This window comes from Syngnathus leptorhynchus, unplaced genomic scaffold, assembly GCF_054491065.1.
Source record: "Syngnathus leptorhynchus isolate UIUO unplaced genomic scaffold, UIUO_Slep HiC_scaffold_51, whole genome shotgun sequence".
In the NCBI taxonomy this organism is placed as follows: Eukaryota; Metazoa; Chordata; class Actinopteri; order Syngnathiformes; family Syngnathidae; genus Syngnathus; species Syngnathus leptorhynchus.
In genome coordinates this window covers 487,501-557,500 of record NW_028232018.1, presented here as the reverse complement: position 1 = coordinate 557,500, position 70,000 = coordinate 487,501, and the positions used below count along the sequence as shown (strand labels likewise).

Genomic DNA, 70,000 nt, shown 5'->3' with positions numbered 1-70,000 from the left:
CTCCTTGGATGGACAACATTCGTAGTTGACACTTTGTGTCATTTTATCCGAGCAGACGGGCGCCGCGAGGCGGACCGTCCGGGGCGACTCTCGGCCTGTGTTTTCGGAGCCGGCCGGGCATCACGCTCCCTCCTTGGATGGACAACATTCGTAGTTGACACTTTGTGTCATTTTATCCGAGCAGACGGGCGCCGCGAGGCGGACCGTCCGGGGCGACTCTCGGCCTGTGTTTTCGGAGCCGGCCGGGCATCACGCTCCCTCCTTGGATGGACAACATTCGTAGTTGACACTTTGTGTCATTTTATCCGAGCGGACGGGCGCCGCGAGGCGGACCGTCCGGGGCGACTCTCGGCCTGTGTTTAAGGAGCCGGCCGGGCATCACGCTCCTTCCTTGGATGGACAACATTCGCAGTTGACACTTTGTGTCATTTTATCCGAGCGGGCGGGCGCCGCGAGGCGGACCGTCCGGGGCGACTCTCGGCCTGTGTTTAAGGAGCCGGCCGGGCATCACGCTCCTTCCTTGGATGGACAACATTCGCAGTTGACACTTTGTGTCATTTTGTTCGGCCTGTGTTTAAGGAGGCGGCCGTCCTCCACTCGGTCCGTGTTTAAGGAGCGACACTCGCGCTCCGGTTCGGCCTGTGTTTAAGGAGGCGGCCGTCCTCCCCTTGGTCTGTGTTAAGGGCGACACTCGGTCCGTGTTTAAGGAGCCTGGCCCTCGCGCTCCGGTTCGGCCTGTATTTAGGGAGGCGGCCGTCCTCCGCTTGGTCTGTGTTAAGGGCGACACTCGGTCCATGTTTGAGGAGCCTGGCCCTGACGCTCCTCTCCGGCCTGTGTTTAAGGAGGCGGCCGTCCTCCCCTTGGTCTGTGTTAAGGGCGACACTCGGTCCATGTTTGAGGAGCCTGGCCCTGACGCTCCTCTCCGGCCTGTGTTTAAGGAGGCGGCCGTCCTCCCCTTGGTCTGTGTTAAGGGCGACACTCGGTCCATGTTTGAGGAGCCTGGCCCTGACGCTCCTCTCCGGCCTGTGTTTAAGGAGGCGGCCGTCCTCCCCTTGGTCTGTGTTAAGGGCGACACTCGGTCCATGTTTGAGGAGCCTGGCCCTGACGCTCCTCTCCGGCCTGTGTTTAAGGAGGCGGCCGTCCTCCCCTTGGTCTGTGTTAAGGGCGACACTCGGTCCATGTTTGAGGAGCCTGGCCCTGACGCTCCTCTCCGGCCTGTGTTTAAGGAGGCGGCCGTCCTCCCCTTGGTCTGTGTTAAGGGCGACACTCGGTCCATGTTTAAGGAGCCTGGCCCTGACGCTCCTCTCCGGCCTGTGTTTAAGGAGGCGGCCGTCCTCCCCTTGGTCTGTGTTAAGGGCGACACTCGGTCCGTGTTTAAGGAGCCTGGCCCTCGCGCTCCGGTTCGGCCTGTATTTAGGGAGGCGGCCGTCCTCCGCTTGGTCTGTGTTAAGGGCGACACTCGGTCCGTGTTTAAGGAGCCTGGCCCTCGCGCTCCGGTTCGGCCTGTATTTAGGGAGGCGGCCGTCCTCCGCTTGGTCTGTGTTAAGGGCGACACTCGGTCCGTGTTTAAGGAGCCGGCCCTGACGCTCCTCTTCGGCCTGTGTTTAAGGAGGCGGCCGTCCTCCACTTCCTTCCATGCACCACCACATTCGCAGTTGACACTTTGCCATTTTTTCAGAGAGGTGACACTTAGTCGTTTTTTCGAAAGTTGACACTTAGTCGTTTTTTCGAAAGTTGACACTTTGCCGTTTTTTCAGAGAGGTGACACTTAGCCGTTTTTTCGAAAGTTGACACTTAGCCGTTTTTTCGAAAGTTGACACTTAGCCGTTTTTTCGAAAGTTGACACTTAGTCACTTTTTCGCCACAGTGACACCTCCAGCGCGTGCCACGGCGCTTTTCAGGTCTTCTATCCGACCTTGTGCTGTCGAGGACGGCGTGTCCGACGCCGTGGGGAGACCAGCACCATCTCCTCCATACTCGTAAACGAGGTGCTTTGGAAAACGGGGGGAAAGTCGATGAGTACACTGACTACTGGGACCATTTCATTGTACTCTGGCGCACCTGAAGACCAAAAAAGGTACTGCACCTTAGCCCGGGTACCTCACCCCCTGGTACCTCGAGGAGAACTTAGAAAAATTTCGACAAATTTTTGGTGAGCTCCAGGGAAAGAGGCTGATTTTTCGCTTTTTGAGGCCGACCGCCGAACCGGCGCGGGGCGGACTCACAAGCCCCGCAGAGCCGTGGGCACTTAGTCGTTTTTTCAGAGAGGCGACACTTAGTCGTTTTTTCAGAGGCGACACTTAGTCGTTTTTTCGAAAGTTGACACTTAGCCGTTTTTTCGAAAGTCGACACTTAGCCGTTTTTTTGGAAAGTTGACACTTAGTCGTTTTTTCGAAAGTTGACACTTAGTCGTTTTTTCGCCACAATTGGCTCTGAGCTCCAGGGGGAGAGCCTGGTTTTGCCTTATTTCAGGCCGGCTGGGGAACCGGCGCGGGTCGGATGCACGAGCCCGGCAGAGCCGTGGGCACTTAGAAAATTTTCGCCGATTAAGCTGGGACCTCCAGGCGGAGACCGGCATTCCTCGTCCTCGGGGTTCGACCCAGGAACCGGCGCTGGGCAGACGCCGTAGCCACGCAGAGCCGTGGGCACTTAGAAAATATTCGCCAAGTTGGCTCTGAGCTCCAGGCGGAGAGGCTGGTTTTGCCTTATTTCAGGCCGGCTGGGGAACCGGCGCGGGTCGGATGCACGAGCCCGCAGAGCCGTGGGCACTTTGCCATTTTCTCAGAGTCGACACTTAGTCGTTTTTTCAGAGAGGCGACACTCTGTCGTTTTTTCGAAAGTTGACACTTTGCCGTTTTTTCAGAGAGGCGACACTTAGCCGTTTTTTCGAAAGTCGACACTTAGCCGTTTTTTCAGAGATGTGACACTTAGCCGTTTTTTCAGAGATGTGACACTTAGCCGTTTTTTCAGAGATGTGACACTTTGCCGTTTTTTCGAAAGTTGACACTTAGCCGTTTTTTCGAAAGTCGACACTTAGCCGTTTTTTCAGAGATGTGACACTTTGCCGTTTTTTCAAAAGTTGACACTTAGCCGTTTTTTCGAAAGTTGACACTTAGTCGTTTTTTCAGAGATGTGACACTTAGAAACTTTTTGCCAAGTTGGCTGTGAGCTCCAGGAGGAGACCGTTATTTTTCGTCATTCGAGGCCGACTGCGGAACCGGCGCTGGGCGGACGCCAAAGCTCGGCAGGGCCGTGGGCACTTAGAAACTTTTTGCCAAGTTGGCTGTGAGCTCCAGGAGGAGACCGTTATTTTTCGTCATTCGAGGCCGACTGCGGAACCGGCGCTGAGCGGACGCCAAAGCTCGGCAGGGCCGTGGGCACTTAGAAACTTTTTGCCAAGTTGGCTGTGAGCTCCAGGAGGAGACCGTTATTTTTCGTCATTCGAGGCCGACTGCGGAACCGGCGCTGGGCGGACGCCAAAGCTCGGCAGGGCCGTGGGCACTTAGAAACTTTTTGCCAAGTTGGCTGTGAGCTCCAGGAGGAGACCGTTATTTTTCGTCATTGGAGGCCGACTGCGGAACCGGCGCTGGGCGGACGCCAAAGCTCGGCAGGGCCGTGGGCACTTAGAAACTTTTTGCCAAGTTGGCTGTGAGCTCCAGGAGGAGACCGTTATTTTTCGTCATTCTAGGCCGGCTGCAGAACCGGCGCGGGTCGGATGCACGAGCCCGCAGAGCCGTGGGCACTTTGCCACTTTTTCGCCACAATTGGCTGTGAGCTCCAGGAGGAGACCGTTATTTTTCGTCATTCTAGGCCGGTTGCAGAACCGGCGCGGCTCGGATGCACGAGCCCGCAGAGCCGTGGGCACTTAGAAAATTTTCAGAGAGGCGACACTTTGCCATTTTTTCAGAGAGGTGACACTTAGTCGTTTTTTCGAAAGTTGACACTTAGCCGTTTTTTCGAAAGTTGACACTTAGCCGTTTTTTCGAAAGTTGACACTTAGTCGTTTTTTCGCCAAAGTGCCCACCTCCAGCGCGTGCCACGGCGCTTTCCAGGTCTTCTATCCGACCTTGTGCTGTCGAGGACGGCGTGTCCGACGCCGTGGGGAGACCAGCACCATCTCCTCCATACTCGTAAACGAGGTGCTTTGGAAAACGGGGGGAAAGTCGATGAGTACACTGACTACTGGGACCATTTCATTGTACTCTGGCGCACCTGAAGACCAAAAAAGGTACTGCACCTTAGCCCGGGTACCTCACCCCCTGGTACCTCGAGGAGAACTTAGAAAAATTTCGACAAATTTTTGGTGAGCTCCAGGGAGAGAGGCTGATTTTTCGCTTTTTGAGGCCGACCGCCGAACCGGCGCGGGGCGGACTCACAAGCCCCGCAGAGCCGTGGGCACTTAGTCGTTTTTTCAGAGAGGCGACACTTAGTCGTTTTTTCGAAAGTTGACACTTAGCCGTTTTTTCGAAAGTTGACACTTAGCCGTTTTTTCGAAAGTCGACACTTAGCCGTTTTTTCGAAAGGCGACACTTAGCCGTTTTTTCGAAAGTTGACACTTAGTCGTTTTTTCGCCACAATTGGCTCTGAGCTCCAGGGGGAGAGGCTGGTTTTGCCTTATTTCAGGCCGGCTGGGGAACCGGCGCGGGCCGGATGCACGAGCCCGCAGAGCCGTGGGCACTTTGCCGTTTTTTCAGAGAGGCGACACTTAGTCGTTTTTTCAGAGAGGCGACACTTAGCCGTTTTTTCGAAAGGTGACACTTAGCCGTTTTTTCGAAAGGCGACACTTAGCCGTTTTTTCGAAAGTTGACACTTAGTCGTTTTTTCGCCACAATTGGCTCTGAGCTCCAGGGGGAGAGGCTGGTTTTGCCTTATTTCAGGCCGGCTGGGGAACCGGCGCGGGTCGGATGCACGAGCCCGCAGAGCCGTGGGCACTCTGCCGTTTTTTCAGAGAGGCGACACTTAGTCGTTTTTTCAGAGAGGCGACACTTAGTCGTTTTTTCAGAGAGGCGACACTTAGCCGTTTTTTCGAAAGGCGACACTTAGCCGTTTTTTCGAAAGTTGACACTTAGTCGTTTTTTCGCCACAATTGGCTCTGAGCTCCAGGGGGAGAGGCTGGTTTTGCCTTATTTCAGGCCGGCTGGGGAACCGGCGCGGGTCGTATGCACGAGCCCGCAGAGCCGTGGGCACTTTGCCGTTTTTTCAGAGAGGCGACACTTAGTCGTTTTTTCAGAGAGGCGACACTTAGCCGTTTTTTCAGAGAGGCGACACTTAGCCGTTTTTTCAGAGAGGCGACACTTAGCCGTTTTTTCGAAAGGCGACACTTAGCCGTTTTTTCGAAAGGCGACACTTAGTCGTTTTTTCGCCACAATTGGCTCTGAGCTCCAGGGGGAGAGGCTGGTTTTGCCTTATTTCAGGCCGGCTGGGGAACCGGCGCGGGTCGGATGCACGAGCCCGCAGAGCCGTGGGCACTTTGCCGTTTTTTCAGAGAGGCGACACTTAGCCGTTTTTTCAGAGAGGCGACACTTAGTCGTTTTTTCAGAGAGGCGACACTTAGCCGTTTTTTCAGAGAGGCGACACAGCCGTTTTTTCGAAAGGCGACACTTAGCCGTTTTTTCGAAAGTCGACACTTAGCCGTTTTTTCGAAAGTTGACACTTAGTCGTTTTTTCGAAAGTTGACACTTAGTCGTTTTTTCGCCGATTTTGCTGGGACCTCCAGGCGGAGACCGGCGTTTTTTTGTCTTCCGGGTTCGACCCGGGAACCAGCGCCGAGCGGACACATTCGCTCGCAAGTGCCGTTGGCACTTAGAAAATTTTTCGTTTGTCATGAGCTCCGGGCGGAGACCGGCGTTTTTCGTCTTCCGGGTTCGACCCGGGAACCAGCGCCGAGCGGACACATTCGCTCGCAAGTGCCGTTGGCACTTAGAAAATTTTTCGTTTGTCATGAGCTCCGGGCGGAGACCGGCATTTTTCGTCATTCGGGGCCGACGGGGGAACCAGCCGGAGCGGACACTTTTGCTCGGAAGAGCCGTTGGCACTTAGAAAAAATTCCGTGTCTCGTGAGCTCCAGGGGGGACAGGCTGGTTTTATTCATCCGTAGCCGACATGGGAACCAGCGCGGAGCGGATTGGTGTTGCGCTGGCATATACCTCATCTCTCTCAGGGGTCCCCCTCATACTCGTGCTGATTGTGTTTTGGAAAACGGGGGGTAAGTGATGAGTACATTCCCCGAGTATTTATTCAACTTCTTCACCTTCACACGCAATTTCTTCAGGAATTGCAAATTCTAATTAAACACTAATTAGTGTGAAAGTGAAGACCTTCACACTATTGTTATTCTACTTTTTTGTTGTGCCCACTTTTTTGCCGCTTAACTACTTCCACATACTTCAACCGATTCACTCCGTTCCACTTTTCACTTATTCCAAATATTCAGGAATTGACCGCTCACATTTTATACATTCAAAAAATTTTCCGTTTTCGCAATATTCACAAATTTCCGGCAATTTTTTCCCCATTCATTCTTAATGGCATTCAACATTTCACATTTACGTTGTTCCAGTTTGAAATTCACATAATTCAACACATTCAAATCACATTGGGGACATTCCCAAACTTGGCAAATTCAAAAATTTCACGTTTTCATGTTTCAATTTTTCACAAAATTTCCTTTTTCACTTCTAATTTCTACATACTTCAACCGATTCAACTTGTTCCAACTTTCAACTGTTCATCTTTTCCCTACCTATTCCACACCTTCCCATTTAGCAAAAATTTCACATTTTTCAAATTTTAAATTCAACCAAATTTTCCAAAATTTCCTTTTTCCACTCTAATTTCTACATATTCCACACCTTCCCATTCAGCAAAAATTTCACATTTTTCAACATTCTTCAACCGATTCAACCCATTCCAATTTTATTCACTTTGTTCAACTTATGCTTACCATATTCAGCCCCTTCAACCCCACTTCCACTATGCTTCCACAATTCAACCCTTGACCCCCACTTCCAGTGTGGCGGCCATCTTGGATTGACCCTGAAGTGACCCCAATGACCCCTGAATGGACCGGAAGTGACCCCCAATGAACCGGAAGTGACCTCAGGCAAACCGAAAGTGACCCCAAATAGACCGGAAGTGACCCCAAATGAATCGGAAGTGACCCCAAATAAACCGGAAGTGACCTCAGCTAAACCGGAAGTGGCCTACATTGAACCGGAAGTGACCTCAGCTAAACCGGAAGTGACCTCAGGCGGACATGAAGTGACCTCAGGCGAACCGGAAGTGATCCCAAATAGACCGGAAGTGACCTCAGGCAAACCAGAAGTGACCCAAAATGAATCGGAAGTAACCCAAGTAAAACGGAAGTGGCCTACATTGAACCGGAAGTGACCCAAATAAACCGGAAATGACCTCAGCTAAACTGGAAGTTGCCTATATTGAACCGGAAGTGACCCAAATAAACCGGAAGTGGCCTAAATTAATCCGGAAGTGACCCAAATAAACCGGAAGTGACCCAAATTGAACCGAAATATTTATATTTATTCAAAATTCCACCAAATTCTCAGAAATTCCGTTTTTTACCTCTATTTTCCATAATTTCCAACTGATTCAACCCATTCCAACTTTCAACTCTTCATCTTTTTCTTTCCTATTCCCCAAATTCCCATTTCGCATAAATTCCACATTTCCAAATTTGAAATTCCACCAAATTCTCCAAAATTCCATCTTTCACCTCTAATTTCCACATTTTTCCACCGATTCAACCCATTCCGACTTTAAACTCTTCATCTTTTTCCTCCCTATTCCGCAAATTCCCATTTCCCATAGATTCCACATTTTCAAATTCGAAATTCCACCAAATTCTCCAAAATTCCGTTTCTCATCTCTAATTTCCACATTTTTCCACCTATTCAACCCATTCCCACTTTCAACTCTTCATCTTTTTCCTCCCTATTCCGCAAATTCCCATTTCCCATAGATTTCACATTTTCTAATTTGAAATTCCACCAAATTCTCAAAAATTCAATTTTTCACATCTAAATTCTACGTTTCTCTAAAAATTCAACTCATTCCAAAATCATTCCGCAGTATTCCCCCCCAAAAAAAATATTCAACTATTTGGCCTTCACACGCAATTTCTCCAGAAATTGCAAATTCTAGTTTTTATCGCGATGACGTCACACACCCCCCCCCCCCCCTTCATCTCCAAATGGGCCCAAAATGGTACCGTTCGTTTGTGCTTCGTTTGTTCTGGTTTGTGCAGCAAAAAGTTTTGTTTGTGCTGGGTTGACGTCATCGCAATAAAAATAAATGTCTAATATCTACGAAACCAGAGCAGCACAAACAAAGCACAAACGAACGGTACCATTTTGGATACATTTGGAGGAAAAGGGGGGGCTGGGTGAGATCATCGCGATAAAAATAAATGTCTAATATGTACGAAACCAGAGCAGCACAAACAAAGCACGAACAAACTGTACCATTTTGGGTCCATTTGGAGGAAAAGGGTGGGGCTGGGTGACGTCATTGCTATAAAATAAATGTCTAATATCTATGAAACCGGAGCAGCACAAACAAAACTTTTTGCTGCACAATCCAGCACAAACAAAGCACAAACGAACGGTAGCATTTTGGGTCCATTTGGAGAAAAAGGGGGGGCTGGGTGAACTCTGGATGACCTATAAAAGAATCTTTTATAACTCGAAAATCGTTGCCGCACAAAAGAAAATTTTTGATGCAGAAACCAGCACAAACGAAACAGACTATTTTCCTTAAATTTTGTAGGGCGGGGGCAGCTTCACTCAGGTGAAACACCGCGGCTCGGGTCTCCCATAGCTACCGCAAGCTGAAGAGCGAGGTGTACGCCAGTAGCCGCTCATGTGTTGTCTTTTTCGGACGCTTTGTCACCACGCACGGACCCTCCCTCCACAATCCCAAAAGATAACCCTTTGGTGTGTGACATACCCATTTTTTCATTTTTTTTAGGAGTCGTGACATTCCTGACAGGTCCGTTTTATCTGATTTGCATTCTTCCACCGGTTTCTCCACTCCTGGCCCAAACATGAGGAGAGTAGCCGGCTTCGAGCGTGCCCTGAACGGCGTGCCCCTGTGACGAGCCCCCCGCCTCCCTCACCCTCTCCTCCCCTCCAGGAAACACCCAGCACTCGTCCAAGTGCGGGCACAACATGATTGTTTTCAAGCAGGAGAACGTCGAGGACTTTTATGAGATTGGAGACGAGCTGGGCAGGTGACTCACGCTCTTTCACTTCAAAATTGCCTTTGCATCTCCCCCCCCAACATGACCCATGCAAAATGTATAAAAATTGGGGGGAAAAATGTATCCCGTGAGGCCTTGACTTTCCCCAATGAATTGAATTGAAATACTAACAATCTGTTTCATCCTCCCAAAAAACGGCTATAAGGTGCTTTATAAGAAGAAGAATGCTACTATATAGTGGCATGACAAACAAAATTGTAGTAGCACAATTAAATGGTAAAAAATATATATAAAATAATAATTTCAGACACTACAATAATTCAATGGGCGGGAAGACCTGGCGGCAGCATTACTGAAACCTAGTACCGCTATGCTGCACTAGCAAGTGTGACTGTATCCTATTAATTTTTTCACAACTGCATGACATTCCTGCAACCTTGTGAAATGACTTTGGTAGGAAGACTACATTTTACTAGTAAGGCAAAACTATTGGTCAGCATTATGATGCTACTTGTAGCATCCGAGAAGCTCCTAGTACGTGACATAATCCTACCTATCACTGAGCCGAGTAATGTTACTAGTCGTTTATTTTAGTTGTGTACTAATAGGCAAAAAATGGCACCGGTATAGTATTAAAAAAAAAATCGCTAGCAAGAGGGCAAAGTGTGTACTAGTTTATGAATCTTAAGCCGGATAATGAGGATATGAAATGAATGAGAGGCAGAGGTGATCGATAGATAGATAGATAGATAGATAGATAGATAGATAGATAGATAGACAGACAGACAGACAGACAGACAGACAGACAGACAGACAGACAGACAGACAGACAGACAGACAGACAGACAGACAGACAGACAGACATATTTATGATAGCTACATACATAGATACATACATAGATACATACATAGATAGATAGATACGTATATATTTTAGATTTGCATTTTTTTCAAGTTTATTATATTATATGCACGTGCTGCAACAATAAATCTTCATGAATATGTTCTCATTCGCTACATTATGGAGAAATGAATGTTAACCAAAAAAATTACAGTACTTTTTAAAGTCATGAAATATGGCTTAGACTATTGCATGAAATAAAATAATTTAAAAAAAGTTATGTTAAAAAGTGTTGAAATCTTATCCAGAGTTATGAATATTCTTATAAAACATATTTAAAATATTTTTTTACCCCAACTATGGAGATAAATTGGAATTGATCAAAATGATTTTAAATGTTAGAGTGCAGAGTTCCAATCCAGATTATACGAATAAAAAATGAACAAGGGTTAAAAACAGGTTTTAAAACAAACAAAACTGTAAATTCCAGAAACTATAAATGTCAAGTACAAATAAACACTCAGCATCCAAGTTAGACTTAAGCATGTCTTAAAACGATAAAAAAATAATTGAAATAAAACAAATCAATTCCTGCTCTGATTAGTTTTATATACTTGATAATTAGTGGCCATACTAACAAAGAATAAAATGTACCTCCACGAGTGGACGGTCCTTTCACTCCAGGTGTTTTCCAGCCTGCTGGAGAGCAGCGAGCACTTAATTGGCTGTTAATTGACTGCGTGTGTCTGCGTGTGTAAGCCGACTGAGCCAAATTTGCCAGCTCACGGCAAACGCCTTTCCCAAGTCACGCTCCCTCTGCTTCTGATTGGCCGCCTCTCCAATCAAAAAAAAAAAACAAATCCGACCAATAGGGAGCCACCAAGCTTCCGCGGTGCTCAAATCTGCTCTTTGACACAGGTTCCTTGACAATATAGTCATAAATGAATTAATTTCATGTCATGGTGTTTCTAGTAAACATATCTGAGTGCAGTGCTGATTTAGCTTGTTAGCTCATATCTTTATGAAGCTCCCTTTATATGCAAAGGTCTCATAAATGTTTCCAAATACCGCAAATTAAGGACGAGGTAGCGAGATGATTTTGAATGTGATGATTTTTAATGAAACATCCATTTAGATACACTTAGTATTGCAAAATCAAAATTTTTGTTGTTTTTTCTTTTTTTTTTTTCTGTTTACATTTATTTGATGGCATTATTTTATTAATTTCAACATTTCATTAATTTATTTTGGAATTTGTCATTTTTTATACTTTCTTTGGTTGTCTTATGTATATAATTATATTTTGTTCTTATGTTATCCCTTTCCACTTTATTTTGGTTAAAGATGCATACACATTATTTCGTTGTATTGTATGTATATACCTTTTGTGTTTTCCTAGTGTATTACTGGTCAATATTTGTAACAACCGCGTAATAGCCCTCTATCTAAGACACTGTGTGCAGCCTGGGGTTCTCTGGGGTCCTAACTCTTCCTCCATGTGTGGAGAAAGGGAGGGTTGAGTAGGTTTTTTAGGGCGTGTTTGAAGACCTGCAGGTGCAGCTTGACTCTCCACTTAGTCTCTTAATTTACGATGGGGGTTACAAGCGGCCACCCCACGCTGCAGTTTCCTGGTGAGGAATGCTTTGATCCGACGGGCCCGGGCCACAGCTCAGGTCGGAGGGATGCGCTCGTCACCAGGGTCTGAACACCTCCAGGTGTAACGTATTCTCTGTGGCTCATTAAGGACCCCTGGGATGATACTTTGAAGGAATTCTTGGCATCTTTTTTTTTTTAAAGTTACACCGGGAAATGTGGGACAGCCTGTAGATCTTGAAGGTCTTCCAGAGGTCGTTGTGGATGGTCTCAATTTCTCTGAGAGGGGGAGTCTTGGATTCTCAATAAAACTAGGGTTTGTGGGTCCCCCATGAAGAGCTACCTGTCCCTGTTGAAACCTGGGCTTCTTGAGGTGGTTCCAAAGAATCTTTGGAAGGCTTGAATGCCTTCTGAAGTGGTTCTAGGTTCTGTTCAAGAAGATATGGCAATCTTTGAAAGACTCTTGATGGGTTCAGGGCCCTTTGGAAGATTTAGAGTTCTTTTCTGTTGAGTCTTCTGAAGGGTTAAGGACTCTTGAATTAAATGTCGCTCATGTTCGAGACCATTTAAGGTTCTTGCAAGGATTCAAATGAGTCTTAAGACACTTAAAGGCATTCTAGGTCTTGTAGAAAAAATTTTGGTCTTCATAGAGGTCTGTGGGAGAGAAGAATAATTGTTTGAGAAGTTCCAAGTCACGTCAAATAAGATTTGCGGTTCTTCCAGCTGATCAACAAAGTCTTCATGAATGTTGGAATAATCTTGAGGAGTTCCAGATCTTGTTACAGAAAACTTTAGAGTTCTTGTGACGGTTCAAATGAATCTTTGGAGGCTTTATTGACACATGACACTTTTCCAGAACTTCTGTTGGGTTCTGGAGATGTTGAATGGTCGTATGTCGTGTTGTTGACACACACCAAGCTGAAATGACATTTGATCACGTGCTGTCGTGTTTCTGATTGAAAGAGCAGCAACTAGCTGGAAGTGTCCCACTGAGAAGGAGGAGGTGGAGGTCCACTCCACGCCACTAAAAGTGTAAGTGGAGCGCTGTTATGTTAATTAGCCCGTGATGGACTCGCAACAACACATGCACTTAAGGACATAAGCAGACATGGCAAGCACCATTTGTCTTCGTCTCAAGTGCTTTGACAGCTTGACCCGACACCAGTCAAAAGACAACACGGCAGTTAACACACTAAATCAGTTCTCACCGTCAGTCATTTTGTTTTATACTTTTTCATTTCATGCATGTTGTTTTACTGTCAGTGATTGCTGTTTTATTTCTTTTGGAATTGATCATGCTTTGAAGACAATATTTCTACTGGGCTCTTCAGCTTTATTTGTGTGGTGTTGTCTAAATGTACATTGTAGGGGAAAACATTTAAATAAGTGTTCGTGTTCATCTTGAGTTGTAACTGAGGCCCTTTTCTTAGTCACGAAAAGCGTCAAATGTCGTTTTGACGTCCGAGCACTAGATGTCACACGAAGGCAGCTAAACGCAACGAGCTATATACACCCGGAGCGCTCATGCTGTGTTAACATTTGACCAGCAGGTGGCGGCATTTGTCACCTTATTTGAATGGAAGCAAACTGAACATGCTGCGCCACGCACATGCTGCAGATTCTGCAGATCCAGTTGTCCAAACATTCTGTTATATATGAAATGAGATTACATTATCTGATTCTGTTTACAAATATTCAAGGAAGACGTGAGTTTGGCTTTTATTTCTACTTGTCCAATGAAGCCACTAGGTGAATTTACAGATATCCATGTTTTTGGAGGCCACGCATTTAGTAACGCCTCATGCATTTCAAGAAAACTGATCTTTTTTAACAGTTGATCTTTATGCACTTTTGAGATCGGTGTCGTAGCAACTTAAAACTGTTAGCATCTCAAAGCAAACCAGGCAAAAGTGTTAATGGTTAAATTTGGTGAACATATAATCTGCGTTTTATTTTACCAGAAAGGAACAATTTTCTTGACCTAATTTGAGCCGCCCAGTTCTGTCGTAGCAACGTAGAACTGTTAGCATCTCAAAGCAAACCAGGCAAAAGTGTTGATGGTTAAATTTGGTGAACATATAATCTGTCTTTTATTTTACCAGAAAGAAACAATTTTCTTGACCTAATTTGAGCCGCCCTCTCTTCTCTGGTGGTGAAGAATACAGACTTGAGATTCTGCCATCTAGTGGTGAACACTATTATTACAACTTCAAACTGCTTCGCTACAGTAAACATTTTTACTTTCGAAAACTTATCAAGGGCTATTTGTAGTGTGACACGTGTTTCGGAGGTGTTTCATTTTTATGTTTGAATTGATTTACTTTCCGTTGTGTCCCAGTTAAAAATGTTGAAAGAGGATTTTGTGACACGAACCAGACGATTTCTATTTGGCTCATTTGCTTTTGTGTACAAAGTGGAGGTGGTGGCTGGGCTTTAATAAGGTGACATTTGACACAGTTTACACTTACAGTGTTTTATGTTTATTAGTCACACTGAACACATGCTCACAAACATGACAACGTGGAGGAAATAGACGTAAACGTGCGTACATTCACGAGTAGCGCTCACGTCATTGTTGGTATGGATCTGGTCAAAACAAACAAAAAGCGGTCTAGCCGGACGACTTCATTATCCGGGAATCAGCCGAATCCGAGCGTTCCTCGTAGTCCTCGTCGGGTGAGTGCAGGCCCCCTTTGGCCCCGGCCCCGCAGCCCTCCCCATCCTGGATGGCGCCGCGGGGCTCTTTTGTGACTCTGAAGTGGTGCTGATGTAGGAGCGAGGCCCCCCGGAAGACGGAGCCCCCGGGAGCTCCGGCCGGGCCGAAGGTTGATACGTATTGGGCGGCGGCGGCTGAGCGTAGCTGATATTGCTGCTGCAGGGCCACGGTGTTCCACAGGGTCACATCGTTGGGCACCAGGGAGCCGCCTGGGTCCCGGGTCAGGGAGTTTTCAGAACTAGCGGGTAGCGCGGATGCTGAAGGGGTACACCCAGGGCCTCCACTGAGGGCGACTCAGACGTGAAGCGCAGGGAGTCCGGCACCCTGACGGCGGAGCCCACCGACCACTTGGCCGAGTGGTAAGAGCCCAGGCTGTGCTCGAAAGGGTGCCCGCCCGGCGGAAGCACCAGAGGGTCTGGGTGCGATTCGGGGTGCGGCTGCCCACCCCGGCTGGACAACAGCACCTCGATGGCCCCTACCAGGTCGCCCCCGCAGCCTCGGAGAATGAGCTCCAAAACGGGTGCCTTGTGGCTCGAAAAGATTTTCTTGAGGACCTCCAGTGGGGGACGGTTGGCTCTGAGGCTGAAGGGAAGGTTGACTGAGCCGGCCAGACCCTCAATCAGCACCGCCCGGCTCCCTGGACTGGCAGGGCTCTTCTGGGGAGTCTCGGCGGCTTTGGCTTCTTTCTCTCCCGGGTGGCCGTCTGGGGGCTCCGGTGTGTAGCAGGAGTTTGGTTTGGAACCTTCTGGGGAGCTCACCTGATCTTGGTCTCGCTCTCCAGGACTGCCCTCGGTTTCGGGCCCAGACACGTCCCCACTCCCATCCTCTGGAGCTTCTGCAAAACAAGCAGCGCTGTTTTATATTTCCTGTTAGAGAGCAATAACCCAATTGTGAAATCACAATGGATAATAACGTATTTTGCGATGGATCCTGGTGAAGTCTGCCTAGCAACAAGTGACCCAGATTTTGGATAAATCAGATCAATTGTAAATGGAATTTGTGGTATGTTGTGCTGTTAATAATAAATTGTAAATTATTGTTTTTGGATTAAACGTGACATTTAACAATGGATTTTATTTTAAATTTGTGCAAAACAATGTTAACGTTTTAAAATATATATATAATGCATATTGTACACATATCATAAGTGTATTATTGTGAATTGGTTTTCATGCAGCAATGTATTTTATATGAAAAAGGTTTTTTACGAAAAAATATATTTTATGAACGTAAAAACAATATTTACATGTAACATTACATTTTTCATAAAATTGTTTTTATAAGCAGCAATATATGTGTGTTTTCTGTTATTGAAGTCTGTCAATGATTTTTAATTAAAATAAAAAACGTCCTTAGTCACGTGTCAGGCAATAATAATGATCATTTATCTTTATCTAGCGCCTCAAGTTTGTCATCTGCTCGGTCAATGTGCATGGCCATTGTGTAAATTTGATTGCTATCGTTTTGAATCCTTTAAAAATACGACAAGCCTCAAATGGACACAATTAAAACGCATTTGTTTATATCACGAACCATCCAAATAAATATCTGTTCAAAGTTGTTTTTTTACAGGCGGATATAAAAGCTGACATAAAATGTAGAGTGTACGACTTACATTTGTATTTGAGAATATAAAATTTTCCAAAGGCCGAGTGTGACATCAAAACAATTTGATCATTTGATCCAGGTACCCTTAAATCATTTACTGAAAACAGTGTTGTAATTTAAAATTATGTTGTTTTTAAAATATGTATTCTATATTATTATATATTTTTTGTTATTTTGTTCACAATAGTTACTTTATATTATGATGTGCACGACAAAAATTCCTTTTTAGACATAAAAATACATTCAGCTCACACTTTGCATGACAATGTAAAGAATTGCAGTGCATGCGTGTGTCATTTTGTGTTTACTGTATACGTTTGTACACAGGTGTATGTTTACATATAACAATATAAAACATTAATAATGCAATCCAGCATAAAATAAACAATGTAGTCCATGTTTCCTCCATAGTTTAAGATTTGATTTGATTAGATTCAATTTTTGTAAATTTTGAAACAAAGTTATATCGTTGGAATCCCTGCTTGACGATTGTGATCACGTAGTTTTTGTCATTTTAGATAGACGGCAACTAAAACTTGTTCACGTTTTTCATTGTTTTCCCCTGAAATATATTTCCAGTGTGTCTCTACTAAAATGAGTTATTCATCAAAAGAATCGTAAGTCCAAAAATGATCTGAATAAATCCAGAAGTAGTGTTGACTGCTTTCAAAACGTGGGCCCGCCTTACTGCGTCTTTCTTCCGCGCTCCTCCGGCCGGCGTCGGACTCGCCGCCGGTTGCCGCGGCAGCCGCTGCCGCCGCCGCGGCCCCCTCGGCCGGCACGACCCTGAGGGCCTCCGGGATGAGGCTGTCCAGGCTCTCGTTGGCCTGCTGCCAGCGCAGCGCCACCTGCGCGGCCATGACGCGCTGCCTCTCGATGATGAGGATGCACTTGTCGCAGGCACAGTCCTTGAAGAGGCAGTACCTCTTGTGGCCCTTCAGCCACGACAGCACGCCGTGGTTCCGGCACCGCGCGCATTTGGGCGTCCGCTGGAGGGGAGCCGTAGCCGTTCATCACCCACCCAGATGTGCTTTGCGCACTGTACTTGTCACACGCTCGAGATGAGAGAGACAAGAGTGAAGGGACGGGGACCCGGGTGGCGCGGGGGAAGGTTGGGGTGGCTTACTTTACACGCCCACCCACCCGGCTGTCTATCAATCAGAACGTGCACGTCAACCACAACTGTTCCTTCGTTGGAAAATATAGGCAAAAACGTTTTACATAGAGGAAACACCTTAGTTGACTTTAGTTTTCTTTGGTGAATAATTCAATATCTGAAGTTATACAAGGCTGTCAATCAAAACGTACACGGGACCGATGTGGTCAGTACTTGGGAAATATGCAAAAAAGAATCACTTATTACATTTTAGGATTTTTTTTCGAGAGGGACGAGTGATGACGTTTGTTTATTTTATGTTTTAATCTGTAAGATATTAAGCAAAAATTTCAAATTGGACACCAAAAATGTTTTATTCAAACTTAGAATTGGATGTTTATAAAGAAAGAAATATATATATATATATATATATATATATATATATATATATATATATATATATATATATATATATATATATATATATATATATATATATATATATATATATATATATATATATTATGGACTGGAGGGATTTAAATATTTGTATCGTAGTTGGGGTATGACATGATTTGATTTTTGTTTAGGTAACTATGGTGAGAAGCTAATAATAAAAATCACAAAGAAGCCCCCAAAAGTGTCTGGGGGTTACATCCTTGACCTAGATCTGCATTAAAAATGTTGACATTCTAGCTTCTCCTCCATGCCACTACTCCATTAAGCATAGTGGAGACACTTTGAATTGTCGTTCGCGCCAGCCTGCTCCCCAACAAACCATCGGCTATTAAACTGGAACAAATAAAAGAGCAATCTAGACGGAACTCATCTGCAACTTTTAGAACTTGTACGTTTTTTATGCGCTGCAGTGAATACAGAATTGAGTAGCATCGCCTAATGGAGGTCGCTGTTAGTTTATTGAAGCACATCACGGGATGGATGGTGGGCCAGCCAAGCAAGTGGGGCTATTAAGCTTTTAATTGGAAAATGGCCCAGCACCTCTTCAAGGTGACTAGACGGGTAGGGACAGACTGCGGGTCCGACTCAGAACTCGCTTGCGCACTTTACCTGTCAGTGGCAACACTGGCAATAGGAAAATTTATATTGCGAGGAAAGGGGACTTTCAAGTAAATTAATGTTAAAAATGTACAATGTGACAACAATATTTCAATTATATTTTTGAAAATGAGTATTAAGGAGTCTGAATTTGGATATTTTTTTCAATAATGTTTTAATCAAGGATTTTATTTATTTCACACCTAGTTTTAAATGTGATTGATTATTGAAAAATTTGAGTATGTACAAATGTGAAATTTTTACATAGATATTTTTTTAAATATTTTTCACTCCATATTTTTATAAAGCTTCACGTCACATTGAAAAATATGAATATCCTCAATAAAACAATAAAATCAATGAAAATAACAGTTTTAAATGTAGTCTAAAATTATTTTTTAAATTACATGAAAGTTGACTGTCAAGTTCAAAATGAAATCAAGACAATTACTTGTATATTAAACATGTTTACCTTGGTAAAGTTCACATCACAAATGCTAAGAAACAAAGCAAAAACACCAAAGACAAACAGTGGAGCAGTACATGCAGATTATGTTCTGCAAAATAACCTTTTTTTTTGTTTTACACTTCTGGATAACCCTACTAACAACATTGGAATTGTTACTTGAAACATTGGTGGTAACAGTTTTGGACTTGGGGGGACTCAACAAAATGGTTGTTGGGCACAAGTAGAAAATTGCTGCGATTAGGAGGCGCTGATTGTGGGGCGGGGCTTGTTGTCACCGGGCATTTGATTTAAGAGTCCCTGGGGGAGCAATTTGTTGGCACGTCTCAATCAAGTTTGAACACATTCAGTCTGTGTCTGAAAATACGCACGCACGCACGCAATTGTCAGACTAGGATAGCAAAAAAATTGAATCCTCTTGATGCTCATTAGATTTCGCAGGACCAAGTTTAGTTTGACTTTTGAAGGTGAAACTAACACTGCAGGCCAGCAGGGGGCGTCGTGTCGTGGGGAGGGGGGCAATGGCGACACACTGTTCTTCCCGTGATAAAATGGCCTCCCTTAACTAAAGTCGTAAAAGCGCCGACCATGAAAGTCAATCTTGTGTCAAATCCAATTAAGTCATTATCTGACTGATTGTATCTTTAATTGAAAACAGAAGTGACAGTAAATTTGTGTGATATATCAGCCTCAATCGATACTAGAGCCGCCTCTGATTTATGACGGCGTGGCGCTTATAGGTAACTCCACATTCTTCTCTCTAAAACCACTCGGGGATGAAATTAAGAGTAAGTGCGTTTCATAAAGGAAAAAAAAAAAGAACAAGACGGCAGCGTTATTGATTCCAGCAGATGGGGCACGACCCGCTGAGTGTTAGCTCAAAGAAAACACTCGGACTTTGTTTTCCGACGCCCCTCATCATTTCAGTGCCGCAAACAGACTTGTAGCCACATAAACTCAAGAAAACACTTCACATGAAGAATCTCCTTGAGGCGCCAGAACATTTTTACGCTTTTAATATTAACACAACTGTAGAGGAAAGAGTTGAGGATGCTTTGGCCTTAGCCACACAAGACTTTCAGCAAAATGTACCCGACTCAACGTGCATTTGCCGTCATCGTCATTTGCAGACAAATGATCAGTTTGGCTGCCAATTTAGTTTTGGAGCAAGTCATTTGAATTTTTTGGTGTTTTTTTTTTAAGAAAAACCCTTGGGATGGACGTTGGACGCAGTCTCATCAATGAATCTTTATTAGGGTCATGAAAAAAATCATGTAAAATCAACCGTTATAGGAAAAATATTTAAGAAACACTTAACAAAATAAAATGTAATTTCTCGTTGATTAATAAAATAATCAAACGTATTATTCTATAAAATTGACTTTATGTTGTGAAAATTCTGTTAGCTGTTGATTTGAATGATTAGTGGAGTAAGTTTGTTGGTTAAAAGTGTCGCTTGTCGTGCAAAAACCGAAGCGTGGCGTTCATTCGCCCACATCTTTGTTGATGACAAGACGGCCGGAACCGTTGCGTCCCTCATCCTGCTCCAGGTTGATGTCCGCGAGGTCGCGGAAGGTCATCGAGTGCGGGGCGCCGCCCTCGCCGCTGTCCAATATGGCTGCACATGCAAAAACGAGACAGACAAGATTAAAACATACAAAGGGAACACTAAAACACCGCGTGAGAAGACAAAAAGTACAGTAAACATCAGAAGACGAATTCTAATCTGTGTGCACGTGTGAGGGGGGGAGACAAAATGGCGACAAAAGACTTGTTCAATAAGCCCCTGTGCTGCATTGGCACTCGATCCTGGACGCAAAGCAACTAATCACAGCTTTTACAATGACAGTACATTATACGCGCACACAAACGCACACATATACGCACAGATCAGAATATGGTCGTCACACTTTACAGTATAATCGCAGTATAAATTCAGAACTGCCAGATGCAACCTACCCAACTCTATTTTTCTTACAGTCAACCCTAAAAATTTATCCGGCCCTTCCAACAAGCCCTCAACTTCAAAGTCCGGTTCCAAAGTAGAATTTAGGTTTCAAATTAGGGTTAGGCTATTAAAGTCGGCTTTCAAAGTAGGGTTTTTAAGGTTTAGATTTCAAATTAGGGTCTTAAAGTTGGACTGGGGTTTTAAATTTGAGTTTCCAAGTAGAGGAAAGAATAAATACATGTTGAACATTAGTAGGGGGCGCTAGAGAGACTTTTGTATTCATATATAACAATTTTAAAAGATCCAATTGTTCGCCAGGCTCGACTTGAAAAAGTCGACCAAAAAAGACTAAAAAAGTAATTTTTTAAAATAAATAGGTAAAGCCGTTAAAATTTCTATTTGAGTGTTACAATATTAAAGGCGTATTTGCATTTACATCAGCATTCCGAGTTTCCTGGCTTCCTTCGATGCGATTGGCCGGCGCTCCCTCCCTGCCGTCCTCCTCCCTGTTGTGTTGTGAGGTCATTTCTCTCCTCATTAACTTCCTGATAGGTTTGAGACGCCCACTTTTTTTGTTTTGCTCATCTGCACTTTGTCACCACTTTCAAACGGCCACCTTCATCATTAAAAGGGATGTTTGTGTTGCGAGATGCAGCCGCTGTGCTGTGCTTGTACGCCATTAAAGCCTCCGAGTGTGTGTGTGTGTGTGTGTGTGTGTGTGTGTGTGTGTGTGTGTGTGTGTGTGTGTGTGTGTGTGTGTGTATATAGAATTAAAGGTGCTGGGTGATGTTAAATGAGGACACGGCCCACATGTTTGCCGTCTAATTCACTTTCCTGTCACATTTGTTTGCGAAATCCGAGTGTGACATGATTTTCATTGTCAATTAGCCCCATGTAGCTGCTACTCAATTATTAATAATTAGTGACGGCCATTTGACTACATTTGGGTAATTACTTCAGGGGGGGGGAATGACAAATTCAAACAGTTAATCCTATATTTATATACCTGAAAGCCAAGAAAGTGAAAATGGAATGTAAGTACGGGAAAATGACACTCGTGAAAAAAAACACAAGGCCATAAAAAGATGACAATGAAAAACAGCAGGAGCTAATGCTAATGAAAGCAAGCATCACAAGATTTTTGTGTAGTGAGCATCAACACGGCTATTTTGCTTCTTCTTTGGCTTACTGTGACTTTAGCGGCAGTTGGTGTTGAAAATGTTCGTGCTGCTGGGAATAAGCAACTTTTGCCTCAATGGCCGTCCCTCAGGGGCCGAACAATAGAAGGCTCGCTTTTATTATTTTTTATTTTTGTGAGACGGGACAAAAGTGGGCGTCGGCAACCTCCCATCGTGCTGGCTAAAGAGAGTGTGGGAGTGCATCAAAGTGCAATGGTTGCCCGTCACGCTGAGCAATAAAAGTTCTCACGGGACAGCATCATCTCTCGCTGGCTGTCAAGATAGTCGGAGTCGCTCTGCCAGTATGCGCATTGCGCCGCGTTATGGGGGTGAGCATGAAATAATGCTCAAGCAAACATACCGCCCACTTGTCACCACCTCCAACAGCAAAATCCTCTCTCCTTTGTGTAACCCTTAAAATGTACATTTGAGCGGGAATGGATTTGAAATAGGGTTGAACAATTCAGCAAATCGACATCACAATGTAATAAAATGCAGATCACAAAAGCTTTTCGAAATAAAAAAAACGGTGCTACATGTTGGATCATATTTATTTGATAAGTGCAGTGCTTAAGAAGTATAACATCTTGCGCAATACAGCTTTTCCCATGGGTGGCAATTTATCACTATGACGTTTCTACCTAGGAAGGAATGTAGGAAGAAAATCAGTTCAGAGCTGGTAAGGAAGGCACAGAGGCAGGTTCAAGTGACTCAAGCAAAGATGGAAAGTGCAACGGAGCGAAAGAAGACAGGAAGGAAACTCAAGAAAGACAAGCTTGTCGGAAAAAAAGTCGGCTCAATTCATAAAGGCTAAAGTTCAGGTTGTTGCAATTCCACTCCAGCCCTGTAGGTGTCTCTACTGCAAACCATTCACTGTCAAAACAAATCAAGCAAACGTTTCCACCATCTGTGAACATGCTACATGCTAAAAACAGCGCTAACAAAACAATAATAGTACCAAACAGGACATCGTCAAATCAGAAATGTCCTCAGAACCTTTGAGAATATGTTTCAACATTGTCCAAAGTCAATGGAAAAAGTCCAACACAAACTATCAAAGGAAATGAAGAGTCGCTGTAGTTCGGGGCCACGCTCACAATTAGCACGAGCCGTTAGCGCGGCAACAGCAATTCAATCTTCAGAATGAAAAGTAGCCTGTCACATGACAAGGTTAGCTTGGGATGAAATGGCTCCCATTAAAATGATACGAGCTCAAAATGTCCCTGGACACTTTTGTGCTTTTGTGTGCTTTTGTGTGCGTGTGTGCGTGCGTGCGTGCGTGCGTGCGTGCGTGCGTGCGAGTGTGCGTGCGTGCGTGCGTGCGTGTGTGTGTGTGTGTGGTTCGTCGTCATCAGCCGGCTCAGCGCAACCTAATGATCTGGAAAACTCAGTCAAAGGGCAGCCAGGCAGACGGCCTTTAAACATGGCGGCTCACGCCACTTCGAATGTTCACCCCGACTTTTTGTCCATCCATTCCGTCGAGACTTTTTCTTCATGACTTTGAATTGAGAATGAAACAACCAGATAAAAAGAAATCGCAAAAGATGTGACGCTTGACAATCAAGCACTGAATCAACGATCAAATCAGACGACCGCAATATTTATGAAAAGGAAAAATGAATGAATGAATGTTTGGCAGGTGTAAGGTGCCTCCCGCTAGTTCCTGGTTCTGTCTGGTCCACATTTGGACCGCTTTGTTTGGGTCACCAAAATAAAAGCACACTTCTATTCGAGCAGTTTAAGCGTTCAGGTCGGGCACAAGTGACGACAACACATAGAGATTCTTCAAGAATGAAACTGATAAAAAAAAAAAAAATTCTACCATTTGTCCTCTTGTGCCTTTTACAAAGAATCCAGTGAAGCAGGATATTGCACCACTGTGTACACTTTCACACGGCCTTCAACGTAATAGGGAAAGGGTGGACATGGGGAGTTTCTTGACTGGGAATTCTGGGCTTCAAAGAACAAAATGGCGGGATCGGTTTTCGCCTCAATTCAAAGAAGATTACAGATGAGTCTGACCTTGACACCTCTGTGACATCATGATATTCCACAGAGGAGGCTTATTTTAAAAACAAAAGACTAGTTATATGAAAATGTATCAATGTTGATGATACGACACCTGCAGACCTATTACACTGCTGAATGACTTATGGGTTGGATAAGATTAGCGAGTCCTCTTGGCCCCGATTCAAGGCCGCACAGTCTGGGACTTGATCGCAGAAAGCTCAGGCGAGCGTAAGGAATGTTGCACAGGCATGTCGCTGCGGCCAATACCGGTTTCTTTTGTTAACGTGCTGGATGCGGACCAACCGTGTGATAAGGTGCGGGATCCGTGCGCACGAGATGGAACCCTAGAAAATGGCCGCAACGAGGGGATGAGGCGGGGGGACCCTCAAAGGAAACAGACAGGTGAAAGTCCAAAACAATTACAAAAGATATACGGGGGTCTTAAAACCCTGCTGGTGCTTCACTCGGTGAAATGAAGGAAAAATTTGGCGGCAGTATCGGAAGTGTAACAATTTGCATTGATAGTCAAGTTTGATAGCTCGAGACAAATCAAGTTTTTTTTTTGCACATTTAAGACTTCTCCTCCAGGAAATGTGATGTCATGGGGGCTCAGATTTGAATGACACATTTTGAGAAGAATAAAAAATATCTTTTTATATTTTTGACACATTTTGAAGTCTAATGGGAAGTTCCGGTATACATCGTAGTGTTATTTATTTATTTATTTATTTATTTATTTATTTATTTATTTATTTATTTATTTATTTATTTAGAATTCAGGGCCACTTCAAGAAAAGTGTGTGTGCGTGTCATAGGTCACTCACCGGCGCCGATGGCCTCAGAGCAGTTGATGTCCTCCAGACTGTAGTAGGAAATGTCCAACCCCTGCAGCAGGTAAGTGGCTGCAGAGTAGTAAGGTTGCATGTGGTGGCACTGCGGCGTCACGCTCCAGCCCGACATATGGCCGCCGTCTCCATAGGGCACCTGTCCGGTTAAAAAAAAAAAAAAAAACTGGTCAGAGTCTTCGGCAGCGCACGGCAAACTTTTGCAACGCGTCGATTCGCTGGCGTAGGCCGCTTTTCCAATTTCACTTTTTATGGAATGTGATTTCTGTCAGCGCTAATAGCAATACGTCAGCCACCTTGTCCACACCATCAGCTCGCTGACAGCTTTACAAACTGTTATTTAAGCGACACTCAGCTCTTGTATTAGGCTCTGAAAAATACAACATAGATTGGACGGGTGGGCGGGGGGATGGGGGATTGCAGGGGTCGCTTGTCTTGGAGGGATAGCAAACCAAGATGGTCCTCATATTAATATTATTACTTTATATTTGCATTCTGAAGTCAATCAGAAGTTTGTCTGCTTTGATACAAAATCAAAATATCACACTTTCACATCTTTGACTCCAATCTTAACTTTTTTTCTTCAGTAAATTTGACGTTTTCCCAAATAGAAATTTGGAGAACAAATCCAGGGAAGATTGGCCGCTGTGTGTTAGTTTTGGGGGCTTGCACCTCCCTGAGAGGTCTTGACTTTGTTATCAGGCCCCATCTCGCGTCTGCACCCTTATTTGATTTCCCATCACCCACCTGCATGGCAGCCAAGCACCAGTGAGTGTGCAGCAAAGCACCGATTTTTTAGATGCCTCACACGATAAATGACTAAATGTTTCCGCAAAGAAATGTGCTCCTTTTAAAATCAGGACATTATCAGAAAAATATTGCCGTGTTGTAAGATTATAAAAGTTAAAAAGTAGCTTTTTAAAACACCTCTTCACTAAAGCAGTTTCAAAGATTGTAGTTTTAAGGAAGTCGAATGGATGACTTTAAAGAAGTCAAAGACTTTATTTGAAGTCATTTGAAAATTCAACATGTCACCTTCATTAAACATTTATCAATAACATTTTGGATGGACAATAGATGCGACGAGTTTGAGGAATCCAAATACTAGCAGTGAGTGACAAACATGAAATATGAAAATAGACTGTATACAAGTGTCGTGTGTCTGAGGCACCTTCACTTTGACGCAAAGACAATCAAGCGACCGTCTGAATTTGAATAAGCTCGAGATGACAGCTTGGCTAAAAATACCATCAATCATTGAGCGGGATGGCTAAATTATGCTAAGGAGTGCTAACTGATTAGCATTAAAGCGCCGGCTTTCAGCCTCTGCGCGCTGAGGCGAAGCCATTTGTTCCCGCGCCGACAGACAATACCATTAACCTTTGCAATTCGGCCTGGGCCGCCTAGCACGTGGTGACCCCGACGCGTCGTGTTGCTCAGGGTGGGGCTGACTAACATTTATCATGAAAACTAAAACACCTCATTCCCGATTGCTCAATTTGGAAAGCTCATTACGGTCGACACTGCGGAGATACATTGACGCTAAAGTCAAAGTCCGCTTTATTGTCAATTTCTTCACATGCCAGGCACACAAAGAGATCGAAATTACGTTTCCCACCGTCCCACGGTGACTAGACAGTACACAACACTCACATCAAACAGCACAAAGAGTAAAAATGAACAGACAAGAGCAACAAATAAGTAATAAGCAAATAACCCAAATAATAAACAATAAATAAATAAATAGACAAATAAGAGCAGCAAAATGGAGCAAGCGCGCTAATAGCAGACAGCCAGACAAGGTCGAGTGAGGTTTAATCAGGCCGACTGAGTATCTACGCAAGCAAGAAGCCTGAACTCTGCACTCTAACATTTAAAATCATTTTGATCAATTCCAATTTATCTCCATAGTTGGGGTAAAAAAACATTTTAAATATGTTTTATAAGAATATTCATAACTCTGGATAAGAATTCAACACTTTTTAACATAACTTTTTTAAAATTATTTTATTTCATGCAATAGTCTAAGCCATATTTCATGACTTTAAAAAGTACTGTAATTTTTTTGGTTAACATTCATTTCTCCATAATGTAGCGAATGAGAACATATTCATGAAGATTTATTGCTGCAGCACGTGCATGTAATATAATAAACTTGAAAAAAATGCAAATCTAAAATATATACGTATCTATCTATCTATGTATGTATCTATGTATGTAGCTATCATAAATATGTCTGGTATGTATGCCAATAAGCCTTTAACATTTTTCCTCCTTAAAATTGGTTTCAGAAATTGTTTCAATTGTTTCAATTGTTTTTTTGTTTTTTTTTGTTTTTTTGGTTTTTTGTGTTTTTGCTTTGAATTACGACAAAACATTTGAGATTATACAAGGCGGTGAACTCAAATAAAATTGCATCACAACAAGCATCAGTTTGGTAATTCTTCAAACCTAATGTCAAAGTAAACATAAAACAAAAAAACTACCCACTTGAATTGGTATTGGTATCGGCTGGTACATGATAAAATTCTCCGATACTGTAAAAAACAATCGTAATTGTAAAAAATCTTTTTTTTTAAACTAATAATAAAATAAAGGTTAAAATTGAACAATATAACTTGTGTACCACTATAGAACCGAGGTCCATAAAGTCTTATAATCAAGGTTGCAGAAAGGATTATTCCCATTGTTGTCACCTGGTGAGGTTGATAGTGGTGTGGTTGTAGCAGAGGGGGCTGGTACATGTTAAGGGGGGAGGTCCTCAACTGCAGCTCATCTTGAACGTCAACTTGCGCCCTGCTAGTCTCTGCCGCCCAGCTGGAACGACTCCCCGCACCTGACAAACACAACACACCCCCAGTCAGTCTTTGCTCCCAGGCGCCCTCTACAGCTAGGAGCAGGAATAGAAAGCAACCAGAGCTCGCCTCCTTTTTGTTCCCGCTCTTGCGGTGGCGGAAGCGGCCTTGACCTGTCATGCAGTGCGCCACCTAAAATTGTGTTCTCAGATACCAGAGTGAACACTGTATCAACAAGCGTGTCTCACGCCTTTTCCCATGCATAAGCTTTTCATGATACTATTACATGCTGTATCTATCACGAGGTTTGTCACAATAACGAATGTATCTCGGCCAAGGACAAGCTGTTTGATAAAGTTGCCAAATATGTAATAACGTGATATACATCTGATAACTGCCTGATAGCTGGATCAATTAACCTTTTTTTTTCTCTCTAATAACATCGTGCCCTATTTGCCCCAAAACATTCTGCACACAGTCTTCTGATGAATATTGTGTACGTAAATTTCTTCTGGTTTAATATTGGTCTTTCAAAAATAAGTCAGGAAAAAATGAAAGCAACAGCCATTTTTGTCAAACCCAGATGAGTTATAGGTAGAACACTCGAGCTCCTCAGAGGAAAGCCAGAGGCCGGAGTTCAACTCGTGACCTCTGAACTGTTATAAGTCAACCCTGCTTATGTGCAAGTTTCACACTTGTGATGACATCACAGCATTGCAACATGACGTCAAGTACGAGAACTGCAGACCCTCAGTTCATTTTTCACATCATGTCCTCTTAAAAATTATCCGTAGATCTTTGACACATCAGATATTTCCAAAACATTGCCTGCGCAGTTCATAAATGTTTTATGATGATTGTTGCCTAACCTTCGTCAGACAGCAGAGAAGAAGAATCGCTGGCCAGTGTCAGGGGTCGTCCTTGGGCCGCCGACGGGCGGCGGGGCTCTTCTTTACTTTTCACCACAAATGCCGTGGTGGCCTGCTTTCCCAGGTTGCAAATGCCTAGCTTCTCGTCCTCAGCCTGCGCTCTCCTCAAGGCAACCTGGAAAACCAACAAATGACTTGCAGGTAAAGCTTCAGACAATGTTACCAGGTGGATGGATGTGTGAATGTACGTTTACCTGAGCCGCCATGATCCTCTGCCTGTCCATTATGAGCTTGCACCTTTCACATTGGCAATCCTTCCACAGGCAGAACCGCTTGTGGCCCTTCAGTTTGGACACCAAGCCGTGGTTGCGACAGCGGGCGCACTTGGGCTCTCGAGGTCCGCGCCGCTGCGTCGATGACGACTTGCCGGGCGGAGGTGCCAGCTTGCTCATGGCCGGGCTTGCTCGCAAATGAAGTCCTACAGGAACTTTTGTTTTCCCCACCAAGGGTGGAGTTATTCTACACAAGTGGGAGGAAGTGGGAGCTAGATACAGCCCCCCACCATCATTCTATGTGGCCCGCGAAGACAAATTGTGCATCACATTTGTGTGTCATTACTAGAATTGCAAATTGTCTTCACTTTATCTAATACCTTTTTTTATAATTTAACCAGTTTTTACTCGACTGATTTGAAAACGACTTATTTGACAATTTGTTTTGTAGCTTTTACTGTATATAATATGAGGTGCTCATACATTCATAAATTTGTTTGACACCCTTGCGCTAAGCCCATTAGCCTTCATTATTGATTTGATATATGTAGAGATCTGCAAAGTATAGAAAATAAGGATCTAAAATAGTTTTCAGTGTTTTCATCTCAAGAAAGGCAGAAAAGTAGCAACTCATACTCAAGTAGGAATACCAGTATTTGTGAAAATAATGTACTCTGGTAAAATACTGATTTAAGATTTTGACTTTAGAAATAGTACAGAAAAAAATGATCTCCAGTAAAAAAAAAAACAACAACGTTTATTTGTGTCAGTCATTTTTAAGTTTTATTATAAAGCTCCAGAACAACGTGAATGGCACGTTTGACTCACAGATATAATGGCCTTCTTTTTTCTTTAAAATTCTTTTTTTGTCAATTGTATTTAGCAGTTGTAATCGTGCCCATTTTATTGCGACGCGTTTATATTTTTAACACTTTAAAACATCAGAAATAAACTCAAATTTCACCTCTCAGACAATGGGGGCGGAGCTTATTGAAGTGCTGGGTAGGTACAGTACCATTTGTCGCCAGCAAGTGACGCACTCCCCATATGGTTGAGGTTGGTATTTGAATTTTGGTCAGTCGATAGTTTATAATTTTCGATTGTGAATAGAGTTAAAAACAAAAACCAGCATGAGATGACGCATCATTTTGGGAATTGTTTAATTTAAAATAAAGTTAAAAAGAAGGCCCTTTGGGGTCCGTGTGACGTTTCAGTCCAGCGCACGTTGAGCCACGCCTCGAAGTGCGCCCCGCACTCAGCCAACGCCGACTTGGCAATGGAGGGAGGCGACGAGAGAAAACAGAGGAGCTTAACACGGAGAGGAGGGATGTCTGGTGGAAGTCGAAGACCAGTTCCACCACCTGGGCTTTCTGCAGCGGCGTGACACGGCAGCAGATCACCGCTTTGCACATGCACGCCGGGCGCAGGAAGTCGAGTTCCATGCTGCGTTCCAACGCGTATGCCTGCCACAACAAAAAACTAACACCAATGTAACTCTTGACTCGGGTCCGACCCATATGGAATTTCTTTTTGGCTGATGTTGAGTACCATATTTGACATCATAAAACTCCGATAATTGGAACGGTTGTGTGCAATTTTCTTTTCTTTACAGGTTGTGATGTGTTAATAAGTAAAAAATAAAGCAACATTGACATTCCACAAAAAGGAGTTAAGAGCTCATTTAAAAGCCAGCAAGATTAGAAACATGCTAATAAAAAAAAGTTTCATGGGCTGTACCAGACTGTGTCCGTTGATGACAAGGCCATACTCGCCGTTCACCGATTCATCCGCGAGGACCTTCACACTTTTACCCAGAGTCCTCTCTGGCAAAAATGTGCAATCCTCAGTGGCACCTGGTTTCATGGACTTCTGCGCATTCCTGGCACATGTGCAAGAATAAATTAAGGAAAAAACACAATTAAAAATGGTAGGAACAAAAAAAATCATCAATAGCTACCTGAGCTCCTTGCCTCACATCCTCCGGTGAGTTGCCAGAAATGACAAAGACGTCGTTCATCTCCTCACGTAGCAGGTTGCACGAGTATGCAGATAAGTGGTACGCAACTGAGGAATAATGAATGAAACAAAATCAACTGACACAAAAAAAACAGAATCTAAATGAATATCACAACTAAAGAAATTCTGGAAACAATATAAAACTTTTAACTCTAAAAGGTCAACTAAGCAAGGCAGATCAATTCGAAATAAAATAAGGCAAAAAAAAAAATTTCAAATTAAAAGCTGAAAGAAAAGCAACAAAAAACAATTAGCTATTACATGTATTTAAAACTTGAATACCTTGCTTGTCGCCAGTAAGAACCCAGATTTTGATGTCGGCTTTGGACAGCTGCTCGATGGTCTGTGCTACTCTGTCCTGCAGCTTGTCTTCGATCGCCGTCGCCCCTAGCAACTGGACGGGCATACGTGACAGCTTACCACATCGGCTTCAACTTGGCGCAACTTGCCCGGGCCGCCTACCAGCAGGTCGGTCTCGATCTCCTCGTACAGCTGCTCCAGTTTGTCCTCGTGCCCTTCCAGCGCCGTGCTGGCTTCGTGGTGGCGCTGTGGCCACTGGAGGAAAAAGTCCTCGTCCAGGTCTTTGTAGGCCAGCGCCAGGGTCCGCAGGCCTTCGCCTGCAAACTCCTGCAGAGGGAAGGCAAGAAAATCGCGTGCGGGTTTCCCGTAAAGCGCGGGATGTGCTCTCACGTTGAGGTGCTCTGTGTTGACGTTTGTCAGTTTAGCGCAGGAGCTGTGCAGCCTCTCGCAGATGATGGTGTCGGCTCCTTTGCAGTACAGTGACAGCTTACCCTCGGGGCTGCAAACTGGTTTGAAGATGATGGAGACAAGGGAATAAAATAAAGAAATCAAATATAATCAAATATTTTTCTCCATTTTAGTTTCCGTGAAGCACCGTTCATGTATTTTTTTCCTGAATACTGGCCTTTGCATTTCTTTCGGCTTACATAACATGACTCGTGGCTTTTACTAGCTACCCAGTGACGCCTCCCATCGGGGCGGGGCGTCAGACATACTTCAAAAATGGCATAGTGCAATTTCCCCGCTTGTGTACCGATGACGGACATCCTCTTGTGGACATTGTTGAAATCCAGGATGACCAAGAGTTTATAAGTGCATTGCTCTCCCATTTTCACAATGGAGATGCTGTCGGGCGTTCGCAAACGGAAGACAAAGCCGAAATTCCTGGCGGCTGTGACCAGAGCGCCCTCGTCAGGAGACTGAGCCTGGTACGAGAGCTCCCCTGCAAGTGGGAAGTTTTGTTTGTTTTTGTTTTTTGGGGGATTTAGTAAATGAAATAAATAACTGTGCCTCGCAAAATGAGCTCACCTTCTTTCTTTTCCTTCGCCATGACGGTGTGGCAGAGCGCGAGCAGTCGGAAGCAGGCAGGGACTACGGGGATCTCCAGCTTGACGTCCTCCACCAGCGCGTGATCGTGGAAGGTGAAGCTAGGGTCAGCCAGCGGGTTGAAAGAAAAATCCACCATCTCGGTGTGCTGCTCACACGTACAGCATGAGAGTGGCATTTAAAAAAAAAAAAAAAAAGAGATCAAGATACATAAAAAAATTTGACCTTTCTAATCTCACCTCATTAATTTCAAGTCTCTGGCCCATGTAGTCAAAGACATCGCCTGTGAAGGAACACCAGCGCACCACAAATGTGAATGCCACGACGTTTACCACCATATCGTTTTCCAAAAAGTCAAGTTTGCTCACCATACGTCTTCCCGTTGATGGAGCACTTGTTGAAGGTCATGATATTTTGCGTCAGGGTGCCAGTCTTGTCGCTGAACATGTACTTGATTTGACCCAGCTGCTCATTTAGCGTGGTGGTGCGCACCACGGCGGGGATGTCGCTGCGAGAGTGGTACATCTTCCAGTCCCAGTCGATGAAACTGTTGCCCAGGCGGATGAACTCCACACCAGGGGAAAAAAAGGGAAGATTTTCTTGGGCTCAGTGCAACTCAGAGGCTACATTTAAAAAACGTACATGGTCGGTGCCCCCAAAATACCCGATCAGAGTTAAGCACTTTGTCCTCACCTGACATAAAGCGAAATGGGCACCACCTTGTTGAGGAAGATGACATAGGACCAGAAGGTGAGAAAGGAGAAGGCGGCATCGTGGCCGTTCTGCCTGGGCAGGAAGACGTTGAAGGCAGAGCCCTCCCCCAGTTCCCGAAGGCAAGGACGGTACACATGAATGCCAGAAAGCCAAAGATCTGCATGCAGGAACAGTGAGGGAGGGGGTGCGGTGCAAATTGTGTCAAGGACGCCGAAGGGCCTGCTGATTAATCGGTCGGGCCGGTGTTTTAAGTGGTTGTTTAACTTGTTTCAGATCAAAGAAATGTGCTCACAAACAGAACGAGGACGTTCATCAGATGGTCCACGCTGGTCCTCTTGAAAGTGCTTTTGCCGCAGTTCTGCATTGGTTTGGTTTCTGGACGGTTGTTGGGAGGCTCGCAGAGGACTTTGCCTTTATGACAACAAACGTACAAAGGTTTCAGACAAATACCAGCGATGTTCACTTTTTTTTGTGTCTTACCATTGAAGTCTGCCAGCTTGCTGACATCATCACCGAGGTCACCGTCAGGGCCAGGCGTACCTTCAAGTTGGTCTCGCTGAGGGAAAGGAGAAAAATGTTGGGCCCAAACAAAAAATGGCTGGTCGTCGGCCTGTACCAGGACCAGAACCAGGGTTTACCCATCTAGCTCTGCTGTCTCGATGTAGACTAGGTTCACTGCTGGACAGCAGGAGGAGGTCAGCCTAAGAGACAGTTGTAAAGGCATTATAAGCAGTTTGGCCCTCAAATTCAAAGGAGCACTCCAATATATTTTTGACATGTGTCAATCAAAGCCTCACTGTGACAAACTGGTTGTTTTCCAGCTTGATGATGTCTCCCACAGGATGTCCATTCACTTCTTGCTGCGCAGTCTGGTGGGGTTAGAAACAGGATGTTAAGTTTGATGACAAAACAAACGCGGCGTTTGTATTTCAGGAAATCAACCCAACCCAAATATGGGCGTTGGGTCGCGGTAGCTGCATTGCCCACAGGAAGTTTCCGGAGTGTTTCCTGCTGTAACTCGGTTGTGAGGCTGAGCGACTTTGCTTGAGCTCATTTCAATATCAGACAAACTGCTTCGCCTTCTGTGATGAGTAAGCAGTGCAACCCACTCAAAACACTCAAGCCCCCCCACTCCCACTCTGAAGTAGCCACAGGAATGACATTGTTTTTTTTTTTTTTAAATCCCGTTGACTTGTAAATCCATGTAAAAACAATCAAAATCAAAATACTTGCTTTTCATCGATGAGGACTTGGACTTTTCCGTTGTTGACTTGATTGTCATTCCGGTGGCGATTCTAGAAGCATACGCGCACAATAAAAAGTTTGATTATTTACCCGCTTTTCCGCATTCAAACTCAGTAGTCCTTGAGTCTCTTGTCTACCTGAGCTTATGTTTAAGCCATGACATCATCTTAGCTCGTTTCATTGTTTCTGGAATTCCTTTAAAGGTCATAAGTGTATCTTTCATAAGATCTCTCTGAGTGTATCTCACAAAGGGAAGCGGTTGCGTGATGTAAGATCATCACAAAAAAGGGGGAAACGAGCGTTTTTTTGGGAACTCGTGGTGACGCAGCTGGCCGCTTGAAGGGAATTCGGACCGCTCCCATGCACATTTACCGTGAGTCAAATAAAATAAATACCTATCTGACATGTTGAGTTCGCGGGGTTAGCGTTGTTAACGGAAGCTAACAAAATAGCTAACAACATTCGGAAATGCAAATGCTTAGAAAAATATAAGCCTGAAACTACTAGCAACGTTAAAGCAAAAACGTCCTTTGTTTTTTGCCTTCATCAATTAAATTCATACTTCGGCTTTCGGAGTTTATTTTTTATGTATTAATTTGGGAAGGGAGTTCAATTAGTCATTTGAAAATTGTTCATTTTAAATGTATTTATTGTATTTATTTATTTTAAAATGAATAAAAAAACAAGTTCAAATGAACAATTTTCATCCAAATAAAATAGACAGAAAAAAAAGTGCTCTAAAAATGGACTGAAATTAAACAAAAAAATACAATACTAATTCCTATTAAAAATACAACATGATCTCTGTCACCGTGACTTTTTGGAGGCGGGATTATTTTTGTTTTATTTCTACTGCGAGGGTGATTGTTCGGACATTGCTGTGTCTACAGCAACGAACAAATTCTCCACTTGCAGAATTTGTTCGGACATTGTTGTATCTACAATGACGAACAAGTTCTCCACGTGCAAGTGTTCAAAAGGGCATACTGTCTCGTGTGGTTCTTGCACAATAAATTAGTCGGAACATCTCTAACAGATTCAGTTTCGACCGCCCTTCAAACGTTTGGTCACCAAGGTGATGTCAGCGCTATAAATAGCCGCATAGTCCAGGAATGCGCCTTTGGATGGGAACTCCACGCACTTTTGAAGACGGTGTGTTTGGGTCCTTTAACGGAACACACAGCGCATGAATCTCCCCTACACATTCCCAAGACAAACAGTCACTCGCTGTTCACTCACTAAATTAGAAAAAATATTTTCCACGGTGACGCAAGACCGACAGGCAGAAGACTTTTAAACTCAGCTCGCCATCATGTCCAAAGTTTAACGAGGTCGTTTTAGATCAATTGATAGTTTTATTGTTTTTTTGTTGGTTCATCCATCGCAAGATTCAAACAATTTTTGGTTTACGACTAAACGGACTGAAACAAAAAGCTACTCAGCATCATTGAGATGGATGTGAGAGGAGATGCTGGTGCAAAGCCAACAGTATCCCAGTGTCACATTCACCTGTAACCGGCTGAAGGGTTCAAAGGTCGAGCGGCATGAATGGCTGTCTTGTCCGCTGAATTCATCTCTACTTTGGACGCTGAACACTGCGTCCATTGTCAGAAAATAGTGCTCACTTGATCCACCTTGTGCGTGAACAAGCACGTGTAGGCCAGTACTGTCTCGGAACTTTTGTGTATTCAGCTTTTAAAATCAAAATAGATCATCAAAGGCGTTCCAGAGAAAAGGCAATATTCAGAGGAGCACAACTATTTTTTCCTGGCCTTTTTTGAGCTTTTATGCACTCAAGTAGCATTTTAGACATTTTACGTTACAGAAAGTAAAGTAGAACACCATCTGATTAGTTTGCTTGTGAGTTTGTTAGCTTAAAGGCAACACTGAAGCTGGAAATAATGGTGTGATTTTTTTTGTGGGGGGTTGGGCTTTGTTATGGGAATAAAAAAAAAAACGTTTTAAAAAAAAAAACATTTCCTGTTTTGACTAGATTGTTGAGGTGAGCCTAACCTCAGAGCACCACCTTCCTTTGACGACTCATTCTGAGAAACTGCCTGTGGTATTCTTCCATTCAGTTGTCAGATAAGGGAGAAGTTGAATTTCCTCCGTTGTGTCTAATAGCAAGCGGCTTCTTTCGGAGAAAAGAAAGGAGAACGTTTTTGCTTCCTAGGAAAGGCTGTACTGTCGTCCTTTGAAACCAACTCCCGTTTTGGTTTTTGAGGAATGCTCCAGGCCAGCTTTTGTAACGCAGGGCTTTATCAGAGAGGCTCCTTGTTTTATCAAAGCCGCAATTTAATAATAACAGCAAGTAAGCAAACGCAACGTCTGAGAATTATTTCACCTGCTCAAGAGCAATCCGGGCGGGTTTAGGCTTTGCGGCCACATCTGGCAACCAGAAATCCAATTTGGACATGTCGCAATCTTGCATTCATCTGCTACAGTTTGGCCTTTTCCACAAACTAAAGATGTGTTTTGTATGCATCGAAGAACATGTAGGGACTTCTTAGACAACCTGAGATACTAATTTTAGCATCTGTGTTACACAGTATACATTTGGAGGACTATTTTGAGCAGGGAAGTCCAAACATGTAGAGACAAAAGGAAGGAAATTGGCTTGTGTTTGGAAAACACGCTTAAAGTAGTTCCATCTGCTGTGGGTCAACAATTAGCTAGCAGTTGAAGAGATTTCAATACAGAAAAAAAAAAACTGTTATGTAACAAAATGTTTCGTAAAATCTCTTTTTTTTATAGAACAAAGTCTGAGATTTGTATGCATCAGTGACAATCTTTGTTTTTGTAACATCAAAGTCAGATATAGTTCTTCTTTGAACCTAACAAAATGGTTAGGAGAATTTCGAGTGATCCATGAACCAAACGCAAGCAAACGTGAGCATGATTTTGTAAGCATTTAAAACAAGTCTTCAACAGATAAAATATCTTGGTTTTTTTTGTGTGTTTAGGGAAACATCGGCGATTTTCTAACCTAACATCGGCTAATTTAGAGTCTTCAACAAACCTAACGTATACATCAAAGACGGTCAGAAGATTCCGTCAACCTGACGTGGAGGTTTTTAGATGTTGTTCTTGTTCATGTTCTTCGATGCATACAAAACACATCTTTAGTTTGTGGAAAAGGCCAAACTGTAGCAGATGAATGCAAGATTGCGACATGTCCAAATTGGACAAATTAAGTGTCTCCAACATATTACGTGGTTTTATACTTTACGACTAACGTTGACCGGAAACTCAGGGACGCTGCACAAAGAGACATGAACAATCATGCTCTGAATAATTCACCTGACATCTAAGTGCTCCTCTCATCTTACCCAATTAAACCCCTGACCTTTTAATTGACCTCTACAAATGAATAATAACATTTATTGATTGATAGGAGATCAAATGAAGGCCCATTTACAAACCTTTTAAGGTCAATGACAGACTATTAGGATGGAATTATGGAAACTAACAGACCAATTTTAGATTGAATTTGCTGTAGCAATGAAGACATTTTATTTATTTATTTTTTAAATTACACACTGTCAAGATTTTGATTTTAATTTCTACTGTTAGGGATTTCTATATCGTGATTTTATATTTTCTTTTGAGTTTGAATACTTCACGTCTAAAACAAAAAGTTCAATTTAAAAAAAAGAAGAAAAAAATGATGTCAACGTTAAGCGCAATTAGTTGAGGTTTTTGTTTTCAATTGGACATAATGTGTAGTGGCCTCTGAAACGATCATTTCATACTTTACCTTGTCATTTTCAATGTGTCACGTGAAAAGATGATGTTATACCACAGATGAATTAAGTCAAATAAAGTGTCACAATCCCACTCAAGCACTTTCCCTTTAGCCGTGGATAGAAATCTGACAGTTTTTGCCGTTAAAGAAAAGAGAAGCTGAGCAAGGCCAACTTCTTCTTTCCTCACTTCACAAACTTAACGTCCAAAAATACACACAATAGCCCGCTCACAGAAAACGAGGGGCAGGGGGGGCAACTTACCGTGACTCCCGAGCCGACGAGTGAGTCCAGTTACTGGCGATGAAAGGAAAAGACGCCCTCTCGCTCCGAATTGGCACAAACGATAGAATAATATTTTTCTTACCGCTACTCTTCGACGTCCACCAGACATCCCTCCGCTGTTAAGCTCCACTGTTTTCTCTCTTGTCGCCTCCCTCCATTGCCGAGTTGGCGTTGGCTGAGTGCGGGGCGCACTTCGAGGCGTGGCTCAACGTGCGCTGGACTGAAACGTCACACGGACCCCAAAGGGCCTTCTTTTGGGAGGCGTCACTGGGTAGCTAGTAAAAGCCACGAGTCATGTTATGTAAGCCGAAAGAAATGCAAAGGCCAGTATTCAGGAAAAAAATACATGAACGGTGCTTCACGGAAACTAAAATGGAGAAAAATATTTGATTATATTTGATTTCTTTATTTTATTCCCTTGTCTCCATCATCTTCAAACCAGTTTGCAGCCCCGAGGGTAAGCTGTCACTGTACTGCAAAGGAGCCGACACCATCATCTGCGAGAGGCTGCACAGCTCCTGCGCTAAACTGACAAACGTCAACACAGAGCACCTCAACGTGAGAGCACATCCCGCGCTTTACGGGAAACCCGCACGCGATTTTCTTGCCTTCCCTCTGCAGGAGTTTGCAGGCGAAGGCCTGCGGACCCTGGCGCTGGCCTACAAAGACCTGGACGAGGACTTTTTCCTCCAGTGGCCACAGCGCCACCACGAAGCCAGCACGGCGCTGGAAGGGCACGAGGACAAACTGGAGCAGCTGTACGAGGAGATCGAGACCGACCTGCTGGTAGGCGGCCCGGGCAAGTTGCGCCAAGTTGAAGCCGATGTGGTAAGCTGTCACGTATGCCCGTCCAGTTGCTAGGGGCGACGGCGATCGAAGACAAGCTGCAGGACAGAGTAGCACAGACCATCGAGCAGCTGTCCAAAGCCGACATCAAAATCTGGGTTCTTACTGGCGACAAGCAAGGTATTCAAGTTTTAAATACATGTAATAGCTAATTGTTTTTTGTTGCTTTTCTTTCAGCTTTTAATTTGAAATTTTTTTTTTTGCCTTATTTTATTTCGAATTGATCTGCCTTGCTTAGTTGACCTTTTAGAGTTAAAAGTTTTATATTGTTTCCAGAATTTCTTTAGTTGTGATATTCATTTAGATTCTGTTTTTTTTGTGTCAGTTGATTTTGTTTCATTCATTATTCCTCAGTTGCGTACCACTTATCTGCATACTCGTGCAACCTGCTACGTGAGGAGATGAACGACGTCTTTGTCATTTCTGGCAACTCACCGGAGGATGTGAGGCAAGGAGCTCAGGTAGCTATTGATGATTTTTTTTGTTCCTACCATTTTTAATTGTGTTTTTTCCTTAATTTATTCTTGCACATGTGCCAGGAATGCGCAGAAGTCCATGAAACCAGGTGCCACTGAGGATTGCACATTTTTGCCAGAGAGGACTCTGGGTAAAAGTGTGAAGGTCCTCGCGGATGAATCGGTGAACGGCGAGTATGGCCTTGTCATCAACGGACACAGTCTGGTACAGCCCATGAAACTTTTTTTTATTAGCATGTTTCTAATCTTGCTGGCTTTTAAATGAGCTCTTAACTCCTTTTTGTGGAATGTCAATGTTGCTTTATTTTTTACTTATTAACACATCACAACCTGTAAAGAAAAGAAAATTGCACACAACCGTTCCAATTATCGGAGTTTTATGATGTCAAATATGGTACTCAACATCAGCCAAAAAGAAATTCCATATGGGTCGGACCCGAGTCAAGAGTTACATTGGTGTTAGTTTTTTGTTGTGGCAGGCATACGCGTTGGAACGCAGCATGGAACTCGACTTCCTGCGCCCGGCGTGCATGTGCAAAGCGGTGATCTGCTGCCGTGTCACGCCGCTGCAGAAAGCCCAGGTGGTGGAACTGGTCTTCGACTTCCACCAGACATCCCTCCTCTCCGTGTTAAGCTCCTCTGTTTTCTCTCGTCGCCTCCCTCCATTGCCAAGTCGGCGTTGGCTGAGTGCGGGGCGCACTTCGAGGCGTGGCTCAACGTGCGCTGGACTGAAACGTCACACGGACCCCAAAGGGCCTTCTTTTTAACTTTATTTTAAATTAAACAATTCCCAAAATGATGCGTCATCTCATGCTGGTTTTTGTTTTTAACTCTATTCACAATCGAAAATTATAAACTATCGACTGACCAAAATTCAAATACCAACCTCAACCATATGGGGAGTGCGTCACTTGCTGGCGACAAATGGTACTGTACCTACCCAGCACTTCAATAAGCTCCGCCCCCATTGTCTGAGAGGTGAAATTTGAGTTTATTTCTGATGTTTTAAAGTGTTAAAAATATAAACGCGTCGCAATAAAATGGGCACGATTACAACTGCTAAATACAATTGACAAAAAAAGAATTTTAAAGAAAAAAGAAGGCCATTATATCTGTGAGTCAAACGTGCCATTCACGTTGTTCTGGAGCTTTATAATAAAACTTAAAAATGACTGACACAAATAAACGTTGTTGTTTTTTTTTTTACTGGAGATCATTTTTTTCTGTACTATTTCTAAAGTCAAAATCTTAAATCAGTATTTTACCAGAGTACATTATTTTCACAAATACTGGTATTCCTACTTGAGTATGAGTTGCTACTTTTCTGCCTTTCTTGAGATGAAAACACTGAAAACTATTTTAGATCCTTATTTTCTATACTTTGCAGATCTCTACATATATCAAATCAATAATGAAGGCTAATGGGCTTAGCGCAAGGGTGTCAAACAAATTTATGAATGTATGAGCACCTCATATTATATACAGTAAAAGCTACAAAACAAATTGTCAAATAAGTCGTTTTCAAATCAGTCGAGTAAAAACTGGTTAAATTATAAAAAAAGGTATTAGATAAAGTGAAGACAATTTGCAATTCTAGTAATGACACACAAATGTGATGCACAATTTGTCTTCGCGGGCCACATAGAATGATGGTGGGGGGCTGTATCTAGCTCCCACTTCCTCCCACTTGTGTAGAATAACTCCACCCTTGGTGGGGAAAACAAAAGTTCCTGTAGGACTTCATTTGCGAGCAAGCCCGGCCATGAGCAAGCTGGCACCTCCGCCCGGCAAGTCGTCATCGACGCAGCGGCGCGGACCTCGAGAGCCCAAGTGCGCCCGCTGTCGCAACCACGGCTTGGTGTCCAAACTGAAGGGCCACAAGCGGTTCTGCCTGTGGAAGGATTGCCAATGTGAAAGGTGCAAGCTCATAATGGACAGGCAGAGGATCATGGCGGCTCAGGTAAACGTACATTCACACATCCATCCACCTGGTAACATTGTCTGAAGCTTTACCTGCAAGTCATTTGTTGGTTTTCCAGGTTGCCTTGAGGAGAGCGCAGGCTGAGGACGAGAAGCTAGGCATTTGCAACCTGGGAAAGCAGGCCACCACGGCATTTGTGGTGAAAAGTAAAGAAGAGCCCCGCCGCCCGTCGGCGGCCCAAGGACGACCCCTGACACTGGCCAGCGATTCTTCTTCTCTGCTGTCTGACGAAGGTTAGGCAACAATCATCATAAAACATTTATGAACTGCGCAGGCAATGTTTTGGAAATATCTGATGTGTCAAAGATCTACGGATAATTTTTAAGAGGACATGATGTGAAAAATGAACTGAGGGTCTGCAGTTCTCGTACTTGACGTCATGTTGCAATGCTGTGATGTCATCACAAGTGTGAAACTTGCACATAAGCAGGGTTGACTTATAACAGTTCAGAGGTCACGAGTTGAACTCCGGCCTCTGGCTTTCCTCTGAGGAGCTCGAGTGTTCTACCTATAACTCATCTGGGTTTGACAAAAATGGCTGTTGCTTTCATTTTTTCCTGACTTATTTTTGAAAGACCAATATTAAACCAGAAGAAATTTACGTACACAATATTCATCAGAAGACTGTGTGCAGAATGTTTTGGGGCAAATAGGGCACGATGTTATTAGAGAGAAAAAAAAAGGTTAATTGATCCAGCTATCAGGCAGTTATCAGATGTATATCACGTTATTACATATTTGGCAACTTTATCAAACAGCTTGTCCTTGGCCGAGATACATTCGTTATTGTGACAAACCTCGTGATAGATACAGCATGTAATAGTATCATGAAAAGCTTATGCATGGGAAAAGGCGTGAGACACGCTTGTTGATACAGTGTTCACTCTGGTATCTGAGAACACAATTTTAGGTGGCGCACTGCATGACAGGTCAAGGCCGCTTCCGCCACCGCAAGAGCGGGAACAAAAAGGAGGCGAGCTCTGGTTGCTTTCTATTCCTGCTCCTAGCTGTAGAGGGCGCCTGGGAGCAAAGACTGACTGGGGGTGTGTTGTGTTTGTCAGGTGCGGGGAGTCGTTCCAGCTGGGCGGCAGAGACTAGCAGGGCGCAAGTTGACGTTCAAGATGAGCTGCAGTTGAGGACCTCCCCCCTTAACATGTACCAGCCCCCTCTGCTACAACCACACCACTATCAACCTCACCAGGTGACAACAATGGGAATAATCCTTTCTGCAACCTTGATTATAAGACTTTATGGACCTCGGTTCTATAGTGGTACACAAGTTATATTGTTCAATTTTAACCTTTATTTTATTATTAGTTTAAAAAAAAAGATTTTTTACAATTACGATTGTTTTTTACAGTATCGGAGAATTTTATCATGTACCAGCCGATACCAATACCAATTCAAGTGGGTAGTTTTTTTGTTTTATGTTTACTTTGACATTAGGTTTGAAGAATTACCAAACTGATGCTTGTTGTGATGCAATTTTATTTGAGTTCACCGCCTTGTATAATCTCAAATGTTTTGTCGTAATTCAAAGCAAAAACACAAAAAACCAAAAAAACAAAAAAAAACAAAAAAACAATTGAAACAATTGAAACAATTTCTGAAACCAATTTTAAGGAGGAAAAATGTTAAAGGCTTATTGGCATACATACCAGACATATTTATGATAGCTACATACATAGATACATACATAGATAGATAGATACGTATATATTTTAGATTTGCATTTTTTTCAAGTTTATTATATTACATGCACGTGCTGCAGCAATAAATCTTCATGAATATGTTCTCATTCGCTACATTATGGAGAAATGAATGTTAACCAAAAAAATTACAGTACTTTTTAAAGTCATGAAATATGGCTTAGACTATTGCATGAAATAAAATAATTTTAAAAAAGTTATGTTAAAAAGTGTTGAATTCTTATCCAGAGTTATGAATATTCTTATAAAACATATTTAAAATGTTTTTTTTACCCCAACTATGGAGATAAATTGGAATTGATCAAAATGATTTTAAATGTTAGAGTGCAGAGTTCAGGCTTCTTGCTTGCGTAGATACTCAGTCGGCCTGATTAAACCTCACTCGACCTTGTCTGGCTGTCTGCTATTAGCGCGCTTGCTCCATTTTGCTGCTCTTATTTGTCTATTTATTTATTTATTGTTTATTATTTGGGTTATTTGCTTATTACTTATTTGTTGCTCTTGTCTGTTCATTTTTACTCTTTGTGCTGTTTGATGTGAGTGTTGTGTACTGTCTAGTCACCGTGGGACGGTGGGAAACGTAATTTCGATCTCTTTGTGTGCCTGGCATGTGAAGAAATTGACAATAAAGCGGACTTTGACTTTAGCGTCAATGTATCTCCGCAGTGTCGACCGTAATGAGCTTTCCAAATTGAGCAATCGGGAATGAGGTGTTTTAGTTTTCATGATAAATGTTAGTCAGCCCCACCCTGAGCAACACGACGCGTCGGGGTCACCACGTGCTAGGCGGCCCAGGCCGAATTGCAAAGGTTAATGGTATTGTCTGTCGGCGCGGGAACAAATGGCTTCGCCTCAGCGCGCAGAGGCTGAAAGCCGGCGCTTTAATGCTAATCAGTTAGCACTCCTTAGCATAATTTAGCCATCCCGCTCAATGATTGATGGTATTTTTAGCCAAGCTGTCATCTCGAGCTTATTCAAATTCAGACGGTCGCTTGATTGTCTTTGCGTCAAAGTGAAGGTGCCTCAGACACACGACACTTGTATACAGTCTATTTTCATATTTCATGTTTGTCACTCACTGCTAGTATTTGGATTCCTCAAACTCGTCGCATCTATTGTCCATCCAAAATGTTATTGATAAATGTTTAATGAAGGTGACATGTTGAATTTTCAAATGACTTCAAATAAAGTCTTTGACTTCTTTAAAGTCATCCATTCGACTTCCTTAAAACTACAATCTTTGAAACTGCTTTAGTGAAGAGGTGTTTTAAAAAGCTACTTTTTAACTTTTATAATCTTACAACACGGCAATATTTTTCTGATAATGTCCTGATTTTAAAAGGAGCACATTTCTTTGCGGAAACATTTAGTCATTTATCGTGTGAGGCATCTAAAAAATCGGTGCTTTGCTGCACACTCACTGGTGCTTGGCTGCCATGCAGGTGGGTGATGGGAAATCAAATAAGGGTGCAGACGCGAGATGGGGCCTGATAACAAAGTCAAGACCTCTCAGGGAGGTGCAAGCCCCCAAAACTAACACACAGCGGCCAATCTTCCCTGGATTTGTTCTCCAAATTTCTATTTGGGAAAACGTCAAATTTACTGAAGAAAAAAAGTTAAGATTGGAGTCAAAGATGTGAAAGTGTGATATTTTGATTTTGTATCAAAGCAGACAAACTTCTGATTGACTTCAGAATGCAAATATAAAGTAATAATATTAATATGAGGACCATCTTGGTTTGCTATCCCTCCAAGACAAGCGACCCCTGCAATCCCCCATCCCCCCGCCCACCCGTCCAATCTATGTTGTATTTTTCAGAGCCTAATACAAGAGCTGAGTGTCGCTTAAATAACAGTTTGTAAAGCTGTCAGCGAGCTGATGGTGTGGACAAGGTGGCTGACGTATTGCTATTGGCGCTGACAGAAATCACATTCCATAAAAAGTGAAATTGGAAAAGCGGCCTACGCCAGCGAATCGACGCGTTGCAAAAGTTTGCCGTGCGCTGCCGAAGACTCTGACCAGTTTTTTTTTTTTTTTTTAACCGGACAGGTGCCCTATGGAGACGGCGGCCATATGTCGGGCTGGAGCGTGACGCCGCAGTGCCACCACATGCAACCTTACTACTCTGCAGCCACTTACCTGCTGCAGGGGTTGGACATTTCCTACTACAGTCTGGAGGACATCAACTGCTCTGAGGCCATCGGCGCCGGTGAGTGACCTATGACACGCACACACACTTTTCTTGAAGTGGCCCTGAATTCTAAATAAATAAATAAATAAATAAATAAATAAATAAATAAATAACACTACGATGTATACCGGAACTTCCCATTAGACTTCAAAATGTGTCAAAAATATAAAAAGATATTTTTTATTCTTCTCAAAATGTGTCATTCAAATCTGAGCCCCCATGACATCACATTTCCTGGAGGAGAAGTCTTAAATGTGCAAAAAAAAAACTTGATTTGTCTCGAGCTATCAAACTTGACTATCAATGCAAATTGTTACACTTCCGATACTGCCGCCAAATTTTTCCTTCATTTCACCGAGTGAAGCACCAGCAGGGTTTTAAGACCCCCGTATATCTTTTGTAATTGTTTTGGACTTTCACCTGTCTGTTTCCTTTGAGGGTCCCCCCGCCTCATCCCCTCGTTGCGGCCATTTTCTAGGGTTCCATCTCGTGCGCACGGATCCCGCACCTTATCACACGGTTGGTCCGCATCCAGCACGTTAACAAAAGAAACCGGTATTGGCCGCAGCGACATGCCTGTGCAACATTCCTTACGCTCGCCTGAGCTTTCTGCGATCAAGTCCCAGACTGTGCGGCCTTGAATCGGGGCCAAGAGGACTCGCTAATCTTATCCAACCCATAAGTCATTCAGCAGTGTAATAGGTCTGCAGGTGTCGTATCATCAACATTGATACATTTTCATATAACTAGTCTTTTGTTTTTAAAATAAGCCTCCTCTGTGGAATATCATGATGTCACAGAGGTGTCAAGGTCAGACTCATCTGTAATCTTCTTTGAATTGAGGCGAAAACCGATCCCGCCATTTTGTTCTTTGAAGCCCAGAATTCCCAGTCAAGAAACTCCCCATGTCCACCCTTTCCCTATTACGTTGAAGGCCGTGTGAAAGTGTACACAGTGGTGCAATATCCTGCTTCACTGGATTCTTTGTAAAAGGCACAAGAGGACAAATGGTAGAATTTTTTTTTTTTTTATCAGTTTCATTCTTGAAGAATCTCTATGTGTTGTCGTCACTTGTGCCCGACCTGAACGCTTAAACTGCTCGAATAGAAGTGTGCTTTTATTTTGGTGACCCAAACAAAGCGGTCCAAATGTGGACCAGACAGAACCAGGAACTAGCGGGAGGCACCTTACACCTGCCAAACATTCATTCATTCATTTTTCCTTTTCATAAATATTGCGGTCGTCTGATTTGATCGTTGATTCAGTGCTTGATTGTCAAGCGTCACATCTTTTGCGATTTCTTTTTATCTGGTTGTTTCATTCTCAATTCAAAGTCATGAAGAAAAAGTCTCGACGGAATGGATGGACAAAAAGTCGGGGTGAACATTCGAAGTGGCGTGAGCCGCCATGTTTAAAGGCCGTCTGCCTGGCTGCCCTTTGACTGAGTTTTCCAGATCATTAGGTTGCGCTGAGCCGGCTGATGACGACGAACCACACACACACACACACGCACGCACGCACGCACGCACGCACACTCGCACGCACGCACGCACGCACGCACGCACACACGCACACAAAAGCACACAAAAGCACAAAAGTGTCCAGGGACATTTTGAGCTCGTATCATTTTAATGGGAGCCATTTCATCCCAAGCTAACCTTGTCATGTGACAGGCTACTTTTCATTCTGAAGATTGAATTGCTGTTGCCGCGCTAACGGCTCGTGCTAATTGTGAGCGTGGCCCCGAACTACAGCGACTCTTCATTTCCTTTGATAGTTTGTGTTGGACTTTTTCCATTGACTTTGGACAATGTTGAAACATATTCTCAAAGGTTCTGAGGACATTTCTGATTTGACGATGTCCTGTTTGGTACTATTATTGTTTTGTTAGCGCTGTTTTTAGCATGTAGCATGTTCACAGATGGTGGAAACGTTTGCTTGATTTGTTTTGACAGTGAATGGTTTGCAGTAGAGACACCTACAGGGCTGGAGTGGAATTGCAACAACCTGAACTTTAGCCTTTATGAATTGAGCCGACTTTTTTTCCGACAAGCTTGTCTTTCTTGAGTTTCCTTCCTGTCTTCTTTCGCTCCGTTGCACTTTCCATCTTTGCTTGAGTCACTTGAACCTGCCTCTGTGCCTTCCTTACCAGCTCTGAACTGATTTTCTTCCTACATTCCTTCCTAGGTAGAAACGTCATAGTGATAAATTGCCACCCATGGGAAAAGCTGTATTGCGCAAGATGTTATACTTCTTAAGCACTGCACTTATCAAATAAATATGATCCAACATGTAGCACCGTTTTTTTTATTTCGAAAAGCTTTTGTGATCTGCATTTTATTACATTGTGATGTCGATTTGCTGAATTGTTCAACCCTATTTCAAATCCATTCCCGCTCAAATGTACATTTTAAGGGTTACACAAAGGAGAGAGGATTTTGCTGTTGGAGGTGGTGACAAGTGGGCGGTATGTTTGCTTGAGCATTATTTCATGCTCACCCCCATAACGCGGCGCAATGCGCATACTGGCAGAGCGACTCCGACTATCTTGACAGCCAGCGAGAGATGATGCTGTCCCGTGAGAACTTTTATTGCTCAGCGTGACGGGCAACCATTGCACTTTGATGCACTCCCACACTCTCTTTAGCCAGCACGATGGGAGGTTGCCGACGCCCACTTTTGTCCCGTCTCACAAAAATAAAAAATAATAAAAGCGAGCCTTCTATTGTTCGGCCCCTGAGGGACGGCCATTGAGGCAAAAGTTGCTTATTCCCAGCAGCACGAACATTTTCAACACCAACTGCCGCTAAAGTCACAGTAAGCCAAAGAAGAAGCAAAATAGCCGTGTTGATGCTCACTACACAAAAATCTTGTGATGCTTGCTTTCATTAGCATTAGCTCCTGCTGTTTTTCATTGTCATCTTTTTATGGCCTTGTGTTTTTTTTCACGAGTGTCATTTTCCCGTACTTACATTCCATTTTCACTTTCTTGGCTTTCAGGTATATAAATATAGGATTAACTGTTTGAATTTGTCATTCCCCCCCCTGAAGTAATTACCCAAATGTAGTCAAATGGCCGTCACTAATTATTAATAATTGAGTAGCAGCTACATGGGGCTAATTGACAATGAAAATCATGTCACACTCGGATTTCGCAAACAAATGTGACAGGAAAGTGAATTAGACGGCAAACATGTGGGCCGTGTCCTCATTTAACATCACCCAGCACCTTTAATTCTATATACACACACACACACACACACACACACACACACACACACACACACACACACACACACACACACACACACACACACACACACACACACACACACACACACTCGGAGGCTTTAATGGCGTACAAGCACAGCACAGCGGCTGCATCTCGCAACACAAACATCCCTTTTAATGATGAAGGTGGCCGTTTGAAAGTGGTGACAAAGTGCAGATGAGCAAAACAAAAAAAGTGGGCGTCTCAAACCTATCAGGAAGTTAATGAGGAGAGAAATGACCTCACAACACAACAGGGAGGAGGACGGCAGGGAGGGAGCGCCGGCCAATCGCATCGAAGGAAGCCAGGAAACTCGGAATGCTGATGTAAATGCAAATACGCCTTTAATATTGTAACACTCAAATAGAAATTTTAACGGCTTTACCTATTTATTTTAAAAAATTACTTTTTTAGTCTTTTTTGGTCGACTTTTTCAAGTCGAGCCTGGCGAACAATTGGATCTTTTAAAATTGTTATATATGAATACAAAAGTCTCTCTAGCGCCCCCTACTAATGTTCAACATGTATTTATTCTTTCCTCTACTTGGAAACTCAAATTTAAAACCCCAGTCCAACTTTAAGACCCTAATTTGAAATCTAAACCTTAAAAACCCTACTTTGAAAGCCGACTTTAATAGCCTAACCCTAATTTGAAACCTAAATTCTACTTTGGAACCGGACTTTGAAGTTGAGGGCTTGTTGGAAGGGCCGGATAAATTTTTAGGGTTGACTGTAAGAAAAATAGAGTTGGGTAGGTTGCATCTGGCAGTTCTGAATTTATACTGCGATTATACTGTAAAGTGTGACGACCATATTCTGATCTGTGCGTATATGTGTGCGTTTGTGTGCGCGTATAATGTACTGTCATTGTAAAAGCTGTGATTAGTTGCTTTGCGTCCAGGATCGAGTGCCAATGCAGCACAGGGGCTTATTGAACAAGTCTTTTGTCGCCATTTTGTCTCCCCCCCTCACACGTGCACACAGATTAGAATTCGTCTTCTGATGTTTACTGTACTTTTTGTCTTCTCACGCGGTGTTTTAGTGTTCCCTTTGTATGTTTTAATCTTGTCTGTCTCGTTTTTGCATGTGCAGCCATATTGGACAGCGGCGAGGGCGGCGCCCCGCACTCGATGACCTTCCGCGACCTCGCGGACATCAACCTGGAGCAGGATGAGGGACGCAACGGTTCCGGCCGTCTTGTCATCAACAAAGATGTGGGCGAATGAACGCCACGCTTCGGTTTTTGCACGACAAGCGACACTTTTAACCAACAAACTTACTCCACTAATCATTCAAATCAACAGCTAACAGAATTTTCACAACATAAAGTCAATTTTATAGAATAATACGTTTGATTATTTTATTAATCAACGAGAAATTACATTTTATTTTGTTAAGTGTTTCTTAAATATTTTTCCTATAACGGTTGATTTTACATGATTTTTTTCATGACCCTAATAAAGATTCATTGATGAGACTGCGTCCAACGTCCATCCCAAGGGTTTTTCTTAAAAAAAAAACACCAAAAAATTCAAATGACTTGCTCCAAAACTAAATTGGCAGCCAAACTGATCATTTGTCTGCAAATGACGATGACGGCAAATGCACGTTGAGTCGGGTACATTTTGCTGAAAGTCTTGTGTGGCTAAGGCCAAAGCATCCTCAACTCTTTCCTCTACAGTTGTGTTAATATTAAAAGCGTAAAAATGTTCTGGCGCCTCAAGGAGATTCTTCATGTGAAGTGTTTTCTTGAGTTTATGTGGCTACAAGTCTGTTTGCGGCACTGAAATGATGAGGGGCGTCGGAAAACAAAGTCCGAGTGTTTTCTTTGAGCTAACACTCAGCGGGTCGTGCCCCATCTGCTGGAATCAATAACGCTGCCGTCTTGTTCTTTTTTTTTTTCCTTTATGAAACGCACTTACTCTTAATTTCATCCCCGAGTGGTTTTAGAGAGAAGAATGTGGAGTTACCTATAAGCGCCACGCCGTCATAAATCAGAGGCGGCTCTAGTATCGATTGAGGCTGATATATCACACAAATTTACTGTCACTTCTGTTTTCAATTAAAGATACAATCAGTCAGATAATGACTTAATTGGATTTGACACAAGATTGACTTTCATGGTCGGCGCTTTTACGACTTTAGTTAAGGGAGGCCATTTTATCACGGGAAGAACAGTGTGTCGCCATTGCCCCCCTCCCCACGACACGACGCCCCCTGCTGGCCTGCAGTGTTAGTTTCACCTTCAAAAGTCAAACTAAACTTGGTCCTGCGAAATCTAATGAGCATCAAGAGGATTCAATTTTTTTGCTATCCTAGTCTGACAATTGCGTGCGTGCGTGCGTATTTTCAGACACAGACTGAATGTGTTCAAACTTGATTGAGACGTGCCAACAAATTGCTCCCCCAGGGACTCTTAAATCAAATGCCCGGTGACAACAAGCCCCGCCCCACAATCAGCGCCTCCTAATCGCAGCAATTTTCTACTTGTGCCCAACAACCATTTTGTTGAGTCCCCCCAAGTCCAAAACTGTTACCACCAATGTTTCAAGTAACAATTCCAATGTTGTTAGTAGGGTTATCCAGAAGTGTAAAACAAAAAAAAAGGTTATTTTGCAGAACATAATCTGCATGTACTGCTCCACTGTTTGTCTTTGGTGTTTTTGCTTTGTTTCTTAGCATTTGTGATGTGAACTTTACCAAGGTAAACATGTTTAATATACAAGTAATTGTCTTGATTTCATTTTGAACTTGACAGTCAACTTTCATGTAATTTAAAAAATAATTTTAGACTACATTTAAAACTGTTATTTTCATTGATTTTATTGTTTTATTGAGGATATTCATATTTTTCAATGTGACGTGAAGCTTTATAAAAATATGGAGTGAAAAATATTTAAAAAAATATCTATGTAAAAATTTCACATTTGTACATACTCAAATTTTTCAATAATCAATCACATTTAAAACTAGGTGTGAAATAAATAAAATCCTTGATTAAAACATTATTGAAAAAAATATCCAAATTCAGACTCCTTAATACTCATTTTCAAAAATATAATTGAAATATTGTTGTCACATTGTACATTTTTAACATTAATTTACTTGAAAGTCCCCTTTCCTCGCAATATAAATTTTCCTATTGCCAGTGTTGCCACTGACAGGTAAAGTGCACAAGCGAGTTCTGAGTCGGACCCGCAGTCTGTCCCTACCCGTCTAGTCACCTTGAAGAGGTGCTGGGCCATTTTCCAATTAAAAGCTTAATAGCCCCACTTGCTTGGCTGGCCCACCATCCATCCCGTGATGTGCTTCAATAAACTAACAGCGACCTCCATTAGGCGATGCTACTCAATTCTGTATTCACTGCAGCGCATAAAAAACGTACAAGTTCTAAAAGTTGCAGATGAGTTCCGTCTAGATTGCTCTTTTATTTGTTCCAGTTTAATAGCCGATGGTTTGTTGGGGAGCAGGCTGGCGCGAACGACAATTCAAAGTGTCTCCACTATGCTTAATGGAGTAGTGGCATGGAGGAGAAGCTAGAATGTCAACATTTTTAATGCAGATCTAGGTCAAGGATGTAACCCCCAGACACTTTTGGGGGCTTCTTTGTGATTTTTATTATTAGCTTCTCACCATAGTTACCTAAACAAAAATCAAATCATGTCATACCCCAACTACGATACAAATATTTAAATCCCTCCAGTCCATAATATATATATATATATATATATATATATATATATATATATATATATATATATATATATATATATATATATATATATATATATATATATATATATATATATATTTCTTTCTTTATAAACATCCAATTCTAAGTTTGAATAAAACATTTTTGGTGTCCAATTTGAAATTTTTGCTTAATATCTTACAGATTAAAACATAAAATAAACAAACGTCATCACTCGTCCCTCTCGAAAAAAAATCCTAAAATGTAATAAGTGATTCTTTTTTGCATATTTCCCAAGTACTGACCACATCGGTCCCGTGTACGTTTTGATTGACAGCCTTGTATAACTTCAGATATTGAATTATTCACCAAAGAAAACTAAAGTCAACTAAGGTGTTTCCTCTATGTAAAACGTTTTTGCCTATATTTTCCAACGAAGGAACAGTTGTGGTTGACGTGCACGTTCTGATTGATAGACAGCCGGGTGGGTGGGCGTGTAAAGTAAGCCACCCCAACCTTCCCCCGCGCCACCCGGGTCCCCGTCCCTTCACTCTTGTCTCTCTCATCTCGAGCGTGTGACAAGTACAGTGCGCAAAGCACATCTGGGTGGGTGATGAACGGCTACGGCTCCCCTCCAGCGGACGCCCAAATGCGCGCGGTGCCGGAACCACGGCGTGCTGTCGTGGCTGAAGGGCCACAAGAGGTACTGCCTCTTCAAGGACTGTGCCTGCGACAAGTGCATCCTCATCATCGAGAGGCAGCGCGTCATGGCCGCGCAGGTGGCGCTGCGCTGGCAGCAGGCCAACGAGAGCCTGGACAGCCTCATCCCGGAGGCCCTCAGGGTCGTGCCGGCCGAGGGGGCCGCGGCGGCGGCAGCGGCTGCCGCGGCAACCGGCGGCGAGTCCGACGCCGGCCGGAGGAGCGCGGAAGAAAGACGCAGTAAGGCGGGCCCACGTTTTGAAAGCAGTCAACACTACTTCTGGATTTATTCAGATCATTTTTGGACTTACGATTCTTTTGATGAATAACTCATTTTAGTAGAGACACACTGGAAATATATTTCAGGGGAAAACAATGAAAAACGTGAACAAGTTTTAGTTGCCGTCTATCTAAAATGACAAAAACTACGTGATCACAATCGTCAAGCAGGGATTCCAACGATATAACTTTGTTTCAAAATTTACAAAAATTGAATCTAATCAAATCAAATCTTAAACTATGGAGGAAACATGGACTACATTGTTTATTTTATGCTGGATTGCATTATTAATGTTTTATATTGTTATATGTAAACATACACCTGTGTACAAACGTATACAGTAAACACAAAATGACACACGCATGCACTGCAATTCTTTACATTGTCATGCAAAGTGTGAGCTGAATGTATTTTTATGTCTAAAAAGGAATTTTTGTCGTGCACATCATAATATAAAGTAACTATTGTGAACAAAATAACAAAAAATATATAATAATATAGAATACATATTTTAAAAACAACATAATTTTAAATTACAACACTGTTTTCAGTAAATGATTTAAGGGTACCTGGATCAAATGATCAAATTGTTTTGATGTCACACTCGGCCTTTGGAAAATTTTATATTCTCAAATACAAATGTAAGTCGTACACTCTACATTTTATGTCAGCTTTTATATCCGCCTGTAAAAAAACAACTTTGAACAGATATTTATTTGGATGGTTCGTGATATAAACAAATGCGTTTTAATTGTGTCCATTTGAGGCTTGTCGTATTTTTAAAGGATTCAAAACGATAGCAATCAAATTTACACAATGGCCATGCACATTGACCGAGCAGATGACAAACTTGAGGCGCTAGATAAAGATAAATGATCATTATTATTGCCTGACACGTGACTAAGGACGTTTTTTATTTTAATTAAAAATCATTGACAGACTTCAATAACAGAAAACACACATATATTGCTGCTTATAAAAACAATTTTATGAAAAATGTAATGTTACATGTAAATATTGTTTTTACGTTCATAAAATATATTTTTTCGTAAAAAACCTTTTTCATATAAAATACATTGCTGCATGAAAACCAATTCACAATAATACACTTATGATATGTGTACAATATGCATTATATATATATTTTAAAACGTTAACATTGTTTTGCACAAATTTAAAATAAAATCCATTGTTAAATGTCACGTTTAATCCAAAAACAATAATTTACAATTTATTATTAACAGCACAACATACCACAAATTCCATTTACAATTGATCTGATTTATCCAAAATCTGGGTCACTTGTTGCTAGGCAGACTTCACCAGGATCCATCGCAAAATACGTTATTATCCATTGTGATTTCACAATTGGGTTATTGCTCTCTAACAGGAAATATAAAACAGCGCTGCTTGTTTTGCAGAAGCTCCAGAGGATGGGAGTGGGGACGTGTCTGGGCCCGAAACCGAGGGCAGTCCTGGAGAGCGAGACCAAGATCAGGTGAGCTCCCCAGAAGGTTCCAAACCAAACTCCTGCTACACACCGGAGCCCCCAGACGGCCACCCGGGAGAGAAAGAAGCCAAAGCCGCCGAGACTCCCCAGAAGAGCCCTGCCAGTCCAGGGAGCCGGGCGGTGCTGATTGAGGGTCTGGCCGGCTCAGTCAACCTTCCCTTCAGCCTCAGAGCCAACCGTCCCCCACTGGAGGTCCTCAAGAAAATCTTTTCGAGCCACAAGGCACCCGTTTTGGAGCTCATTCTCCGAGGCTGCGGGGGCGACCTGGTAGGGGCCATCGAGGTGCTGTTGTCCAGCCGGGGTGGGCAGCCGCACCCCGAATCGCACCCAGACCCTCTGGTGCTTCCGCCGGGCGGGCACCCTTTCGAGCACAGCCTGGGCTCTTACCACTCGGCCAAGTGGTCGGTGGGCTCCGCCGTCAGGGTGCCGGACTCCCTGCGCTTCACGTCTGAGTCGCCCTCAGTGGAGGCCCTGGGTGTACCCCTTCAGCATCCGCGCTACCCGCTAGTTCTGAAAACTCCCTGACCCGGGACCCAGGCGGCTCCCTGGTGCCCAACGATGTGACCCTGTGGAACACCGTGGCCCTGCAGCAGCAATATCAGCTACGCTCAGCCGCCGCCGCCCAATACGTATCAACCTTCGGCCCGGCCGGAGCTCCCGGGGGCTCCGTCTTCCGGGGGGCCTCGCTCCTACATCAGCACCACTTCAGAGTCACAAAAGAGCCCCGCGGCGCCATCCAGGATGGGGAGGGCTGCGGGGCCGGGGCCAAAGGGGGCCTGCACTCACCCGACGAGGACTACGAGGAACGCTCGGATTCGGCTGATTCCCGGATAATGAAGTCGTCCGGCTAGACCGCTTTTTGTTTGTTTTGACCAGATCCATACCAACAATGACGTGAGCGCTACTCGTGAATGTACGCACGTTTACGTCTATTTCCTCCACGTTGTCATGTTTGTGAGCATGTGTTCAGTGTGACTAATAAACATAAAACACTGTAAGTGTAAACTGTGTCAAATGTCACCTTATTAAAGCCCAGCCACCACCTCCACTTTGTACACAAAAGCAAATGAGCCAAATAGAAATCGTCTGGTTCGTGTCACAAAATCCTCTTTCAACATTTTTAACTGGGACACAACGGAAAGTAAATCAATTCAAACATAAAAATGAAACACCTCCGAAACACGTGTCACACTACAAATAGCCCTTGATAAGTTTTCGAAAGTAAAAATGTTTACTGTAGCGAAGCAGTTTGAAGTTGTAATAATAGTGTTCACCACTAGATGGCAGAATCTCAAGTCTGTATTCTTCACCACCAGAGAAGAGAGGGCGGCTCAAATTAGGTCAAGAAAATTGTTTCTTTCTGGTAAAATAAAAGACAGATTATATGTTCACCAAATTTAACCATCAACACTTTTGCCTGGTTTGCTTTGAGATGCTAACAGTTCTACGTTGCTACGACAGAACTGGGCGGCTCAAATTAGGTCAAGAAAATTGTTCCTTTCTGGTAAAATAAAACGCAGATTATATGTTCACCAAATTTAACCATTAACACTTTTGCCTGGTTTGCTTTGAGATGCTAACAGTTTTAAGTTGCTACGACACCGATCTCAAAAGTGCATAAAGATCAACTGTTAAAAAAGATCAGTTTTCTTGAAATGCATGAGGCGTTACTAAATGCGTGGCCTCCAAAAACATGGATATCTGTAAATTCACCTAGTGGCTTCATTGGACAAGTAGAAATAAAAGCCAAACTCACGTCTTCCTTGAATATTTGTAAACAGAATCAGATAATGTAATCTCATTTCATATATAACAGAATGTTTGGACAACTGGATCTGCAGAATCTGCAGCATGTGCGTGGCGCAGCATGTTCAGTTTGCTTCCATTCAAATAAGGTGACAAATGCCGCCACCTGCTGGTCAAATGTTAACACAGCATGAGCGCTCCGGGTGTATATAGCTCGTTGCGTTTAGCTGCCTTCGTGTGACATCTAGTGCTCGGACGTCAAAACGACATTTGACGCTTTTCGTGACTAAGAAAAGGGCCTCAGTTACAACTCAAGATGAACACGAACACTTATTTAAATGTTTTCCCCTACAATGTACATTTAGACAACACCACACAAATAAAGCTGAAGAGCCCAGTAGAAATATTGTCTTCAAAGCATGATCAATTCCAAAAGAAATAAAACAGCAATCACTGACAGTAAAACAACATGCATGAAATGAAAAAGTATAAAACAAAATGACTGACGGTGAGAACTGATTTAGTGTGTTAACTGCCGTGTTGTCTTTTGACTGGTGTCGGGTCAAGCTGTCAAAGCACTTGAGACGAAGACAAATGGTGCTTGCCATGTCTGCTTATGTCCTTAAGTGCATGTGTTGTTGCGAGTCCATCACGGGCTAATTAACATAACAGCGCTCCACTTACACTTTTAGTGGCGTGGAGTGGACCTCCACCTCCTCCTTCTCAGTGGGACACTTCCAGCTAGTTGCTGCTCTTTCAATCAGAAACACGACAGCACGTGATCAAATGTCATTTCAGCTTGGTGTGTGTCAACAACACGACATACGACCATTCAACATCTCCAGAACCCAACAGAAGTTCTGGAAAAGTGTCATGTGTCAATAAAGCCTCCAAAGATTCATTTGAACCGTCACAAGTACTCTAAAGTTTTCTGTAACAAGATCTGGAACTCCTCAAGATTATTCCAACATTCATGAAGACTTTGTTGATCAGCTGGAAGAACCGCAAATCTTATTTGACGTGACTTGGAACTTCTCAAACAATTATTCTTCTCTCCCACAGACCTCTATGAAGACCAAAATTTTTTCTACAAGACCTAGAATGCCTTTAAGTGTCTTAAGACTCATTTGAATCCTTGCAAGAACCTTAAATGGTCTCGAACATGAGCGACATTTAATTCAAGAGTCCTTAACCCTTCAGAAGACTCAACAGAAAAGAACTCTAAATCTTCCAAAGGGCCCTGAACCCATCAAGAGTCTTTCAAAGATTGCCATATCTTCTTGAACAGAACCTAGAACCACTTCAGAAGGCATTCAAGCCTTCCAAAGATTCTTTGGAACCACCTCAAGAAGCCCAGGTTTCAACAGGGACAGGTAGCTCTTCATGGGGGACCCACAAACCCTAGTTTTATTGAGAATCCAAGACTCCCCCTCTCAGAGAAATTGAGACCATCCACAACGACCTCTGGAAGACCTTCAAGATCTACAGGCTGTCCCACATTTCCCGGTGTAACTTTAAAAAAAAAAAGATGCCAAGAATTCCTTCAAAGTATCATCCCAGGGGTCCTTAATGAGCCACAGAGAATACGTTACACCTGGAGGTGTTCAGACCCTGGTGACGAGCGCATCCCTCCGACCTGAGCTGTGGCCCGGGCCCGTCGGATCAAAGCATTCCTCACCAGGAAACTGCAGCGTGGGGTGGCCGCTTGTAACCCCCATCGTAAATTAAGAGACTAAGTGGAGAGTCAAGCTGCACCTGCAGGTCTTCAAACACGCCCTAAAAAACCTACTCAACCCTCCCTTTCTCCACACATGGAGGAAGAGTTAGGACCCCAGAGAACCCCAGGCTGCACACAGTGTCTTAGATAGAGGGCTATTACGCGGTTGTTACAAATATTGACCAGTAATACACTAGGAAAACACAAAAGGTATATACATACAATACAACGAAATAATGTGTATGCATCTTTAACCAAAATAAAGTGGAAAGGGATAACATAAGAACAAAATATAATTATATACATAAGACAACCAAAGAAAGTATAAAAAATGACAAATTCCAAAATAAATTAATGAAATGTTGAAATTAATAAAATAATGCCATCAAATAAATGTAAACAGAAAAAAAAAAAAGAAAAAACAACAAAAATTTTGATTTTGCAATACTAAGTGTATCTAAATGGATGTTTCATTAAAAATCATCACATTCAAAATCATCTCGCTACCTCGTCCTTAATTTGCGGTATTTGGAAACATTTATGAGACCTTTGCATATAAAGGGAGCTTCATAAAGATATGAGCTAACAAGCTAAATCAGCACTGCACTCAGATATGTTTACTAGAAACACCATGACATGAAATTAATTCATTTATGACTATATTGTCAAGGAACCTGTGTCAAAGAGCAGATTTGAGCACCGCGGAAGCTTGGTGGCTCCCTATTGGTCGGATTTGTTTTTTTTTTTTGATTGGAGAGGCGGCCAATCAGAAGCAGAGGGAGCGTGACTTGGGAAAGGCGTTTGCCGTGAGCTGGCAAATTTGGCTCAGTCGGCTTACACACGCAGACACACGCAGTCAATTAACAGCCAATTAAGTGCTCGCTGCTCTCCAGCAGGCTGGAAAACACCTGGAGTGAAAGGACCGTCCACTCGTGGAGGTACATTTTATTCTTTGTTAGTATGGCCACTAATTATCAAGTATATAAAACTAATCAGAGCAGGAATTGATTTGTTTTATTTCAATTATTTTTTTATCGTTTTAAGACATGCTTAAGTCTAACTTGGATGCTGAGTGTTTATTTGTACTTGACATTTATAGTTTCTGGAATTTACAGTTTTGTTTGTTTTAAAACCTGTTTTTAACCCTTGTTCATTTTTTATTCGTATAATCTGGATTGGAACTCTGCACTCTAACATTTAAAATCATTTTGATCAATTCCAATTTATCTCCATAGTTGGGGTAAAAAAATATTTTAAATATGTTTTATAAGAATATTCATAACTCTGGATAAGATTTCAACACTTTTTAACATAACTTTTTTTAAATTATTTTATTTCATGCAATAGTCTAAGCCATATTTCATGACTTTAAAAAGTACTGTAATTTTTTTGGTTAACATTCATTTCTCCATAATGTAGCGAATGAGAACATATTCATGAAGATTTATTGTTGCAGCACGTGCATATAATATAATAAACTTGAAAAAAATGCAAATCTAAAATATATACGTATCTATCTATCTATGTATGTATCTATGTATGTATCTATGTATGTAGCTATCATAAATATGTCTGTCTGTCTGTCTGTCTGTCTGTCTGTCTGTCTGTCTGTCTGTCTGTCTGTCTGTCTGTCTGTCTGTCTGTCTGTCTGTCTATCTATCTATCTATCTATCTATCTATCTATCTATCTATCTATCTATCTATCGATCACCTCTGCCTCTCATTCATTTCATATCCTCATTATCCGGCTTAAGATTCATAAACTAGTACACACTTTGCCCTCTTGCTAGCGATTTTTTTTTTAATACTATACCGGTGCCATTTTTTGCCTATTAGTACACAACTAAAATAAACGACTAGTAACATTACTCGGCTCAGTGATAGGTAGGATTATGTCACGTACTAGGAGCTTCTCGGATGCTACAAGTAGCATCATAATGCTGACCAATAGTTTTGCCTGACTAGTAAAATGTAGTCTTCCTACCAAAGTCATTTCACAAGGTTGCAGGAATGTCATGCAGTTGTGAAAAAATTAATAGGATACAGTCACACTTGCTAGTGCAGCATAGCGGTACTAGGTTTCAGTAATGCTGCCGCCAGGTCTTCCCGCCCATTGAATTATTGTAGTGTCTGAAATTATTATTTTATATATATTTTTTACCATTTAATTGTGCTACTACAATTTTGTTTGTCATGCCACTATATAGTAGCATTCTTCTTCTTATAAAGCACCTTATAGCCGTTTTTTGGGAGGATGAAACAGATTGTTAGTATTTCAATTCAATTCATTGGGGAAAGTCAAGGCCTCACGGGATACATTTTTCCCCCCAATTTTTATACATTTTGCATGGGTCATGTTGGGGGGGGAGATGCAAAGGCAATTTTGAAGTGAAAGAGCGTGAGTCACCTGCCCAGCTCGTCTCCAATCTCATAAAAGTCCTCGACGTTCTCCTGCTTGAAAACAATCATGTTGTGCCCGCACTTGGACGAGTGCTGGGTGTTTCCTGGAGGGGAGGAGAGGGTGAGGGAGGCGGGGGGCTCGTCACAGGGGCACGCCGTTCAGGGCACGCTCGAAGCCGGCTACTCTCCTCATGTTTGGGCCAGGAGTGGAGAAACCGGTGGAAGAATGCAAATCAGATAAAACGGACCTGTCAGGAATGTCACGACTCCTAAAAAAAATGAAAAAATGGGTATGTCACACACCAAAGGGTTATCTTTTGGGATTGTGGAGGGAGGGTCCGTGCGTGGTGACAAAGCGTCCGAAAAAGACAACACATGAGCGGCTACTGGCGTACACCTCGCTCTTCAGCTTGCGGTAGCTATGGGAGACCCGAGCCGCGGTGTTTCACCTGAGTGAAGCTGCCCCCGCCCTACAAAATTTAAGGAAAATAGTCTGTTTCGTTTGTGCTGGTTTCTGCATCAAAAATTTTCTTTTGTGCGGCAACGATTTTCGAGTTATAAAAGATTCTTTTATAGGTCATCCAGAGTTCACCCAGCCCCCCCTTTTTCTCCAAATGGACCCAAAATGCTACCGTTCGTTTGTGCTTTGTTTGTGCTGGATTGTGCAGCAAAAAGTTTTGTTTGTGCTGCTCCGGTTTCATAGATATTAGACATTTATTTTATAGCAATGACGTCACCCAGCCCCACCCTTTTCCTCCAAATGGACCCAAAATGGTACAGTTTGTTCGTGCTTTGTTTGTGCTGCTCTGGTTTCGTACATATTAGACATTTATTTTTATCGCGATGATCTCACCCAGCCCCCCCTTTTCCTCCAAATGTATCCAAAATGGTACCGTTCGTTTGTGCTTTGTTTGTGCTGCTCTGGTTTCGTAGATATTAGACATTTATTTTTATTGCGATGACGTCAACCCAGCACAAACAAAACTTTTTGCTGCACAAACCAGAACAAACGAAGCACAAACGAACGGTACCATTTTGGGCCCATTTGGAGATGAAGGGGGGGGGGGGGGGTGTGTGACGTCATCGCGATAAAAACTAGAATTTGCAATTTCTGGAGAAATTGCGTGTGAAGGCCAAATAGTTGAATATTTTTTTTGGGGGGGAATACTGCGGAATGATTTTGGAATGAGTTGAATTTTTAGAGAAACGTAGAATTTAGATGTGAAAAATTGAATTTTTGAGAATTTGGTGGAATTTCAAATTAGAAAATGTGAAATCTATGGGAAATGGGAATTTGCGGAATAGGGAGGAAAAAGATGAAGAGTTGAAAGTGGGAATGGGTTGAATAGGTGGAAAAATGTGGAAATTAGAGATGAGAAACGGAATTTTGGAGAATTTGGTGGAATTTCGAATTTGAAAATGTGGAATCTATGGGAAATGGGAATTTGCGGAATAGGGAGGAAAAAGATGAAGAGTTTAAAGTCGGAATGGGTTGAATCGGTGGAAAAATGTGGAAATTAGAGGTGAAAGATGGAATTTTGGAGAATTTGGTGGAATTTCAAATTTGGAAATGTGGAATTTATGCGAAATGGGAATTTGGGGAATAGGAAAGAAAAAGATGAAGAGTTGAAAGTTGGAATGGGTTGAATCAGTTGGAAATTATGGAAAATAGAGGTAAAAAACGGAATTTCTGAGAATTTGGTGGAATTTTGAATAAATATAAATATTTCGGTTCAATTTGGGTCACTTCCGGTTTATTTGGGTCACTTCCGGATTAATTTAGGCCACTTCCGGTTTATTTGGGTCACTTCCGGTTCAATATAGGCAACTTCCAGTTTAGCTGAGGTCATTTCCGGTTTATTTGGGTCACTTCCGGTTCAATGTAGGCCACTTCCGTTTTACTTGGGTTACTTCCGATTCATTTTGGGTCACTTCTGGTTTGCCTGAGGTCACTTCCGGTCTATTTGGGATCACTTCCGGTTCGCCTGAGGTCACTTCATGTCCGCCTGAGGTCACTTCCGGTTTAGCTGAGGTCACTTCCGGTTCAATGTAGGCCACTTCCGGTTTAGCTGAGGTCACTTCCGGTTTATTTGGGGTCACTTCCGATTCATTTGGGGTCACTTCCGGTCTATTTGGGGTCACTTTCGGTTTGCCTGAGGTCACTTCCGGTTCATTGGGGGTCACTTCCGGTCCATTCAGGGGTCATTGGGGTCACTTCAGGGTCAATCCAAGATGGCCGCCACACTGGAAGTGGGGGTCAAGGGTTGAATTGTGGAAGCATAGTGGAAGTGGGGTTGAAGGGGCTGAATATGGTAAGCATAAGTTGAACAAAGTGAATAAAATTGGAATGGGTTGAATCGGTTGAAGAATGTTGAAAAATGTGAAATTTTTGCTGAATGGGAAGGTGTGGAATATGTAGAAATTAGAGTGGAAAAAGGAAATTTTGGAAAATTTGGTTGAATTTAAAATTTGAAAAATGTGAAATTTTTGCTAAATGGGAAGGTGTGGAATAGGTAGGGAAAAGATGAACAGTTGAAAGTTGGAACAAGTTGAATCGGTTGAAGTATGTAGAAATTAGAAGTGAAAAAGGAAATTTTGTGAAAAATTGAAACATGAAAACGTGAAATTTTTGAATTTGCCAAGTTTGGGAATGTCCCCAATGTGATTTGAATGTGTTGAATTATGTGAATTTCAAACTGGAACAACGTAAATGTGAAATGTTGAATGCCATTAAGAATGAATGGGGAAAAAATTGCCGGAAATTTGTGAATATTGCGAAAACGGAAAATTTTTTGAATGTATAAAATGTGAGCGGTCAATTCCTGAATATTTGGAATAAGTGAAAAGTGGAACGGAGTGAATCGGTTGAAGTATGTGGAAGTAGTTAAGCGGCAAAAAAGTGGGCACAACAAAAAAGTAGAATAACAATAGTGTGAAGGTCTTCACTTTCACACTAATTAGTGTTTAATTAGAATTTGCAATTCCTGAAGAAATTGCGTGTGAAGGTGAAGAAGTTGAATAAATACTCGGGGAATGTACTCATCACTTACCCCCCGTTTTCCAAAACACAATCAGCACGAGTATGAGGGGGACCCCTGAGAGAGATGAGGTATATGCCAGCGCAACACCAATCCGCTCCGCGCTGGTTCCCATGTCGGCTACGGATGAATAAAACCAGCCTGTCCCCCCTGGAGCTCACGAGACACGGAATTTTTTCTAAGTGCCAACGGCTCTTCCGAGCAAAAGTGTCCGCTCCGGCTGGTTCCCCCGTCGGCCCCGAATGACGAAAAATGCCGGTCTCCGCCCGGAGCTCATGACAAACGAAAAATTTTCTAAGTGCCAACGGCACTTGCGAGCGAATGTGTCCGCTCGGCGCTGGTTCCCGGGTCGAACCCGGAAGACGAAAAACGCCGGTCTCCGCCCGGAGCTCATGACAAACGAAAAATTTTCTAAGTGCCAACGGCACTTGCGAGCGAATGTGTCCGCTCGGCGCTGGTTCCCGGGTCGAACCCGGAAGACAAAAAAACGCCGGTCTCCGCCTGGAGGTCCCAGCAAAATCGGCGAAAAAACGACTAAGTGTCAACTTTCGAAAAAACGACTAAGTGTCAACTTTCGAAAAAACGGCTAAGTGTCGACTTTCGAAAAAACGGCTAAGTGTCGCCTTTCGAAAAAACGGCTGTGTCGCCTCTCTGAAAAAACGGCTAAGTGTCGCCTCTCTGAAAAAACGACTAAGTGTCGCCTCTCTGAAAAAACGGCTAAGTGTCGCCTCTCTGAAAAAACGGCAAAGTGCCCACGGCTCTGCGGGCTCGTGCATCCGACCCGCGCCGGTTCCCCAGCCGGCCTGAAATAAGGCAAAACCAGCCTCTCCCCCTGGAGCTCAGAGCCAATTGTGGCGAAAAAACGACTAAGTGTCGCCTTTCGAAAAAACGGCTAAGTGTCGCCTTTCGAAAAAACGGCTAAGTGTCGCCTCTCTGAAAAAACGGCTAAGTGTCGCCTCTCTGAAAAAACGGCTAAGTGTCGCCTCTCTGAAAAAACGACTAAGTGTCGCCTCTCTGAAAAAACGGCAAAGTGCCCACGGCTCTGCGGGCTCGTGCATACGACCCGCGCCGGTTCCCCAGCCGGCCTGAAATAAGGCAAAACCAGCCTCTCCCCCTGGAGCTCAGAGCCAATTGTGGCGAAAAAACGACTAAGTGTCAACTTTCGAAAAAACGGCTAAGTGTCGCCTTTCGAAAAAACGGCTAAGTGTCGCCTCTCTGAAAAAACGACTAAGTGTCGCCTCTCTGAAAAAACGACTAAGTGTCGCCTCTCTGAAAAAACGGCAGAGTGCCCACGGCTCTGCGGGCTCGTGCATCCGACCCGCGCCGGTTCCCCAGCCGGCCTGAAATAAGGCAAAACCAGCCTCTCCCCCTGGAGCTCAGAGCCAATTGTGGCGAAAAAACGACTAAGTGTCAACTTTCGAAAAAACGGCTAAGTGTCGCCTTTCGAAAAAACGGCTAAGTGTCACCTTTCGAAAAAACGGCTAAGTGTCGCCTCTCTGAAAAAACGACTAAGTGTCGCCTCTCTGAAAAAACGGCAAAGTGCCCACGGCTCTGCGGGCTCGTGCATCCGGCCCGCGCCGGTTCCCCAGCCGGCCTGAAATAAGGCAAAACCAGCCTCTCCCCCTGGAGCTCAGAGCCAATTGTGGCGAAAAAACGACTAAGTGTCAACTTTCGAAAAAACGGCTAAGTGTCGCCTTTCGAAAAAACGGCTAAGTGTCGACTTTCGAAAAAACGGCTAAGTGTCAACTTTCGAAAAAACGGCTAAGTGTCAACTTTCGAAAAAACGACTAAGTGTCGCCTCTCTGAAAAAACGACTAAGTGCCCACGGCTCTGCGGGGCTTGTGAGTCCGCCCCGCGCCGGTTCGGCGGTCGGCCTCAAAAAGCGAAAAATCAGCCTCTCTCCCTGGAGCTCACCAAAAATTTGTCGAAATTTTTCTAAGTTCTCCTCGAGGTACCAGGGGGTGAGGTACCCGGGCTAAGGTGCAGTACCTTTTTTGGTCTTCAGGTGCGCCAGAGTACAATGAAATGGTCCCAGTAGTCAGTGTACTCATCGACTTTCCCCCCGTTTTCCAAAGCACCTCGTTTACGAGTATGGAGGAGATGGTGCTGGTCTCCCCACGGCGTCGGACACGCCGTCCTCGACAGCACAAGGTCGGATAGAAGACCTGGAAAGCGCCGTGGCACGCGCTGGAGGTGGGCACTTTGGCGAAAAAACGACTAAGTGTCAACTTTCGAAAAAACGGCTAAGTGTCAACTTTCGAAAAAACGGCTAAGTGTCAACTTTCGAAAAAACGACTAAGTGTCACCTCTCTGAAAAAATGGCAAAGTGTCGCCTCTCTGAAAATTTTCTAAGTGCCCACGGCTCTGCGGGCTCGTGCATCCGAGCCGCGCCGGTTCTGCAACCGGCCTAGAATGACGAAAAATAACGGTCTCCTCCTGGAGCTCACAGCCAATTGTGGCGAAAAAGTGGCAAAGTGCCCACGGCTCTGCGGGCTCGTGCATCCGACCCGCGCCGGTTCTGCAGCCGGCCTAGAATGACGAAAAATAACGGTCTCCTCCTGGAGCTCACAGCCAACTTGGCAAAAAGTTTCTAAGTGCCCACGGCCCTGCCGAGCTTTGGCGTCCGCCCAGCGCCGGTTCCGCAGTCGGCCTCCAATGACGAAAAATAACGGTCTCCTCCTGGAGCTCACAGCCAACTTGGCAAAAAGTTTCTAAGTGCCCACGGCCCTGCCGAGCTTTGGCGTCCGCCCAGCGCCGGTTCCGCAGTCGGCCTCGAATGACGAAAAATAACGGTCTCCTCCTGGAGCTCACAGCCAACTTGGCAAAAAGTTTCTAAGTGCCCACGGCCCTGCCGAGCTTTGGCGTCCGCTCAGCGCCGGTTCCGCAGTCGGCCTCGAATGACGAAAAATAACGGTCTCCTCCTGGAGCTCACAGCCAACTTGGCAAAAAGTTTCTAAGTGCCCACGGCCCTGCCGAGCTTTGGCGTCCGCCCAGCGCCGGTTCCGCAGTCGGCCTCGAATGACGAAAAATAACGGTCTCCTCCTGGAGCTCACAGCCAACTTGGCAAAAAGTTTCTAAGTGTCACATCTCTGAAAAAACGACTAAGTGTCAACTTTCGAAAAAACGGCTAAGTGTCAACTTTTGAAAAAACGGCAAAGTGTCACATCTCTGAAAAAACGGCTAAGTGTCGACTTTCGAAAAAACGGCTAAGTGTCAACTTTCGAAAAAACGGCAAAGTGTCACATCTCTGAAAAAACGGCTAAGTGTCACATCTCTGAAAAAACGGCTAAGTGTCACATCTCTGAAAAAACGGCTAAGTGTCGACTTTCGAAAAAACGGCTAAGTGTCGCCTCTCTGAAAAAACGGCAAAGTGTCAACTTTCGAAAAAACGACAGAGTGTCGCCTCTCTGAAAAAACGACTAAGTGTCGACTCTGAGAAAATGGCAAAGTGCCCACGGCTCTGCGGGCTCGTGCATCCGACCCGCGCCGGTTCCCCAGCCGGCCTGAAATAAGGCAAAACCAGCCTCTCCGCCTGGAGCTCAGAGCCAACTTGGCGAATATTTTCTAAGTGCCCACGGCTCTGCGTGGCTACGGCGTCTGCCCAGCGCCGGTTCCTGGGTCGAACCCCGAGGACGAGGAATGCCGGTCTCCGCCTGGAGGTCCCAGCTTAATCGGCGAAAATTTTCTAAGTGCCCACGGCTCTGCCGGGCTCGTGCATCCGACCCGCGCCGGTTCCCCAGCCGGCCTGAAATAAGGAAAAACCAGGCTCTCCCCCTGGAGCTCAGAGCCAATTGTGGCGAAAAAACGACTAAGTGTCAACTTTCGAAAAAACGACTAAGTGTCAACTTTCCAAAAAAACGGCTAAGTGTCGACTTTCGAAAAAACGGCTAAGTGTCAACTTTCGAAAAAACGACTAAGTGTCGCCTCTGAAAAAACGACTAAGTGTCGCCTCTCTGAAAAAACGACTAAGTGCCCACGGCTCTGCGGGGCTTGTGAGTCCGCCCCGCGCCGGTTCGGCGGTCGGCCTCAAAAAGCGAAAAATCAGCCTCTTTCCCTGGAGCTCACCAAAAATTTGTCGAAATTTTTCTAAGTTCTCCTCGAGGTACCAGGGGGTGAGGTACCCGGGCTAAGGTGCAGTACCTTTTTTGGTCTTCAGGTGCGCCAGAGTACAATGAAATGGTCCCAGTAGTCAGTGTACTCATCGACTTTCCCCCCGTTTTCCAAAGCACCTCGTTTACGAGTATGGAGGAGATGGTGCTGGTCTCCCCACGGCGTCGGACACGCCGTCCTCGACAGCACAAGGTCGGATAGAAGACCTGAAAAGCGCCGTGGCACGCGCTGGAGGTGTCACTGTGGCGAAAAAGTGACTAAGTGTCAACTTTCGAAAAAACGGCTAAGTGTCAACTTTCGAAAAAACGGCTAAGTGTCAACTTTCGAAAAAACGGCTAAGTGTCAACTTTCGAAAAAACGGCTAAGTGTCACCTCTCTGAAAAAACGGCAAAGTGTCAACTTTCGAAAAAACGACTAAGTGTCAACTTTCGAAAAAACGACTAAGTGTCACCTCTCTGAAAAAATGGCAAAGTGTCAACTGCGAATGTGGTGGTGCATGGAAGGAAGTGGAGGACGGCCGCCTCCTTAAACACAGGCCGAAGAGGAGCGTCAGGGCCGGCTCCTTAAACACGGACCGAGTGTCGCCCTTAACACAGACCAAGCGGAGGACGGCCGCCTCCCTAAATACAGGCCGAACCGGAGCGCGAGGGCCAGGCTCCTTAAACACGGACCGAGTGTCGCCCTTAACACAGACCAAGGGGAGGACGGCCGCCTCCTTAAACACAGGCCGGAGAGGAGCGTCAGGGCCAGGCTCCTTAAACATGGACCGAGTGTCGCCCTTAACACAGACCAAGGGGAGGACGGCCGCCTCCTTAAACACAGGCCGGAGAGGAGCGTCAGGGCCAGGCTCCTCAAACATGGACCGAGTGTCGCCCTTAACACAGACCAAGGGGAGGACGGCCGCCTCCTTAAACACAGGCCGGAGAGGAGCGTCAGGGCCAGGCTCCTCAAACATGGACCGAGTGTCGCCCTTAACACAGACCAAGGGGAGGACGGCCGCCTCCTTAAACACAGGCCGGAGAGGAGCGTCAGGGCCAGGCTCCTCAAACATGGACCGAGTGTCGCCCTTAACACAGACCAAGGGGAGGACGGCCGCCTCCTTAAACACAGGCCGGAGAGGAGCGTCAGGGCCAGGCTCCTCAAACATGGACCGAGTGTCGCCCTTAACACAGACCAAGGGGAGGACGGCCGCCTCCTTAAACACAGGCCGGAGAGGAGCGTCAGGGCCAGGCTCCTCAAACATGGACCGAGTGTCGCCCTTAACACAGACCAAGCGGAGGACGGCCGCCTCCCTAAATACAGGCCGAACCGGAGCGCGAGGGCCAGGCTCCTTAAACACGGACCGAGTGTCGCCCTTAACACAGACCAAGGGGAGGACGGCCGCCTCCTTAAACACAGGCCGAACCGGAGCGCGAGTGTCGCTCCTTAAACACGGACCGAGTGGAGGACGGCCGCCTCCTTAAACACAGGCCGAACAAAATGACACAAAGTGTCAACTGCGAATGTTGTCCATCCAAGGAAGGAGCGTGATGCCCGGCCGGCTCCTTAAACACAGGCCGAGAGTCGCCCCGGACGGTCCGCCTCGCGGCGCCCGCCCGCTCGGATAAAATGACACAAAGTGTCAACTGCGAATGTTGTCCATCCAAGGAAGGAGCGTGATGCCCGGCCGGCTCCTTAAACACAGGCCGAGAGTCGCCCCGGACGGTCCGCCTCGCGGCGCCCGTCCGCTCGGATAAAATGACACAAAGTGTCAACTACGAATGTTGTCCATCCAAGGAGGGAGCGTGATGCCCGGCCGGCTCCGAAAACACAGGCCGAGAGTCGCCCCGGACGGTCCGCCTCGCGGCGCCCGTCTGCTCGGATAAAATGACACAAAGTGTCAACTACGAATGTTGTCCATCCAAGGAGGGAGCGTGATGCCCGGCCGGCTCCGAAAACACAGGCCGAGAGTCGCCCCGGACGGTCCGCCTCGCGGCGCCCGTCTGCTCGGATAAAATGACACAAAGTGTCAACTACGAATGTTGTCCATCCAAGGAGGGAGCGTGATGCCCGGCCGGCTCCGAAAACACAGGCCGAGAGTCGCCCCGGACGGTCCGCCTCGCGGCGCCCGTCTGCTCGGATAAAATGACACAAAGTGTCAACTGCGAATGTTGTCCATCCAAGGAAGGAGCGTGATGCCCGGCCGGCTCCTTAAACACAGGCCGAGAGTCGCCCCGGACGGTCCGCCTCGCGGCGCCCGTCCGCTCGGATAAAATGACACAAAGTGTCAACTGCGAATGTTGTCCATCCAAGGAAGGAGCGTGATGCCCGGCCGGCTCCTTAAACACAGGCCGAGAGTCGCCCCGGACGGTCCGCCTCGCGGCGCCCGCCCGCTCGGATAAAATGACACAAAGTGTCAACTACGAATGTTGTCCATCCAAGGAGGGAGCGTGAGGCCCGGCCGGCTCCGAAAACACAGGCCGAGATTCGACCCC

At 44.0% G+C, this 70,000-nt stretch overlaps 2 protein-coding genes and 3 pseudogenes across 5 annotated transcripts; 2 read left to right on the top strand and 3 right to left on the bottom strand.

The window, feature by feature from the left end:
• Positions 1 to 14,262: 14,262 nt before the first annotated feature.
• On the bottom strand, positions 14,263 to 16,976 carry LOC147038547 (doublesex- and mab-3-related transcription factor 3-like; annotated as a pseudogene).
• Positions 16,977 to 19,828: 2,852 nt separating this feature from the next.
• On the bottom strand, positions 19,829 to 28,723 carry LOC147038546 (doublesex- and mab-3-related transcription factor 1-like). 2 transcript variants are annotated; one of them, XM_085904978.1, is made up of 6 exons: positions 28,493 to 28,723; positions 28,239 to 28,413; positions 27,201 to 27,410; positions 27,065 to 27,111; positions 24,554 to 24,713; positions 19,829 to 20,211 (listed from the first exon to the last, which is right to left on the bottom strand). In XM_085904978.1, exons 1-6 carry the CDS (start codon positions 28,688 to 28,690, stop codon positions 20,078 to 20,080), a joined length of 924 nt encoding a protein of 307 aa, XP_085761104.1. In that variant the 5' UTR covers positions 28,691 to 28,723; the 3' UTR covers positions 19,829 to 20,077. The 2 variants fall into 2 exon arrangements, with proteins under 2 accessions (XP_085761104.1, XP_085761105.1); XM_085904979.1 differs by lacking the exon at positions 27,065 to 27,111 and having other exon boundaries at positions 27,271 to 27,410; positions 28,493 to 28,719.
• A 930-nt stretch (positions 28,724 to 29,653) lies between these two features.
• On the bottom strand, positions 29,654 to 38,030 carry LOC147038545 (phospholipid-transporting ATPase ID-like; annotated as a pseudogene). The gene is made up of 17 exons (XR_015063830.1): positions 37,943 to 38,030; positions 33,821 to 33,882; positions 33,385 to 33,456; positions 33,226 to 33,288; positions 33,068 to 33,143; positions 32,880 to 32,998; positions 32,568 to 32,744; positions 32,242 to 32,448; positions 32,113 to 32,156; positions 31,856 to 32,021; positions 31,581 to 31,769; positions 31,217 to 31,332; positions 30,989 to 31,153; positions 30,809 to 30,920; positions 30,468 to 30,574; positions 30,248 to 30,389; positions 29,654 to 29,973 (listed from the first exon to the last, which is right to left on the bottom strand). The product of XR_015063830.1 is annotated as a phospholipid-transporting ATPase ID-like (transcript).
• A 2,888-nt stretch (positions 38,031 to 40,918) lies between these two features.
• On the top strand, positions 40,919 to 49,810 carry LOC147038544 (doublesex- and mab-3-related transcription factor 1-like). Of its 2 annotated transcripts, XM_085904953.1 has the most exons (6): positions 40,919 to 41,142; positions 41,222 to 41,396; positions 42,225 to 42,434; positions 42,524 to 42,570; positions 44,923 to 45,082; positions 49,428 to 49,810. In XM_085904953.1, exons 1-6 carry the CDS (start codon positions 40,945 to 40,947, stop codon positions 49,559 to 49,561), a joined length of 924 nt encoding a protein of 307 aa, XP_085761079.1. In that variant the 5' UTR covers positions 40,919 to 40,944; the 3' UTR covers positions 49,562 to 49,810. The 2 variants fall into 2 exon arrangements, with proteins under 2 accessions (XP_085761079.1, XP_085761080.1); XM_085904954.1 differs by lacking the exon at positions 42,524 to 42,570 and having other exon boundaries at positions 40,920 to 41,142; positions 42,225 to 42,364.
• A 2,842-nt stretch (positions 49,811 to 52,652) lies between these two features.
• LOC147038543 (doublesex- and mab-3-related transcription factor 3-like) lies at positions 52,653 to 55,366 on the top strand (annotated as a pseudogene).
• Positions 55,367 to 70,000: the final 14,634 nt, after the last annotated feature.

Coding starts and splice junctions, on each gene's coding strand:
- LOC147038544 (XM_085904953.1), top strand. CDS start 40,945: ATGAGCAAGCTGGCACCTCCGCCCGGCAAGTCGTCATCGACGCAGCGG. Junction 41,143..41,221: donor AGAGGATCATGGCGGCTCAG/GTAAACGTACAT, acceptor TTGGTTTTCCAG/GTTGCCTTGAGGAGAGCGCA. Junction 41,397..42,224: donor TTCTCTGCTGTCTGACGAAG/GTTAGGCAACAA, acceptor TGTGTTTGTCAG/GTGCGGGGAGTCGTTCCAGC.
- LOC147038546 (XM_085904978.1), bottom strand. CDS start 28,690: ATGAGCAAGCTGGCACCTCCGCCCGGCAAGTCGTCATCGACGCAGCGG. Junction 28,414..28,492: donor AGAGGATCATGGCGGCTCAG/GTAAACGTACAT, acceptor TTGGTTTTCCAG/GTTGCCTTGAGGAGAGCGCA. Junction 27,112..27,200: donor TGGACCTCGGTTCTATAGTG/GTACACAAGTTA, acceptor TGTTTTTTACAG/TATCGGAGAATTTTATCATG.